Below are 72,089 nucleotides of genomic sequence, written 5' to 3' on the forward strand. Positions count from 1 at the left end.
CCAAACTATCCCTTCAAATGTCAAATTCACAGCAGTACTGTATATGTTAAGGCAAAGTACTTTCACATTTTCGTGGCAGTTAGCAGCTATGGTAAATGCCACGGGGACTAACTAGCTTAATGCTACTTCCACTATCTCACCAGAAGCTTCACCCATAAATCATTACTACAGTAATGCCCCCAAGAATAAGTTGATTCTCTTTTATTCCCTATGCCATACAGGTATTGAACACAGAATGACTGCTTTAATGTGCTCTCTTTTATTTTGTATGTAACTTATTTGCTGCTACCTGACCATTTGCACTATTGTATATTGTATACATCGTCTTCATCATCATCATGATCATCATCATCTTCAACCGCTTATCCAGGGTCGGGTCGTGGGGGTAGCAGCTCTAGCAGGGGACCCCAAACTTCCTTTTTCCGGTCCAGATTAACCAGCTCTAACTGGGGGATCCCGAGACCAGATGCCCGAACCACCACAACTGGCTCCTATCAACGCAAAGGAGCAGCGGCTCCACTCCAAGTTCCTCTCGGATGGCTGAACTTCTCACCCTATATCTAAGGGAGACTCCAGCCACCCTACTGAGAAAACCCATTTCGGCCGTGTGTACCCACGACCTTGTTCTTTCGGTCATGACCCACCTTTCATGACCATAGGTGAGGGTAGGAATGAAGATTGACTGGTCGATTGAGAGCTTTGTCTCCTGGCTCAAGTCTCTTTTTGTCACAACGGTGCATTAGAGCGACTGCAATACCGCCCCGCTGCTCTGATTCTCCAGCCAAACTCACGCTCTATCGTCCCCTCATTCGTGAACAAGGAAGGATTCATTCCCTATCCCCAATCCACCGTTTTCACAAATCCCCGGCTGAGCGCCGCAGTGTTAGAGTTTACCCTGGTGGACGACAGGGTCACCTCCTTATGTCTGTGGGTGGTACGGAAAACTCTGACTGTTGTTTGTGCATATGCACTGAACAGCAGTTCGGAGTATTCGGACATCTCGGCGACCCTTACTGGAGTCCTGCATGGGGCTCCAGTAGGGGACTCCATAGTTCTGCTGGTAGACAATGCCTATTTGGGCAATGATGGAGACACCTGGAGAGGCGTGATTGATGTAAATCCAAGCGGTCATCTGTTATTAGACTTCTGTGCTGGTCACGGTTTGTCTATAAGAGAAACCATGTTCAAACATAAGGATGCTCATAAGTGTAGATGGTACCAGAGCACCCGAGGCCAAAGGTCGATGATCGATTTTGTGAATGTATCATCTGATCTGAGGCCGTATGTTTTGGACACTCGAGTGAAGAGAGGGGCAGAGCTGTCAACTGATTGCCATCTGGTGATGAGTTGGGTCAGAGGATGGGGGAAGATTCTGGACAGACCAGGTAAGCTCAGGTGGTGCGAGTGAACTGAGAACGTCTGGAGGGGGCCCCTGTCCGAGAGATCTTCAACTCACACCTTTTCTGGCATTGCTGAAGCTGCAGCAGTGAGCTGTGGCCTCAAGGTGTTAGGTGCCTCTAGGGGCGGTAACCCTCGAACACTGTGGTGGACACCTGTGTTCATGGAAGCTGTTGAACTGAAGAAGGAGTCCATTCGGCACCTCTGGAGGGGGAAACGGGGAACTGTCCAAGCTGTTTACAGTAAGGACAAGACGCTGATGACCTCAGCTGATGAGGTAATTGGGCGATGGAAGGAGCACTTTGAGGAACTCCTTAATCTGACTAACGGACTAGCGGATGTCACTGAGGTAGTCAAACAACTTTACAGTGGCAATGCCCCAGGGATTGATGAGATTCAACCAGGAAAGCTTTGGGTTGGGAGGGACTGTCTTGGTTGACATGTCTCTTCAACATTGCGTGGAAGTCTTGGACAGTACCAAGGGAGTTTAAGAAGGGGCACCAGAGGGTGTTTGCCAATTACAGAGGTCACACTACTTAGCCTCCCTGGTAAAGTCTACTCCAAGGTGCTGGAAAGTAGTGTTCGTCCTATAGTCGAACCTCAGATTAAAGAGGAACAATGAGGATTCCGTCCTGGACGTGGAACAACTGACCAACTCTTCACTCTCGCAAGGATCTTGGAGGGGGCCTGGGAGTATACCCATCCAGTCTACATGTGCTTTGTGGATCTGGAGAAGGCATATGACCGGGTCCCCCGGGAGATACTACGGGATGTGCTGCGGCAGTATGGGGTGAGGGGGTCACTTCTGTGGGCCATCCAATCTCTGTACACTCAAAGTGAGAGCTGTGTCCGGGTCCTCGCCAGTAAGTCAGATTCGTTCCCGGTGGGGTTTGGCCTCCGCTAGGGGTGCGCTTTGTCATCAATCCTGTTTGTGATTTTCATGGACAGGATATTGAGGCGTAGTTGTGGTGGGGAGGGGTTTCAGTTCACTCCCTTAGAGAAAGTTAAGCCATCCATGAGGAACTCGGAGTAGAGCCGCTGCTCCTTTGTGTTAAAAGGAGTAAGTTGAGGTGGTTTGGGCATCTGGTAAGGATGCTCCCTGGGCACTTCCCTAGAGAGGCCAGGGAATGCCTTGGGATCCACCAGTTAGAGCTGGTTAATGTAGCCTGTGAAAGGGTCCCCTGCTAGAGATGCTGCTCCCACGACCCAATCCCAGATAAGCGTTTGACGATGAGTGAGTGTGCGTGAGTGATATTGTATACTGTATATGTATATATTTTTAATGGTTGTGTTGTGTTGTGCCTTTGCTATACTTGGGAGAAGCCACAGACAAATGTCCACAGGTGAGGACAACAAAGTCAATTTTAATGTAATCTAATCACAACAGTAATTTCAAAATTATAAAGAAAAACTATGGTAAAAAATATAAATAGAAAAAAATATGAAAAAATATACTTTGTAATGTGTGTCAATAAACACAAAATAATAATTATGTTCAATGAATGATTAACTAAATGCTATCTTTGAAATAAATTATGGTAAAATATAGATCAAAACTAGTTTGGCTCATTGTTCTCTCTCTCTCTCTCTCTCTCTCTTTCTCTCTCTTCCCTTTGTATGAAACACTGCAGAGCTATTCTGCTGCGCTGTAAAGGTGTGTGATTAACTCTGTGTGAGTCAGATTCAGGTGTTTTGCAATTTGAGGGAGGCCTCTGACACCACCCCCTCCCCAGGTTTTTTGGGTTTATAGTTGTGAGGCAGCCTGCATCTTCACACGCAAGCCTGCTGTCAGTCAAGATGAGCCGCAGCGCAAGTTATCATTCATCACACTGGAGACAGTCCGAGGGTCTGCAGCTGGGGTGTCTGTGTTTACACGTTGACAGATTTAGACCCGGCTTAGATATGACTGAGCTCTCTCTCAGGAGGCAAGTCGATAGCAGACACAGGTAGAGTTTGCGCTTACTATGGTTAAGGAAATCAAGCACTGATAAAGGTTTTTTAAGCACCCTAAATATGACAATTCTGGATAAAATACACACATACTGAGAAAGACGAAATTCTTCCTCACTTAGGTTGAGGGAGGTTGAACAAGGTCTGGAGTCCTCAGTCCAATCCAAAGCCCTGCCCTATATCACAGTGCTAGCCTGTCATCATGAGGGCTATTACCAATCTATGATAATGGTGATAGCTGGTATTGTCACTTGCCTGCAGTAATGCAATGTGGATTTTCCTGTAAGGTCACCAGAGTGACGCAAGCATGTGTCTCAAGAGCACAAACTGAGTCATCTCTCCAAATAAAATGCAATATACCTGATGTGAGTACAGATCTTTCACATGTCTACACCTTGTGTTTGAAATATATTGTGTTAGATCTCATATACACCATGCATGATAAACAGCAGCTCTCTTCTGTTTGTGTTAATGACCTGAATTCATTGTGACTCAGTGTTTTGCAGCTTGACCAGGTAAGACTGAGGTGCTTATGTGTGGAGATAACCTGATCCCTCCATATGGGTTTACACTTTTCCTCCCACAGGTCAGATGAACTGATCTGTATCACATCTTCAACTATGTGTCAAGCTAATGCATTAACAAGTGCCGCAAAACAGTGGGTAACTTTAAGGATAAGATCCTTTTTTAAAACAATACATCTGAGCCCATATAAGATACATGTATGTATGTATGAAAGGGTTAATGGTTACTCCTGTCCATATGAAGGGATCCTTTCTTAAAGGAATAATAATCGAGTGTTTCCTTGAAGAAAACTTGTTTTTTGTCACATGCCTCCATGTGAATGGAGAATCAAAAAACAGAAAATTCTTGACTGCTTGAAGACAGCAAAACTACTGTATATCAGTTAACAAAATCTCACACAACTAGTGCAGTATAACCTTGCTCTCAGAAATCCACAGTCCTCATTCTGGGCAAAAATGCATCCTAATGTTCAGCTGTTGTCGATTTATTTCAGTTACTGTATATTTTTTTTTGTATGAAAATACTTGTTTAATATGAACTCATCAGCTATCTGCCTGACAACAATTTAGCCTCTTATGACAACAGCTAATATTTTGACCTTTTCGGTGTTCCGGTGTAGCCAGCATATACCCGGGCCAAGAATTTTTCTTCTGAGCGCCATTCATTGTTCACAGTACGATGAGCAACGTGAGACGCAAGAATGGAATTGGAGTTGAGAGACGGCATCTTTATAAACAGATGTCTGCAGATGAATGCAGATAAATAATAACAAAAAGTGAAATTGTCGTCTGAAAACAGCCAATGGGTTCCATGATTGCATTTCAGCCAAAATGTGTTCCTCCTCTTTTCCTCTCCACACGGACTGTTTACCTGCATGCAGCCAAAGCATGCTTAAACATGATTGGTAAATACTTCTCAAAAACCAGACCATTTCCGCTAACCAAATCTTGTCATTGTTTACAGATTCTAAATATCTATACAGATTCTGTTTAAAGAGATTGCGCCAGTTTGACAGTAGCTTTTTGTTTAAATTTCTTACACAAAGTACTTTATAACTTTGGGATGTACAGTTTTCAGACAGACTTGAAAAAAAAATGTGGAACTATCCTTTAAAGCTGTCATAATCAATATTTTTATAATATTTTTCAAACAGTGGATCAAGTGATTGTTTAATGTAAAAGCAATCGCATGACGGACCTACAGAGGATTATCACTTTGCAGTTCCCCTCCATTTATAGCGTCTTTGAACTTTTTACTGACTGTTTTTATTCAGTTGTTTTCAGAAAAAAAGACAACTAAAACTAAAACTAAAAGTATACTCCAATGAAACAGAAAGGAGGTAACTGAAAGAGTTTAGAATATATCACCTGTTTTAATATAGCAAACACACCACCTGGAAACATTTGTCCCTCCTAAAACAATAAATCTTTCTATTTTTATTCATTGTATCTTTTTTTAACCTATATCCCTTTTTCATCCCTTCCTTCCTCTCACCCACGCGGCTGCCCTTAGGCTGGCTGCACTAAAAATAACTGAAATAGTGATACACTGTACAGCAGCCTTAATGAGCAGCTGGAACCTGCAGAGGTACTGCTTTCATCTGCAACTCATCAGAGCTCGCTGAAAAATTTGGGCCAGTGATGGAGTGATAACAGTAATGTGAATGCTGCTCTAGTTAAATGATGTTTAGGGCTAACAGCTTTGCTTGCTAATGAGCTGGCAACTAGCAGCCAGCTTTTTTTAGAAAAGCATGTTTCCATGATGCCTGGCCCATACTAAAATGTTTTTTTAAATCTCATATTGAAAATGTGAGGATCCCACACATAACAAGATGTGATTATAAGTTGAACAGTTTTGTTCCTAGTATGTGTGTTAAGCGACAATTTGGCCGAAACAGCACACCACACACTAGTTTCCTCATGAATAACCAGAGTCCAAACAGGTCCGAACTCTCAGAATCTTAAACCTTTCGCGATCAGACATGACTTCAGAGTAAACAAATGCTGTTGCTTGCCTTTGTCCAGACCAGAGAACCTGCTCCCTCGAACAGAGTTTACTGGAGATGTAAACGGCTATAAAACAGTTGACAGTTCTGGCAAAGTTTTGTACTACTTGTACAGATCACGTCAAAGTAGAGGTAGTAAAATATGGATGAAAGTCCTGTATGTCATGACTTTCATCATGTCATGTAACAACACAAGCTGGAGGTGAGTAAAAACCATCACAAACATCACAGTTGGTATGCTAAGAGCCAAAGTCAATAACGGTTGACAGACAGTAAATATCAAAACAGTATGTTGTTAGTAAATGCTATTGTTCTTTCCGATGTGACCGTGTCCTAATATTTGGAATTTGAAATCGGTGCTGGCCCAGATGGCCTGGCCATACCGGGCAGCCTGAAATATAAGCCGTTGCCCTCAGAGGCTATATCGTTGTCAGACCAATAGCTGATGGGTTCTGAGATTGAAAGACAACAGAGCAGGCCTAAACGTTTAATGAATGGTTAATAACATGCTACTATATAGCTGTATATGGATGTAAGTGTTTATCAAACATAAAGGGAGGCTGGTGTAACAGATGTTAAATGACAATATAGTTGGAATAATATAAAACATGTCTTTATAGAATATAATTGTTGACTTTATTAAACATATAAAATAATTTGTCCTGGTACACTATAGTGTGTTATAAACCATTAATTAAATACTTTTTATAGTGCTTATGAATTCTTTATGGGCCAGAGGAATATGCATATTTTACCGAGCCTCGTTAACCCAAACCCTGATCTTATCCTAAACATAACCAAGCAGTTGTGTTGCCTAAACAGAACCAACCTCACTCACTTAGCGATGATGAACTACGTTTGTGGTGTGAAGCATGAAAAAGACTATGACTGCAGACAGAGTCAGGTTCCCTGACAGGGCATGTGGCTGCATGGTGCAGCTCCTAACCTGTACTGAGGAGGACAGACACCCTGAGGGTTGGACTGTGGCAGCTGGTATGTTTCTAAAAACAGGCAACCTACCCTCTCTCACCTCCCCCTATTCTTCACAGCAGATGCTGATCTCTGTCTGTCCTCAGAAGGAAGCAATTATTGAGTCAGAGGGAAAGACGCACCTCCTTTTAATAGTCTCACATCAAATCATCTGATGACTGACAGCCTCAGAGTCAGTGACTCACGAGTAGGACAGAAGAGAAAAGGTTCAAACAATGAAAAAAAGAAAATTGAATTAGAGGTCTTAATAGAGGCAGAGTCCTGCAGTCAGGACAGAGCTTAAGGCACCAGACACCCCAAACTTTCATCCCCCTTAATGTATCTTCTCCGCTCAAGCAGTGTTACCTGACTACAGCCTCTCTCTCTCTCTCTCTCTCTCTCTCTCTCTCTCTCTCTCTCTCTCTCTCCTCTCTCTCTCTCTCTCTCTCTCTCTCTCTCTCTCTCTCTCTCTCTCTCTCTCTCTCTATCTATATCTCTATCTCTCTCTCTCTCTCCCTCTCTCTCCCTCCCTCTCCTCTCTCTCTCTCTCTGACTGTATGACTCTGATCCTCTCTCCTGGTAGCTCAGCCTCTTACATAAGTTTGACCTGGTAAAATTCCACAGCTCCCTTACAGGAGCTAACTTCCAAGTGTTTCACCATGAACCACAACAATTTCACACTGTTCAGACCCAGCCGCCTAATCATAGGATGTTTTCCCAGCTGCTCACAAACAGGCTACGTCACTTTAAATGAGGCTTGAATGGATGCTTTACTTTTCCATCATCTGCAAAAAGTTTGTCATTGTTGTGAGTGGTCTTGCCTCAAGCTCTCGAGTGTCTCCTGAAGCTAATCACTTGAACTGGGGACGCGTGGGCGTCTGTGATCTGAAGGACATAAACAGCACTTTTATTTTTCAGGGAATTTTGAACTATGCTATCCTGAGTGTGCTCAAACTGAGCATCAGATGCTGTATTTGACATGTCATTAATGCTATTTTATACTGTTGTAAAAACAAAAATCATAAAGTCTGAATACAAATAAAATGTGTGTTTTTTATTGGCCAGCGGAAACAGGCTATAAATGCAAAACACTGCCCCTGAGTGCTGTGGATGGTGGGCAGCAGCAAAACATATTTTAACCACCTAAAAAAATGATATAAGTTTATGTGTACGGTATATTTAGTATAATAATAATAATAATATATTTTTTTTTCACCTATTTACCTTGCTGTCAGACAGCCCTTTCTAATGGGGAACTGAAGCCGTTATCTATGCTCTTTTCAAAGCCACCAGACTCCACTAGCAAAATCAGAAATTTTACCTTGCAGAACATGTGAGTTGCTTGTCTACCGCTGCCTTTATCAGTTAGTTTGTTTGTATTGTTGTGTGACTGTGGTGATCATTAATTTGAAGTTGTGTTTCTGGTCCAATACTCACTCGCAATTAGCTCAGTTTTTGGTCTCCAGCAACTCCTGAGGAGAATACGTGGCTCTTTAGCTGCTAATTATGTTCAGAGGCTGATGTTCTGCTGTTTGGAGCTGGACATGTAGCATACAATAGGTTCTTAGAGCTTTGTGCTGAAAAACGACACTACGAGAGGGGTGAGAATTAACCAAAATAGTAAAGGTGTGGGTTGGACAGCTAAACAATTAGCTGAAACTATACACTATAAAGCTCCATTAAGGTGCAGGTAATAAGCCCTTATCACCGCGGGTGCCCTTTTACATTACATTGATACATTAATGCTAAAAAAAAATGTAGTCCATAGCCACTTTAATGTGTTTAAACATTTGTATGACACTAACCAGTTTACACCACATTTTCAATTTTTATTTGCTGTGCAGATTCAATTTTATTACTACTGTAGAAAATGTATCACATAACCAACCACAAAACCCTAGGAAGTGAGCAGACTGACTCAGAGATCACAGATAACTCGCCTGATGAGTCACAGACCGGAGGATGACAGAGTAGACCTATCAGTTCGCTGTGGGATGTAACACGACACTACCACACAGCCACAAGAGCACGCACACAAACACACACACACACACACACACACACACAACACACACACACACACACACACACACACACACACACACGCACAAACACACACACAAACACAGCCAAACATGACGAATATAAAGCCAGATATTAAGAGCTTGCTGCTGCATTACTCATGTCCATTTAAAATCCATAAATCCACATGGAACATCAATAAAAATGGGTCAGTTACACACATCCAGGCTGATGCAATACACAAACCATTAAATTAAAGGGGGACCAGAGGGTGTGTGCCAATTGCAGGGGTATCACACTACTCAGCCTCCCTGGTAAAGTCTACTCCAAGGTGCTGGAAAGGAGGGTTCGTCCAATAGTCGAACCTCAGATTAAAGAGAAACAATGAGGATTTGGTCCTGGACGTGGAACAATGGACCAGCTCTTCACTCTCGCAAGGATCCTGGAGGGGGCCTGGGAGTATGCCCATCCTGTCTACATGTGCTTTGTGGATCTGGAGAACGCATATGACCGGGAGTCATATGCCTTCTACCATAATACTGTGGGAGGTGCTGCGGCAGTATGGGGTGAGGGGGTCACTTCTGTGGGCCATCCAAACTCTGTACACTCAAAGCGAGAGCTGTGTCCGGATCCTTGGCAGTAAGTCGGACTCGTTCCCGGTGGGGGTTGGCCTCCGCCAGGGGTGCGCTTTGTCACCAATCCTGTATGTGATTTTCATGGACAGGATATGGAGGCGTAGTCGTGGTGGGGAGGGGTTGCAGTTCGGTGAGCTGACGATCTCGTCTCTGCTTTTTGCAGATGACGTGGTCCTGATGGCATCGTCGGTTAGTGACCTTCAGCACTCACTGGATTGGTTCGCGGCCGAGTGTGAAACGACTGGGATGAGGATCAGCACCTCTAAATCTGAGGCCATGGCTCTCAGCAGGAAACCGGTGGATTGCTTACTCCAGGTAGGGAATGAGTCCTTACCCCAAGTGAAGGAGTTCAAGTACCTCGAGATCATGTTCATGAGTGAGGGGATGATGGAGCGTGAGTTTGACCGGCGAATCAGAGCAGCGGGGGCGGTGTTACAGTCGCTCTACCGCACCGTTGTGACGAAAAGAGAGCTGAGCTGGAAGGCAAAGCTCTGGATCTACCGGTCAATCTTCGTTCCTACTCTCGCCTATGGTCATGAAAGCTGGGTCATGACCGAAAGAACAAGGTCACGAGTACAAGCAGCCGAACTGGGTTTTCTCAGGAGGGTGGCTGGAGTTCAGAAGTTCAGCATCCGTGAGGAACTCGGAGTAGAGCCGCTGCTCCTTTGCGTTGAAAGGAACCAGTTGCGGTGGTTCGGGCATCTAGTAAGGATGCCCCCTGGGTGCCTCCCTAGGGAGGTGATCCAGGCACGCCCAGCTGGGAGGAGGCCTCGGGGAAGACCCAGGACCAGGTGGAGAGATTATATCTCCACACTGGCCTGGGAACGCCTCAGGATCCCCCAGTTAGAGCTGGTTAATGTGGCCCGGGAAAGGGAAGTTTGGGGTCCCCTGCTAGAGCTGCTGCCTCCGCAACCCGACCCCGGATAAGCGGTTGAAGATGAGATGAGATGAGATGAAATTGTTTCTTTCTGTTTTAAAGCACTGAAAGGGGATATCTGAATATGTATGTATAGTATAATCACAATGATGTTTCTTATCAGTTGTAAAATTACTGTAATGTTGTGCATGTTATGTACATGCATGAGCACATCTCACCTTTTCTATTCAACTTATACAATGTGAATTGAGTGCACACATTCAGCTGTACATTTGTGCAAGTCTGGCAAAACACAATCTGTACTTTTCTCGAGTTCATTGGTCTATAATGTCACCAGACTTTACACAGCTGTGACAACCTGATCTTTAAACACTGTACACAAACTGAAGGACAACCAAATTGATCGTTACATTGATGTTAAAAACTCAAGGTCTGTCTCACACACACACACACACACACACACACACACACACACATACACACACACACACACACTCACTCTTACTGCTCTCTGAATAAATCATGCAACATTTTAGATACTTAAAATAGGAGCTAGAGTTTTGCATGACAACAGTGCAGGTCAGCTGATGCCAATCCCTTTTAATTTCATAAGACAAGCTTCCAGAACAAGGTGAACACTTTTCCTGATTCTGATTACAAACTCATAGAATTGCTACAGTTTCAAGAGCTGTACAGAGTTTTGTTTTTACATGCAGGTTAGCCAACCCAGAGTGGAAACATCATTGTTCCAGTCCTTGAATAGTGCTAACACAGTTCTAAGAATAGGGTTAATTTGTAGGCACTTTTTTTTAAATTTCTCACTGCTGTGTGCAGTAAAATGCTGAAGCCATGGATAAACCTTCAGTCAGAAGTGGGATAAGTTAAGCATTGGTAGATGTAAAACAAAGCTAAGGCCTGAACAGTCGACTGACTGTAAGGACAATAAAACAATTCACACTAAAGTTATTGTTTACATATCCCTGCACACGTGAATGTATGTACAAATACAAGTTGCAACACACTTGTAAGCCACACACACACAGACACACACACACACACACACACACACACACACAGGCTGAAGACACGAAGAAGAACAAGTTTTACTGCTGGAAGGGTGAAGGATGAATCCTTTATTTAACCCTTCATGGTGTGGAAAAAACACCTCTATAATACACGTGTTCAGGCTCGCACAAGCTTTTCTGCATGATGTTATAAACTGGCTGACCACCACAGCTTGTTCAACCCTGACGAGCCACTCCTGCCGTCACACAACAAGATCACGTCGTTCCCACATTTCCTCCTGCATCATGCCACAGAGCTTATCAAACAGATGTCCAGCAGTACAGTTTAGTATTCTGCTGCCTGTCTGCATTGACTTACTGGCTGGCTGTCCTCACTCCGCACAGAGAGGCTGGCTAATAATTTGTCAGCCCCTGTGGGGTATAAGGCCAGCATGCCAACAACGGGTCCAGTGTTTCTCAGGCCAGCGATGGAGATTAGAGAATGAAGCTGATCCGACCACTGTGCAGGCAAAGGGGGGAGTAGTGTGAGGGAAGGAGGGCAAAAGGAAGCAAGGGAGAGAGGCTGGTATTCCTGGGTCTCTCACTGGGAGGGAATGTAGTCCAGACAGTGTTTTGCAACAGTCACAGCCATTTGGGACTGACAAAGGGGACACTGGTGGCATATTATGTTTGCCAGCCACAGTACATTAACACAAAGGCACATTAACCCTTACGCTTGAGAGTATCTCCAACGTGTTTCTTCATATCACACACGTACTGCGTTCCCTTGACGCAAAGAACGTCAATGTTTTCTCAGTCTGAGAGGTGTTGTGCAACAATGTTCCCTCCTTTGCAGGTCAGAAGGCTAACCCACGGAAATATACAGACAAATACAGGGAAGTGGTTTCAGGCTTACAGAACAACAAGTACATCTTCAGATTCTGATTCTGAGTGAACCAAAACATAGCAGTACCAAGAAAATCATTTCAGCGTTTAGGCAGGTCGACTCCCCTCTGTTATCAGTTGTTCAAACAGCTCTTTGCTACACAATATACCTGCTGCCCACTTAGCTGCAGGGAGCTCCCCCTTCATCTCCATCACCAATAACACTGTATGTCTTGTTCTGAGTTTTCTCACATTGGGCTTCCAGCCCCTCATAACATAAATATTCCCCATCTGTATGTACAAGTAAAGTGCCAGATTTCAACAGCCCTACAGGCAAGGCAGACTCTGTGAGTGAGTCTAAAAGGTGAAGATAATGCAGAACACACATCTGACATCTAGTGGTTGAGCTATGTAAATTTCTACTCTCTGGGAGTGGTGGACTTATCATAAGCTAAGGAGGAGGACTAAATGTTGAAGTGTGAACCACTTGTTAGAGGGTCAGTTCACCCAAAATATAGAAAAACATACACTCACTTACCTTTAGTTTCATCAAGTGAAGTCAAGTTTATTTACATTAGAGCTGCACCATTTTATTGACTAAATCATTACCACAGGAGAGAGCCAATGAATCACCTCAAGTGATGTCACTTGAGTCAGCGCCACTCAGGGCTGAAAAGTTTGAAAATTAAAAAAATCTGGTGTTGTAAAGTTAGAAAGAAGAGAGTTTACCAGACCTCTTTAACCCGCTTCTCATCTTTGCTGCAGGCTAAGGGCTCCAGGCTAAATTAGCCGCTACTCTCTAATCCTAGACAGTCTGCAGTCAAGGTGCATGGTGGGTAAGGTAGGAGGGATGTTTTAAAAGATAAGGAACATTTGTGACTGCCTGATCCGTACCGAAAAAAACCCCAATTTGTTTCTACCCATGTTCTATGCACACCCAAGATGTACAGAATAGACCAAAACAAGGACACGTTGTAAACAGTTCTTAACAAAAGTAGTTTTCAGTAGAGGGTAGATTGAATGAAAAGAGTTAAGCAATATATGTGGATTATCCAAAATATCTGGGACATTGCTTCTAAATATTGGTTTCAATTTCAATGCTGATGCACCACAAACTAAATTCCATTCACCTCCATTGTATTGTGACTGAACCAGAAATCAATATCTAACCAATATCACACAGCCCAGACAGGTTTCAACAAGCATTCATCCACTAGAGACATTACATCTATCAACTCTAAACCACAAACATCATCATCATCATCAACATCATCATCATACATTTACTGTTCTGAACAACCCAGAGGCTGGTTATTTATATGACAAGTGGCAATAATGATAGAGATTCTCCACGTGCCAGTCATTTTCAATTAAGTGTGTCAGACTACTGAGAAAGAATTCAATACCTGGAAATAAAACAGACTGATGTGTTTGCAGTTTATCCATAAAAGTTTCTGTAGCTCGACACAGAACAAGGCAAAAGGTGAATTCATGCTTGAGAAAGAAAGCTGCTCAAACATAAACAAGATGCTAATCTGTACACTCTGTCTGCACACTTGAACAGAGCAAAAACACTGAGCCAACACAAGATCCATTCAGAGAAATGTAAGCAATTTTAAATGTTTCTGCAAATAAAGTGATTCTGACTATTCACAGAGACGATAGAAGTTTGAATGCTGGCTTGTTGTACAAGAAGGATCTGTAGGTGGAACGAGCAGATAGGGTAAAGAAAAACATTGTGTCATCACCAGGCTTCTACGTCAAGATGACTTACTAGATAGACAACAGATTACCTCCTTTAAGTCCCTGAACAAACCCTTCCTGTAACCGTCTTTGATTATACACTTCAAAAGATTCATATGGAAAATGACGGTGCAAGTTGGGAGCTAGTGGTGGTGGTCTTCTTCTTCTTCTTCTTCTTCTTCTTCTTCTTCTGATTATTAAATTATTTGCCTTGACAAATGCAAACGTTGATTTTATGTATTTTATGAGCTATTTGCCAGACAAGGATCCAACAGATGACAGTGAACCATTGGCTTTCCCTGTAATAAAACTGAAAATATACAGTTACTTCACTTTTACCTGCTCAGAAGCTTATTTTAACTAGTATAATTGATTCATAACTGTGAGATTCACCCTTTTAAGATAAACCTAATGAATACTTTAACCTAACCTAAAATAAATCAAGCATGTTATGAAGTAGCAGAATAAATCAAAGGTATTCAGGGGAAATGTATTTTATAGCTATAATAAACATGTGTTAAATTTGCATTATTACTCTAATGTTCACTTCATCCTTTAGAACATGAACATGGTGAGATAACACCAATACCAATCAGGGATTAAAAAACAGTGTTGCTTAATCTTTTCATTTATTGAGCATTAAAATAAATCAAAGCAAATGTAAATAAAATACATTGCAGCTTTAACAGAATAATGAATGTGCAAGTAAACAAGGAGAGACTTAAATATGGAAGTCAAATAAACGAGAGTTAATACAAAGTTAAATGCATTTCAAATATTTAATGAATTAATTAATGCCTGTAGATATTGTGTGGACAGAAGGGGCATAAGGAAAGAAAATTGGCTGAAGAATAATGTTCTCTTAAAAGTTGACCTAGATTCCTAAAAAGCCCAGTCTTCCGCAGGCTCACTACGAACAACACTTGACTCTGTTGGTCCGTTAAAAAAGAAGATAATAAAACAGAGGAAGTTAGCTCCATGTCTTTGTCTTTAATGACAAAATTATAACTATTAGAGACAAAATCAACTCGCTTGGCACTAATTTTTCTTCAAACCCAGGAACCTTATAAAACAACTGTAAGACCTGATGTATTCTTGGACTGCTTTTCTATAGTTGATCTTAACAAATTAACTTCTACTATTTAAGCATCAAAGCCTTCTACTTGTCTCCTAGACTCTATTCCAACTAGGTTACTCAAAGAAGTGTTACCTATAGTTAACACTCCTGTATTAGATATGATTAACATGTCTTTATCAGCAGGTTATGTACCATAGTCTTTTAAAGTAGCTGTAATTAAACCTCTTCTTAAAAAGCCCAGTCTTGATCCAGAGGTACTAGCCAACTATAGACCTATATCTAACCTTCCTTTTCTCTCTAAGATCCTCGAGAAATTAGTTGCCAATCAGTTGTGTGACTTTTTACATAATAATGAGTTATTTGAGGACTTCCAGTCAGGATTTAGAGCAAATCACAGCACTGGTAAAAAATTACTAACGACCTTCTAATAGCTTCAGACAAAGGACTTGTCTCTGTGCTTGTTTTACTAGATCTTAGTGCTGCCTTCGACACTATTGACCATCACATCCTGCTACAGAGACTAGAGCATCTAATTGGCATTAAAGGAACCGCACTGAGCTGGTTTAAGTCATATTTATCAGATAGATCTCAGTTTGTACATGTTAACGACAAATCCTCCATGCACACTAAAGTCAGTCACGGTGTCCCACAGGGTTCTGTCCTTGGACCGATTCTTTCCACCTTATATATGCTTCCCTTAGGAAATATTATAAGGAAGCACTCCATAAACTTTCATTGTTATGCTGATGATACACAATTATATTTGTCGATCAAACCAGAAGAAACCGATCAGTTAGATAAACTTCAAATGTGCATTAAGGAAATAAAAAGCTGGATGACCTGCAACTATCTGATGTTAAACTCAGATAAAACTGAAGTTATTGTACTTGGCCCCAAAGGCCTCCGAAACTCAATAGCTAAAGACATTGTTACACTGCATGATGTTGTGTTGTCCTCCAGCATCACAGTAAGGAATCTGGGTTTTATTTTTTATCAGGATATGTCCTTAGATTCTCACATAAAACTAACAACAAGGACAGCATATTTTCACCTGCGTAATGTTGCAAAAATTAGGAACATTGTGTCTCAGAAAGATGCAGAGAAACTAGTCCATGCATTTGCTACTTCTAGGCTGGACTATTGTAACCCCTTATTATCAGGCTGCTCCAATTAGTCTGTTAAGAGTCTCCAGTTGGTCCAAAATGCTGCAGCTCGTGTACTAACTAAAACAAATCGAAGAGAGCATATTTCTCCTGTATTAGCTTCTTTGCACTGGCTACCTGTAAAATCTAGCATAGAATTTAAAATCCTTCTCCTTACCTACAAAGCTGTTATTGGTCAGGCTCCGTCGTATCTTAAAGAGCTCATAGTACCGTATCACCCGACTAGATCGCTGCGCTCTGAGAATGCAGCGCTACTCGTCGTTCCTAGAGTCTCCAAAAGTAGAAATGGAGGCAGAGCCTTCAGCTACCAAGCTCCTCTCTTGTGGAACCAACTCCCAAGTGTTATTCGGGAGGCAGACACTGTCCCCATATTTAAGAGTAAACTTAAAACTTTCTTTTTTGATAAAGCTTACAGCTAGGACTTACGATAAGATTTTCTTCTGCTTAATTATGCTGCTCTAAGCTTCTCTCCTCTCTGTCTGTATCATTCATGTCTCATCAATGCATGTTACTAATTCAGCTTCTTCCCTGGAGTTGTTTGTGTTTTGTCGTCTCTCAGGTCTCTGCTGATCGTGGTGGTGCCTGCTGATCGTGGTCCTACATGACGCTTCCTGCTGCTTTTATCACTGTTACTCATATATACTATCACTAGTTTAATAAACTATAAAATTTGTAGCCATAAAAACACCACCAGTGCTATGTCTCACTGTATCGTAGATGCTATTGCCACTACTCATCATTGATCATGTTTGCCACTATAATTATTATCATTGTCATTCTATCACCTTGGCTGTGCTTGTTTCTACTATTCTGTTGTATTAACTGTCTAAACATATAAGTCATATTCACATTACTATAGATATTATTATAGTTACTGTTAGGCTTTGCTTGCTTGCATCTCTGGAAGTGTGTCTGTCTGTCTCTCTCTGTCCATCTGTCCGTCTTTTCTCTCTTTATCTCTCCTTTTCTTCCTCCCCAACCGGTCAAGACAGATGGTCGTCCTCTACAGAGCTGGGTCTGTCTGACGTTCCTGCCTGTTAAAGGGAAGGTTTTCGTTGCCACCGTACTCTACAGAGGAATTGTTGGGTCTATGTAAATCATAAATAAGTCATTGAGTGTGGTCTATACCTACTCTGTAAAGTGTCCTGAGATAACTTTTGTTATGATTTGGCACTATAAATAAAATTGAATTGAATTGAATTGAATTGAATTGATTCAGTAACTGAAAGAAAACATGACATCCTGTTCCAGCAACAAGGTTGTGTTTACAAAACTCTCACACGCAATTAAAGGAGAGGAAATAAGAGATTGACAGCGATTGAATTTAGCAACTGTTGGGTTATAAATTAATAATGTCTGTTGATTAAAGGGAAATCAATTTGCAACAATTGTGTTTTCCTGAAACTAATGTTGATAACGTCTGATAATTCGGCATTATCAGCGTAAACACAGAACGTGCTGGAGGGACGCCGCCTTCAAGAAAAACAAAGATAGAGAAATATCTTTGAGGCACCAAGCCTATGACGAATGCAGGAAATCTGAAAATAATCTAGAACAATTAAAACAAATGAGAAAACAGAGAAAAATTATTATACTAAATACTATACTAAAAACAAATTCAATAGAAGGAATCCAAGAATAAAGATGAATGAATAATAACTCTATGTTTATGTTTTGGAAGTCTGAAAAAGAAATGTGAACCTAACGAGCAACCAAACAAAACACAAACATCTGCCTCATCTGCTGTGCCCTCTGACAACATAAACTGTGTGTTGATACTGAAAAGATAAATCACTCTGCTTTAATAAATTTGCACCTACATTTAAAAATTAAGATACAAATTGAGGGGGACAGCTATGACATTTATTCACACAGTAATACTGAAGCAATTTGAAATGTTTTATTTTTAACCATCTTGCAGGGATATTTTAGCTTTCTGTTTATGATGTGTTGTTATTATTTATTTATTTTTTCAGTTATTCCGAAAGGCTCTTTTAAATGTGGGGATGCGTACACAAGGTCCTGTTTACTTAGATACATAAATAAGATGAAATATACAAATGATTAATATTAATCAAGGAAGAAAATTCAACTGGAAGACTGACAAAGACTCAACTAACAGCCAAAATGTGCAAATCAGTACAACATTGATGTATACACATCTTAATAAGGAATTGGTAGATTAAAGATCAAATCAAAGAGACAATAAGTTTAAAGCACTACAGTAATGAATACATTTTTTTGTTTTCTTCTGTTATTGCTAGTGATTTGAAAGGCAGTGTTCATCTCAACACAAAATATCTACATCCCTGACCATGATTTATAACTTCCCTATTCTTTGGAATCAATAGAAATAAACATAACATAGACACATGAATAATTAGCAGCAAAATCAACTCAGAGGACTGCAAAGGTGGGAGCGCAGCTGAGGGGACGAAGCTGCATTGGTTGATAACACCACAGCACAGCCGGCCTTGGATTGGTAAATGCACAACAAACACACACACTGGTTCAAACAGCTATTGGTCATTTAGAGATCCTAGCAACTTGATTAACAAACACATATGCTACATATTCATAATAAACACACCTACAGAGCCTACACATTACCAATAAAATAGATGAGACAAGAACCAAATATTTTGATAAGCCAGTCCGAGATGACCTGTACACCTGAGTCGGGGTCTAAGAGAAAAAATGGTTGATTTCGTGTGATTTTTATTTATTTGTGTTTTATTTTATCTTATTTATTATTTTTATCCTTTTTTGTACACTTGAGAAAAGGTGGTTGTAACAGAGAGAGAAAACAGGGTTGAAAGTTTTGAATTATCCTTCTATTTCTATTTTATCTTAATTGTTATTTTTATCATTTTTTGTGGCACTGGCCATTATCTCAGTTTGTTGTGTGACTCCACTTTTTCAAAAATACAAAAAAGCTTTTCCTCCATACTTGTACATGCTTGTGTTCATTCCTGTAAACTGACCTTGAGGTATAGAAGTAAAGAAAATGTATTATAAATTACCTCTTGTGAACGTAAGAATGTTCAAAGAGGGGACTGTCACTGGAATTTTGGATACTTGAAATTTATAAATCATAACCTTTATGAGCCCAACCATGAATCCTGCATTCTCTGTGGGAAACTGTTTGAACACAACCTGAAATGATCGTCCTGCTTGTTCTTTGCTGAGTAGGCCTGTAATAATGAGTGTGACTACAGCATGACATGAGATAACTCCAGAAGAGACAGAGGCATTGTGTGACCCATGCATCCTGTTCTCTATAGACAGGAGATGACAAATCATTATTGCTTGCATGTGTGTTGGTGAAGAATGATGCGTCTGAAAAGTGCCCTGTTCCTGTCTGATAACATCATCCAGCAGAGCCTTGTGTTTTTGACCTTATCTGTGTTTTGTCTTTTCCTTAAAAGGAGTATCACTGTAAGGGTTTGGGGTCCCTCCTTCTGATTCTTGGCCCTGTGCATGAAGCAGTTGGGGTGAACATTTTTCTGCAGAGAAATACTTGCAATAAACCACAGAGAAAAGCTGATCCTGACCTTTATTGACCAAATTCTTCCACAACAAAACATTGGAGAAGTGTGGGCAAGACATTTAAATAATTTAAACGACTAAAACAGAAGTTGATTTCAATGTTGAGGGTTTATCTATGTATTAACTCAAAATAATCAAATAACAATAAGGAAATATTTATGAAAATCGACATTTAAAAAAAATGTTGTTGTCTTCCTGACTTATCAAATGGTTTGTTGCACACAACCATCTGACAAGTCTTCATTGCAGACTGATTGGAAAAGGGCAGCCTGGCAGGTTATTGGATGAACCATATGTCAGTCAGACAGGAAAAAGAGAGAACATATTTTACATTGAGAAAAGCCTTCAGTTTCGTTCTCTTTTCTCAGTGAAGAAATACCCTAATCAAACTGATGCTATTGCAGCATCTAAGCTAACCTCTTTAGGAGCCTCTTGTATAGTCATCAACATGTTTCCCTCAACTGCCAGTTGCTCCTCACAGGACGGATTGGCAAGCTTTCCTTCAATCTGCACACATTACTTATGTCTAGATGGTAACCCAAGATTTGCGAAAGTCTCGCAAGATGGTTAACATTAGGCATTAACCTGGAATGGTTAGGTTAGTTGATGAAGGTTAGGCATTGAACTTGAATGGTTAAGTTTAGTATAGCTGGTCAGGAAGCAAGTCTCGAGTGAGTTTTTGTGAGTTTTTGCAAATATATTGTTAAAATTTAAACACAACATCTAAGAAGATCCCGCAATTCTCGTGTGATCCCGCATTATCCTGAGAATTCATCAGCTGTGCAAGTAAACAAGATTCCTCCCAAAATACAAACACTTGCACGTCAGCTGGACAAGAGGATCTAACACTGAAAATGTTGATATTAGAGCTGAAGTTGGTAACTTTTTTCTGAAAATATGTTTGTGTTTTTCCTATTTGCTGAAATTGTCACTATACGGGACAGCTCAATGAGACAGACGATCTGTAAAATAGTCATGTACCTCTGCTTCCACCTGCTGGCATCTGCAAGATTCCACCACGACCAACCTAAAAAAACCAGGAGCCAAGGAGTCTTTGACTCTGTGTTAATAACAGCTCATGAACTCCAGTCAAACTGAAAGTCATTAGCGCTGATCAAATATGAATCAAGATTCTATTACTATGTTGCCTATTTTTCGCATAGTCTTTTCAGAAACATTTTAGTGTACTATTTAGCTTTAAAATTACAAAGTTTGTGACCAATTCCAACCTGACAGACTTTCTCATTTTACCTTGATTCATTCAATCAGCTCTGCCTATTTTCACAGTTTTCACAAGCAGGGGTTGAGAGTCGGTCTTTTTCACAGATCATCCGTCTCATAGTGCTAACAGGATATAGATACGATTTCAGCAAATATGAAAAAACATATTTTTTATAGAAAGTTATCGACTTCAGCTTTAAGTCAATCAAGCTTAGCTATTGTCCCATTTTCAGTTTTATGTATAGCTCTTTTTCATACAAATAGTAGTTCAAATTGCTTCACAGGAAAAAACATTTAAGCAAAGAAAGTCTGTGACCAACAGTTCAGAAAACAAGTAGCCTGGACCTGTAACAGCAAAATAAATGTATGAACTACAATATTATGACTTGTTCAGTATGTTGTTTTAACCATTTAAAAGAGCATACATCTAGTGTACTGCAGGTTTATGCAAATGCCTTGGGAGGAAATATGTCAATGTCCTTGTATGAATGACAAACATCCAGTGTTGCATGCAAATGTATATGCAAAAGCAACACTGAGGTGAATGCAAAACATGACGACAAATATTTAAACATAATATAAAAGATCTTAAAATATATTGTATTATAAGCATTAGCAGCATCAATGTTGATGCTTATTACCGACTCATTCATAATGGCACACTGGTTACAGTGACAGAGTTAATGTAGTATATATTTTCTTGAAGATGATATGATAAGCCAATGACACAAAGTAACATTTGCTAAGTGATACATGTGAGGTTTTCCTGTGATAACAACTCACATGGTGAGTAGGCAAAAGGGAATTTACTGCGCTTAATGTGCTCATCTCCTGAAAGATATTTGCACCAAAGAGAGTCAAACAACAAACCACAAGCAAATGTTAGGAAAATGCTCCGGAAAGATGAACTTACCACTTACCAATACACACACACACACACACATACACACACACACACACACACACACACACACACACACACACACACACACACACACACACACACACACACACACACACACACACACACACACACACACACACACACAAGGTGCGTAGTAAGTATTTTCTTCTTACATGCAGGACTTTACGAATAAGACAACCAATAAGTATAATAAGATGCCACCATTCAAAGTTCCTTGAGAATTAAGGTTCAATTGATCCAATCAAAATTACAATAATAATAGTTAAACATATCTTCATTAAATAAGTTAAGGGGTGTTGATGCTACATTTCATGTCTAATTATACCACAAATGTAAATGTGGGTGAAAATTATAAGGACCATTTCACATGATTTGGAGTTACTTGGAATTACAGGTGGCCGGGAAGGGGAGTGACCAACTGAACCAGTTTTGCTTTTGGGGTTTCAGATGAGTTTGCATACAAAAACTGATGTACTGACACATATGCACTCTGTTCTAATTACTCGAGCTTCAGTCTGCAGCTTATCTGCATCATGGCTGCATCTTTGACTCTGCTGGTTTTGTGCTTGCTGTTCAGACTGAGCGGCAGTGCAAGTCCACCTGAATGGTTCCACAACATTTCTACCAGTCTCTTCAAACTGCCTGGAGACATTATGCTCGGAGGGCTCTTTTCCATCAACCACCTCACCAGCAACCTCAGCCAGAGGACGGAGCCTGGCAACATCAGCTGTGAAAGGTAACTGGTTGTGAGGCGTTTTAGGGAAATAATGACCCTGTTATTTGAAATTCTGCACCAACATGTATGCTTAACCTGACTAACAAGTTAACATTGTTCTTTTAGGTTAAATGAGCGTGAACTGGGCCTCGCTCTGGTGATGAAATACGCAGTGGATGAGATCAATGCCAACCAAACTCTGCTCCCTGGCATCAAGTTGGGTTATGAAATCTATGACACATGCAGACAGTCTGCCATTGTTGTGAAGTCCACCATCTCTTTCCTCACTTCAAAATCTCACAAAGTGCTACCTGTGGAGTGTAATTACACTAACTATGAGACCAGCATGTCAGCCGTGATTGGTCCTTCTACCTCTGAAATGGTGTCGGTCATAGGAAAACTCCTGGGATTCTTTCTGATGCCACAGGTTTGGTTACAAATATGTCTGGACATATGTCCGCATGCATTCATGTCCTGGGCTGATTTTTACATTTTGTAAAAAAATAAAAAGAAATGTTGAAATAATGTTGAAAGTAAATCTTGAAAGATGAAGATAAACATTCGCTTCTACAGAGTCCGAAAAAACTGAGCCTTAAATTGTCTGAAAAATTATATGCAAAGCATATTTACTTACTCCCCAACCCCTTGCTCAGACCCCAACCATATTTTGGTTGGAGTTGCAGTGACAAATTCTGCAGACAGAAAGGTGAAAACAATCCTGCAACCTCGCTAAACGTGCATTAGGCCATATGTGTCAGTAATGTTGCATCATTAGTGGTAGTGGTAACATACGACTTTTTTTCACTTCAGGTAAGCTTCGGCGCCACAAGTGATAAATTCAGTGACAAGCTTCTCTACCCATCATTCTTCCGTACGGTGCCCAGTGACAAGTGGCAAGTGGAGGCCATTGTGCTTCTGCTGCAGGAGTTTGGCTGGACCTGGGTGGCAGTGGTGGGCAGTGAAGAGGAGTATGGACAACGAGGTGTACAGGAATTCAGCAAATTAGCACAAAATATGTCTGTCTGCGTGGCCTATCAGGGCCTGATTCCAGTCTACACGGACCCTGAATCAGCCATCAATACCATCATCAAGAATATCAATGACACCAAAGTTGGAGTGGTAGTGGTCTTTGCTCTTCCAGAGCAAGCTGAGATCTTCTTTAAAGAGGTCAGTAAAGTATTATTATTAAGCTAATGGTGGATAGATTATATTCGATTCAGTACCAATGATCCAATCCACTCTACTCCAGGTCATTAAGAAGAATATAACAGCTGTGTGGATTGCCAGTACAAGTTGGTCGATCAATAACCAAGTGGCTTCCCTCTCAAATATACAATCAATCGGCACAGTCATTGGATTCATTGACAAAATACAGACCCTGGTTCTGCTGGAAAACTACACACGGGAACTCCTCACCAAACTGAGTGAGGAGAGGCAGAATACATCCCCTCCAGCACCAAAGTCTAAAGGCAATCCTGACAATCCCTGTCCACAATGTTGGAACTTGTCCCCTGATAATATTAGCTTGGTGGAAGATGCTGCAGTGAAGCGCGCAGCTTTCAGTGTGTATGCTGCCATCTACAGTGTGGCACAGGCACTGCACAACCTGCTGGATTGCAATTCAGCTGCCTGTATGTATGGATCAGAAACCAGAATCTATCCCTGGAAGGTGAAAAATATTATTATTCTGATATATAGGTTTGTGTTGGTTTTTTTGTAACAAAAGCTGAGATTAATTGACGAATAAAATCTTATTTTGCAGCTCTTGGAGGTTTTAAGGAATACTTCTGTAGACATAAATGGCATGCATTTAGAGTTTGACAGTAATGGAAACCCAAACATAGGTTATACTATGATTGAGTGGGTCTGGAGTGGTTCAGGTTTCAACTTCCCAAATGTGGGAAGCTTTTATGGACACCTGTTGTCCATCAACAAAACCCTCTTCGAATGGCACACTGAGGATTCTGAGGTAATTTCATTTATAAATACCATCTGATCATAATCCAGTTTGGGTTTCTGAAATGATGGAATTGTTAACACAACAGATCTAACTGTAATGCTACTTTGCAGGTTCCTCAGTCCAAATGTTCAGCAAAATGTGATAAAGGCCAGGTCCGCAGAGTCAAAGGCTTCCATTCCTGCTGTTATGATTGTATCGACTGTTTGCCAGGCACTTACCAGGCAAATGAGGGTAATGCAGGAAATATTTATTATGCTAAAGCTAGGCTAAATGAGACGATTCATGTCACTCTCCTAGTGTATAATAATAATAATAATAATAATAATAATAGGTGTATTTCCAAAAAAGTACAACTATCCATATTTCTTAATTGGTAATGCAGTGCATCACAAGAAGTGGTGGTTTAATTTGATTTCTACATGGTGTGCTTGATAATCAAACCAAATTTCCTGTGCTTTCTGACTCATAGAGGACATCAAATGCACAAAGTGCCCTGAACGTCAATGGTCTCAATACCGCAGCACTCAGTGCACTGAACCCACCTTTGATGTTTTGTCCTGGGACACGCCTGAGGCTCTGGAATTGACACTGGCTGGAGTGCTGCTCCTGGTATGTCAGGTGTCAGTAGGCATTGTATTCCTGAAACACCGGGGGACCCTAATGGTGGCGGCATCGGGGGGAGTCCTGAGTTTTGTGGCTCTGGTAAGCCTTATGGGAGCTTGCTTCAGTCTGCTGCTTTTCCTGGGGCAGCCAGGGAATGTGGTGTGTCGTCTTCAGCTGCCCCTCACCTCCCTTTTCCAAACAGTGGCCCTCTCCATCATCACGGCCATCTCACTACAGGTAAGGAATGTCAGGTTCAATAATAAATAACTAAAATACTGTACTGTATGACAAAATAAAGAGTGCACATTGTAATCAGGCTGCAAACCCCTATTTTCAAACAGATACTCTACGTGACAGAGTTCCCAGAGACGGCCGCCTCTCACCTGCACATACTAAGAGGCCCTGGAAGCTGGCTGTTTGTGCTGGTCTGCTGCGTTGTGCAGGCTGGGCTCTGCGGCTGGTTTGTTAATGAAGGGCCCTCTCTGTCTGAACATGTGGCAGAAAAGAAAATAGACTTTTTGAGAGCATTTCTGCCATGTCCAGTGTTACCCTTGATTGGATTTGCTGTGATACAAGGTTTCAATGGTGTAATGGCCCTTATTTCATTCATGTGTACCTTCATGGCAGCGAAGCCTCTTCATCAGTATAATCTTGCCAGGGACATCACCTTTTCCTCCCTGATATACTGTGTGATTTGGGTGACCTTTATCCCCATCTACATAGGCTTGAATACAAAGAACAAGTCCATTGTGCATGTTTCTTTCACCCTGGCAAGCAACTTAGGACTGGTGGCAGCCTACTACTTCCCAAAATGCTACTTGCTGTTAAGAAAACCGGAGCTTAATAGAGCTGAACACTTTTGTACCTTCCTAGAGGGCGCCCCATTAACACCAGCTCAGGAGGAACCCCAGCCAGAGAAAGAGTCGGCGAAGTAAACTTAAGTGCAGTTTTATAAATAAAAACTCAAAGAAAGTATCTTTAATAACCAAATGTCATGTAAAATATATATTTGCATGTGTTACATGTGAAACAAAGAGTGTCTGTTTAAATTTAATATGATAAACTAGCTTTGGTCTACAGAAGGCCGGCATGAAACATTGTGTATTAGGCTATAATGCAATATGAATATCTAATCAAAAACAACACATGTATGTGTACAAATAGAATAGAAGCATTTTACAACTTAAAGGTGCATTTAAGAGTGTAATTTTCTTGTTAACATTGCTAACATTTATGCCACATTTAACAATGAAGGGGCAATTTTAAAAACTTGGGATTTTGTTTTCTTTTAGTATACAATTTTTGTTTTATACTGTTTGAGAGAGAGAGAGAGAGAGAGAGAGAGAGAGAGAGGGAGAGAGAGAGAGAGAGAGAGAGAGAGAGAGAGAGAGAGAGAGAGAGAGAGAGAGAGAGAGAGTCAATGAAGTCCTGATTTTTGTTGTATAAGACTTGTGTACATATAATTATCCTGTGTGTATGAAATAAAATAAAAAAATATTATCTTTAGAGACTAAAAGAGGCCGTTTTTGCATAGCAAGTAGCCTTATGTTATTTTTTAAATCTGTTGTGTAAAGTAACTCAGGTATTGTACTTGTACTCGGGTTGTGTATGTCCCATAGCAGACTCGCTCGGACCTCTTTAGTACTCAAGCTGGCCGTAAACGTTTTTTTTAGGGTTTTCTTTTTTATTATTTATTTATTTATTTTTCAAGCTGGCCATGAAACTTTTTATTTTTTGGGTTTTCTTTTTATTATTTATTTATTTAGTTTTCAAGCTGGCCGTGAAACCTTTTATTTTTAGGGTTTTCTTTTTATTGTTTATTTATTTATTTTTCAAGCTGGCCATGAAACTTTTTATTTTTTGGGTTTTCTTTTTATTATTTATTTATTTAGTTTTCAAGCTGGCCGTGAAACTTTTTATTTTTTGGGTTTTCTTTTTATTATTTATTTATTTAGTTTTCAAGCTGGCCGTGAACTTTTTTTTATTATTATTATTATTATTATTATTATTATTATTATTTTTGTTATTATTATTATTATTATTATTTATTCATTTATTTTTCAAGCTGGCCGTGAAACTTTTTATTTTGAGGGTTTTCTTTTTATTATTTATTTATTTAGTTTTCAAGCTGGCCGTGAAACTTTTTATTTTTAAGGTTTTCTTTTTAATATTTATCTATTTATTTTTCAAGCTGGCCGTGAAACCTTTTTATTATTATTATTATTATTATTTTTATTATTATTATTATTATTTATTCATTTATTTTTCAAGCTGGCCGTGAATCTTTTTATTTTTAGGGTTTTCTTTTTATTATCTATTTATTTATTTTTCAAGCTGGCCGTGAAACTTTTTCATTATTATTATTATTATTATTATTAATATTATTATTATTAATTATTCATTTATTTTTCAAGCTAGCCGTGAAACCTTTTTATTTTTAGGGTTTTCTTTTTATTATTTATTTATTTAGTTTTCAAGCTAGCCGTGAAACCTTTTTATTTTTAGGGTTTTCTTTTTATTATTTATTTATTTAGTTTTCAAGCTGGCCGTGAACCTTTTTTATTATTATTATTATTATTTATTCATTTATTTTTCAAGCTAGCCGTACACTTTTTTTCTGTTTTGTTTTATTTTATTTGTTTTTCAAACTGGCCCTAAACATTATTTTTTAGTTTATTTTTATTATTATTATTATTTATTTTTCAAGCTGGCCGTAAACAATAACGTCACCACTGCTACTCCCAGGTCACTTAGCAACGGTTGCTAACAACTCAGACTACGGGGAGCCTGCTGCGAGAACTGGTAGGTGACTCTGCGTTTTACTTTCTAACCTTTAAACGGATGAGATAACGTCACAGTCTTATTTTTACTAAACAGCAGACACCTTTTTCGATACCTTTCATTGTTAGTTAGCTAACTATTTCTACGTTGCCATGGCTACTTTTTTCTTTTCTTTTTTTTAACACACTTTATTATCAACGCACATTACAAACAAGTAACAGTACATTGAGTATTTTTACAACGTGCATATGGATGGTAAAAACGGAAGCCCCAAAGGGTCATACATTACATACATTTTATTTCCTCTGTTTTCCCGTGATACAGGATGATTAATTTGAGATCTGGGGAAAACACGATAGTCTTGTCTATTAAATCACTGCAGGAAACATCATTTGGTGTATCAATGTCAGAGGAGCGGGAGCATATGGATCACCGTCATAGATCTCTTCAATCGAGGCCTGACAGGCTGAAACAGCTTTATTTCTTTTTATTACAGATAATGTTCACATTAGTGTGCGTCATCTAAGAAGTTAGTGAGGTTTCAGCTTTATCAGAGGCATGAGTGAGCCTGATGTCCTCCTTAACTACAGTTACTTTGTTTTTTAACAAACTTTGTCAACAATATTATATTACAACAACAAAAATAATATACATATATACATGTATATATAAATATACAGACTACAGTTTAATTTCATAACAGTAAATAACCAACTGAAATCATCTGTCAGTGTTTTTCAAGATATGAGACGACTTTACAAGGCATGACATGTCAGGTGTGATGGAAATCTCTGGCGTTTCATTCATTAGCTCTCAAATTAATTATTTTGTTATCACAAGAAAAAGGATCAAAATTATCTTGTTATCACGGAAAACAGAGGAAATAACATGTATGTAATGTATGACCCTTTAGGGCTTCCATAGTTAAATAATGCCTTGTCTTAACTATTCTGCTAGTTAGATTTAAATATCTTGTTTCATTAATCACATATAGCTCACATAAACTAGTGTTACCACTTTGTCACATGCAGATATTTCAATGCCAATTAAATGCTGCTTCTAAGCAATCACAGAAAGAAAACATTTATAACTTATTTTGTATAATATTCAGCTTTCAATCTAGGTTTGGAAACTGAATATGAGACTAGGTGTGATTAAACTTAATGGTCAGAGGACAATTACAGTTCAATTAGTAAAAGTTCAATATTTTCTGAAAACAACGTCCCTTTACTTTTTTTTTTTTATCCAGTAAGACCCAGTGTAACCATGCCTCGAGGAAGATCAGCCACAAGTGCCCGCTCAGATGGCAGTGAGATGGATATTGATGGTACAGGTAATGTTCATGTAAAGTAATGTTATTTTACCAATTGCCAACATTTGGTTGAAACATGTGCCATATGATGTTTTTTAAGCAGAATCAGAGATAGCCAAACTGCAGAGACAGTTCAGGATCATGGAAGGAGATCGGCAGGCCTACAACATTCAGGCCAGGGAGCAGATCCGCAAGCAACAGTGATTCCAACTATACCTACATCACATTGTCAACAGTGTGTGTGTGTGTGTATGTGTGTGTGTGTGTGTGTGTGTGTGTGTGTGTGTGTGTGTGTGTGTGTGTGTGTGTGTGTGTGTGTGTGTGTGTGTGTGTGTGTGTTGTGTGTGTGTGTGTGTGTGTGTGTGTGTGTGTGTGTGTGTGTGTGTGTGTGTGTGTCAGTGTGTGTGTGTGTGTGTGTGTGTGTTTTTATTCACCTGATGTCTGCTTATGTATTGTGGATGAAGGCAGGAAATAGAGAAGCTGCTGAAGGAGCAGGAGGAGCTGCATCGAAACCTTGGCGCGTGTAAGAGCTTGTCACGGCAACAACAGGACAGTGAGGACACCCAGAGTCTTCGTGCTCTGCTGGAGCAGAGAGACATGCTGGAGGAGGAGCTGGGGAAAGAGAAGCAGTGTCAAAAAGAGCAAGAGAAAGAAGTGAATAAAGTCCTTTTCACTCAATATGATACTAAACATAGCATGTTTACTTTTCTCACAAAACGCAGTTATTGTAATGTGTTATTGTGTTTTGTAATGTGGTCAGATCGCAAACATGGAGTTGAAGCTGGCGGAGCTGAGAAAGGGGGAGGTCAGTACTGGTGATACACAAAGGTCTGAGATAAGGCGGACTCAGAAGGCCATACGCACTTTGGAGTACAAACTAGACAGAGTGAGTTTTGAAAGTCATAATCCCAAAAAACCTTGAAAACAGACATCACCTCACATATTGAAGTTATACTGTTCTTATTTGTCTGTTTTCACAATGGCATATCTTTACATATTATATACCATTGTAATATTTTGTGTGTTCTATGTCCTTTCAGTCCTTGACTCGCTTCAATGAGCAGCTGACCAAAAACAGCCACCTGAGAGAGGAGTTGCAGACTCTTCATATTGAGCGAGTCCGTTTCCAGCAACTCCACAACAGGCTGGACAAGGTCAGAAGTCACACTACGGATGATTCAGAGACAACGTTTTTACACTGGTTTTCAAAACGCCTCTGCAATGATTCTTGTTTACTGTAGGAATTGCACAATGTCCGCAAGAAAATTGGAGAAATTGTCAACCTTTCTACTGCTGCTTACGATGCCAGGTAAGATTTGAAAGTTGTGTAATAATACGGGGGGGGGAAACTCAGCACGATATGCTCCTCATTATCTTATATTTATAAAGCCTTCTGCTTCAGGGTGGAGGCTCAGTCCAAGATGAGCATGATGAGGGACAAGGCAGTGAAGGACCTCGTCCAGTACAACGCAGAGATGAAGGAGCTAGGAAGGGTTATTGCACATGAGTGCAGCCTCAAAGAGTTCATGGCCACCAAGTGCAGCGAAAGGAGCGGGCAGGATGATGGCCATGAGATGGGACACAGACAATGTAAGAGTGCCACTGTGTTGTCGCTAATATTGCTATTTTGACAGTATTAATCATCATGATAATGGAAGAAATGTTAGCAATGATGATAACACTGGCAGTGATTAGTCAGGGTGGGCGAATCTCACAAGTTAACAGCTTGTGCATTATGAATGCCCTGGCACAATCTCCTACAGTATATCCCATGAGCACAAGCTAGAGAGAAGAATCCCAACTGATCTACATGTAGTGTAAATATAAGAAGATTAAATAAAATCATTTTGAGACGATGCAAAAGGTCACTTAGTGTGACATCATTTCTCCAGTCACAGAGTAAAAAACAAACAAACTCATTATGACTGTGTAAAACTGTGTGAAGGCTCTGTCCGCAAGTCTGGTGGTTGGACATTTGGATTCAGCATGTAGCATTGCTTAGTCTCAGTTTATGCTCACAAAAACTTGGATGGATATGTCCTCAGATGTATCCGTTGCTTTATGTTTTTATTTTTTATTGACTCGTTCCTTTTCAGTGAGGAAAACATGACTTTTTATTTTACAGTACTACAACTGTCTGCTAATTGCAAACAATAGGCAATACAATATTTTTAAAATACTATAATTGACTAAAGTTGCTGCTAACATTGTTTTACAGAGTAAATGTTATACTGTATTATCACAGATTAAAATAAATGTACTGTTGGCTTATAAACAGTCAGTGCAGTCGATCCTGTCAGCGAGTCCTTGGACACTGTAAAAGATATGAAAGGATCCTTTTCACAGTATTTAACTTGTTTCCGCCAGTAGTAGCAGCGCTGATACAAAAATAAAGATCGATGTTAAGTACTACAGTAGAAGAGTGTGTACAGATATGGCATTGTTGATTTATGTTTGCCAATATGTGAATAAGAAAAGTGTTTGTGTTAACATCATTCATATAGCAGTAATATATGGTGACAGTGACAGTGGCTGGACACCCAGTGGCTGTTATACAGTCCATTATGATGGTAATGGTGCTTGTTTGTCCCAGTGTCAGAGCTGAGGGAGCAGAGGAGGATGGACTCGGGGGAAGAGTCGCTGAACGCTCTAGAGGAGGTGTTTGAGAGGATCCAGACTGTGACAGGGGAGGACAACCTGGACATGCTGGTCACCAGATTCATTCAGGGTAAGTCTTACCAACACAATCTGACTGTTTCAGACTCATCCTTACCCAAATACTACGCGTCTTACAGTCTTTTTGACTCTGGAACCCATCCTCAAGTTATGACAGGATCTGTGGTAAGAAAAAAAAAAAACACTCTTTTTGTGCATGTGTTGTTGAATTATAAACACTAGCAAAATAATAACAGTTATCTCTTTCCTTTGACAAAAGAAATGTATATGATGTATTTGAATTTAGTTTACATTTCTCTACCTTTGTAGGAACACTGAAGCTAAATACATTGAAGGTCCCATTTTGATAATATGAATAATGAGTCTCAGGCTAAAAGATTTTGATGTATTTTGCTGCTGTATTGCGGTTTCCCTGTGTAGTTGAAGACCGGAACTTTGCACTCTTCAATTTTGTAAACGAGCAAAACAATGAAGCTGAGGCACTGAGAGATCAAATCAGCCAGGTGAGTATGTTTTCTCTGTTTACTAGTCATTACTTTCTTCCATTTTTAATGCAATTAGCTTATACTCCTATTCAGTACAACAATATCACACAGACAATCAATTCCTTGTTCACAGAGATTACAGCCAATCAATATTAAGGACTTTAAAGGCCAGAGTCACAGAGTTTTTACAAAACTCTTGTGAGTTCTAGGAACTTAAATGAAAGCTAAAGAGGTAATTTCTGATAGCAGTTAGAGCAAGTGAGAGGTTTTGTTTGATTCATGTCACTTATCTATTTATCCAAATGTCAATGTTGAAACATGTCAATTTGCAGATACAAGCAGAGATTGAGCAGTTTCGAGTAACAGGTTTGCAACAGAAGCAAGATCATCACGCCCTGCTGAGAGACTTCGATGACCAACAAAAGGAAACCGAGTCTCAGGCTGAAGACTATGAAAACCAAGCCGGCATCATAAGCAAAATCCTGGATGAGATCAAGACAGGTCTGGCAACACGGGTCCATAATTTCCAAAGAATTTTCCAAGAATTTTTTTTAATTTAATTTGCAAAAGAATTTATTATTCTCCTTTAAATTAGTTTATAGCCAAACATACAGTCCAACACACAAATAACAGTGAATAAGTGATTATTTACATGGGTTTAATTTGAGAGAGAGATCAATCATGTAGTCAGGAAGGATCTGATGTTTCTTGTTTTATGGTGCTTTATTGTATTAGTTTGTCTTGTATTGTTTCATCTGCATTTTCTTGTTGATTTCTGAGTCTTGTGTTTTCAATGAGTTTGGGTTTTTTTTGTCTCTTATGTTTTTGTTGTTGAGTTTTATGTTAAGCTAGGCTATAAACCATGCTGTATGTGGCACTGGTTTGTGTTACATATTTGTCCCTAGAAACAAACCCACAAAATTAATAAAAACATATTTTACCCAAATTATGTTATTTTTCCAGGAAAGGTCCCATGACATTATTAGGAAATTAGAGACCTATAAAATACATATTTGTCCTAAATACATGTGTATAAGCAAAAAAAAAATTAAAGCTTCAGCATGGCTGGATATTTATCGCAGACAAGATAACACAGACAGTTCCAGGATCTCCTGACTTTTTTCCCATCCCACAGGAGTGAACAGCATCTTCTCCAAAATGGAGTGTGACTGTTCAGTGATAGAGGATCTACTGGGCTCCTCCTCAGGCATCAGTGAGAACAACATCATGTCCTACCTGGGTCTGGTGGAACAGAAGACCAACGAGCTGCTGACCATACAAGCTTTCCTCAATTCTAAAGTAACCTGCCAGCCTGTGGTTCCTACCTGTTCCCACATACATTCCTGTTATATAAACTTTTTCTATTAATATTTCTGCCCTGTTATATAATGTTCCTCTGTATTTGCAACTCACACAGGACCTGGAAAAGGACTACAATCCAAAAGACCTGGCCAAATTTCTTTTAGGCCAAAATCCAGAACTGCTTCAGCAGAATATTAGCATCCAACCTGAAATCAACAGGTTAGCCTTTAATCTGTTGTGTTTATAATTAGAAAATCTATACATTTATTTCAACACATCCGGCTGATGAGTGTGTCTGTGTTGGACTTCTCAGTGTGGAGTACGATGCAGAAGAGTCTCCTGTCACTGATGAGGAAGAACGGCCACTTTCACAGGGGGAACTTCGCAAAAGAATAATGAAAGGGGTCGGTGCATGACTCCCGATACCATGATACCAGAATTTTATACTTCAATACAATATGCTACTCAACACTTCTTTCAGTACCACATCAAAAAGAAAAATAAGTTCTTGGCACACAAAACCTGTTTTGTTTTACAACACCCAGCACACAGTGCTGGTACAGAAGTCACTGAACACATACCAACACATTTGTAATAATGATGTGAAAATTTGATTGTAGATCTGTGTTTTTTTTAAAGCTTAGGCACTTAAACTTAAACTTGTGGTATCAACAAAGTATTGATACCTTTGACAACCTTAGTGCCAATCCTACACGTAACTGATTATGTATGGCTTACGTCGCAATACATTTAAAAAATATATTTTGTTCATTTTTCTGGATGTGATTCATAGGTTCTGCAGAAAGAGAGTTCAGCCCGACACGCAGCTACCAAAGCCTCAAAGATCAGTCAGCAGTTTGATGGCAAACGGCGCTCACTGGAAGACGCACTAATCTAACACATCGACCTGTTCAGTGTACTGTATGTGTACCGAAACAGGCATCCATGGAGATCATGACCACTGATAGAACAAGCCTGTTTTTGAAATGTTGCAGCTTGCACATGTAAACATTTAGCTTAATTATGTTATGTGAATGTCACCTTTTATGATGAATAATTGGCATAGGCTGTTGAAGGCCTGTGTGTATCTTGGTGTGATTTGTTTAAGTTGGATCTAATTAGGTTTGGAACTATAAAGATGCCTTTTCAGATTCTGGTAACCAGCTGTCCTTTTGATGTGTGACTTGCCATCTGGCTTTGACTATACAATCTGGTCACAGCACAGTCCTCCTGCACTGGCAGTTTTTCATTACATGATACTTGCTGCTATGCTCAAATAAAAAGGTTGGGGGCAGCAGAACCCTTTGTAATTCTAATTGGCATGCTGAGATTTGAGTCCATGTTTCCAAAAATGAGGTGAGGAGCTTATAGTGCTTCACTGTCCACAATGATTTTGAGCACATTTTTGTTAGCAAAATAATAATGATGATTTTTCCCAGATGTATTTTGGCGGATCACACTCCTTTATTCAGATTTCTTTTATAAAAATCAGTGTCATTATTTGAATAAACTTTGATCTTTCCTTTAAATTAGTTCTCTGTTCATATTCTGTACACAACAATCAACACCAATCCCCATTAATGCTCAGTTATCTATTCATAGTGTATAGGGCATACCTTATTATTTTCATATGAGGAGCATCTATATAGTGTTTCAGTCAGTGTGGCTTATAATATGAAAGGTTTAAATTAGAAGCTTCACTTTGATCCTCAGGAATTTCAAATGTCATTTATTCAAACATCCTGGAGCCACTGCTGGAGCGAGCCTGTGTTGGGGCAAAGATGACTGTCACTGCTGCAGAGAGCAGCTTCCTATGTACATAAGAGAACATCGGGTACAACTTATTTTTAGAAACATATTTTTACTAACAGTGAAACAATTAACAAAGGCTGCTACTATATTTAGGTTTTAAAGGTCACACTGATGCCATCATACTTTTTCTTATCATGGGCGGTACAGGCAAAGTGATAACACAGACCTCTCTCAAATATAGGTCATTATATTGATTGTCTCACTCAAATTGTGTGGTTGTAATTAGCGTATCTGGGGTTTTTGACAGCAGCGATTTCAGGAAGTGAAACTGCTACTCGGTAAACATTTGTGACTAATCGACCAATGACTTGGTTTGCTCAAGATAATCCCCCTTGCAGTCTCAACTGTGTGGCTATGAAAACAGATTATCTGAGATAAAAAGGGCGCTGTGGAAAGGCAGAGGGGTGGCGGCGTTGGGAGATGAGATGGAGGAGGCTGCTTTCTTTGAAATTCGACTCTCATTTAGCCCCCTCCATTCCCAACAAATTCTCTGTGCACACGGCTCTCTGCATTGCCATAGAAACCTTCCTTTTAATCACAACAGAAACCTCATTTCCTACTCCTGACAAAGAGTCCTCATTGCCTGTAGAGACCGCCTGCATCAGCCAATTGCAAGGTCCACCTCCTTATGCAGGCTGCACCTACCAGCAACAACCACCTTATTCACCCTTCCTTCTCCATATAAGCACATTTTCCACCTTTTCTCTTCTTTTGGAGGGACAGTTTCCACATTATCTAGAGCACCTTTTGCTTCGCACCGAATAATCTCTTGTCATTTTAGTCCTTGTCATCCATTTGTATCGTATACACAGGGTTGGGCAGTAACAGATTACATGAAATCTGGATTATGTTTCTTTATCAGATTACAAAAAAAGTAAATACAATCAGCCAGATTCCGTGTAATTAGATTAGAGTTACATTTTTGAGATTACGTCTTTTAAAATATTGCAATTTTTCCCTCATTGGTAACCTAAGTTAATAATGAACTAATCATCAACAAAATACGCATTAATGTTTGCAAATGACTAATTGAGTGCTTTGTAAACACCTGACAACCGTGTTGTAAATCACCTACAAGTCTTTTGTAATTCATGAATCAATCATAAAACAAATCATTAGTAAATGAATGGTAAGTAATTTGTTGATATATTATGATATGATATATTATATCACTGTGATCTGGGGAACAATGTTCTTGTTATTATAAAGTGTAAGGTAGGAAGCAACACCAACTTACACAAAAAAACATCCCACACGTAGAATACACCTATGATTTGTGTCAGTACTGTTTTAGTGAGAGTAATCTCATATGACCGACTGTAAATGCTGAATATGTAAAATAGATTGTATTTGCTTTAAAAGGTTTTGAGATGTTAAAAGAGAAAACAATGAATATTTCTGAACCTTTTGTTTGATTTTGAAGTAATCCAAAAGTATTCACATTGGATTACAATTTCGTAATGGATTCTGTTCAGTAGGCTACAAAATAATCTGACCCAAACCTGCTTATACAACGCAGACTGTTGAGAATGCTGCATTAAGTTAAAAAGTAATAATCCAAACAATTTCTTGGAAACACCTACACCTCAAACCGCACCAACAAAAACATGCAAGAACAGGTAGCGTTTCTCCACACACACTCGTCTGGGAACTGCATGTATGTGGGGCCTATTCTTCTGTTCCTCTTCAAACTGTTGCACCTTATCAACTGCAACAACAATGGCCCATGTCCTGTTATGCCAATCATAGTGTTTCCCTCTGTTCCACTCCCCAAAAACTAATGCTCCAATCCATTTTGTTTCAAGCCACCAGCAGTTTATTATGTTAAGTTCTTGTCAACTCTGTCATGTTTTCAGTTAAATGCTCTCCACTTCCTGTCCCCAGTCTTGTTCTGCTTTGGGAACAAACTGTGTTAGCGCTTATGAAATGCCTTTATCTCAGACAAGACTGTTATCTGGACCTACTAAAATACCTCTCTCTCTCTCTCTCTCTCTCTCTCTCTCTCTCTGTTTCTCTCTCTCTCTCTCTCTTTCCCTCTCTCTCTCCTTGTCTCTCTCTCTCTCTCTTTCCCTCTCACTCTCTGTCTCTGTCTTTCCCTCTCTCTCTCTCTCTGTCTCTCTCTCTCTCTTTCCCTCTCACTCACTCTCTCTCTCTCTCTTTCCCTCTCACTCTCTGTCTCTGTCTTTCCCTCTCTCTCTCTCTGTCTCTCTCTCTCTCTTTCCCTCTCACTCACTCTCTCTCTCTCTCTCTTTCCGTCTCTCTCTCTCCCTCTCTCTCTCTCTGTCTCTCTCTCTCTTTCCCTCACTCTCTCTCTCTCTCCCTCTCTTGTTTGTTTATTTGGGAATTTTGCCAGGTATTTCCCCAGTCAGTCTGCCTGCACCCACAATGCTCCCTCCCCTAGATGACCAACCCGCCCTCCACCCTCAAAACTCTCACACCCTCCCTCCCACATCCCACCCTTCCATGAATGTTGCTAAGCAACATGAGACCTGGTACAGTTTCCAACCAATGAAATTACTGAACATATTTCCGAACAGTGTTGAGGAAGGAAAGAGGACATTTTCTCCATCAAGTCCTTCTTCAGTTATGGGCTTTACACATTTTAGGTAATTGTGGTTATTTCATCTTGCTGCACATTTTTAATTAGAAGTGAACCTTTAAACATTTTTAAGTGCGGGTTCATCCCCAGCATGTACTCGCAGTGCACCACTGGGTGGCAGCAGGAGTGGTTTCTCAGTTACCACACAGGCTGCAAGGATTTCTCACTGCTGTTGCTAAGCAATCCCGACTCTCATGTCTTACCTGTTAAACATTTGTGATTTTTACAGATGTCCCTGAGAGCATTTTGTCTTTGTTTCCACCATTTTGAAATGCACCCCGTTCGAAAAGGAAGACTAAATCTTTGGCTGCACTACACAAAGCTATTCACATACAAACATATTAACCTTCTGAAAAATATTATTACGATTTAGATCACTGCAGAAATAATGTGTGTTTCTGATGGCAGAATGCATGTTTTAGACGCAGCTGTGGGTTAGATATTAGCCTTGAATGGCTTCAGTTGACTTCATCTCATCATGCAGGAGGCAGGAAATGTGCTCTTGAGTGATTAGGCCAGCAGCTCTTGTCTTCCACTTCACCAGCAGTGGATCCATATACACTCTGTGGGCTGATATATCGTGCAGCTTCCTGTTTTCTTTGTGTGCAAACCTCAGATATTAGCACCGACTGCCTTGATGTTTCAGCCATGATTCGACTGATCAAGTCCCATTCAAATGTTTCTTTATCACTCATTTGTTTTCTCTCCAGGTCCCTGCGTGTCCCTCCCCCTCCTCGATCCCCCTGTGTGCGAGTCCCTCATCCCAGCTTTGGTTGCTGTGCAGATGGCTCTTTGTTGGTACTTCACAATGGTTCTAAGGTCAGTGTGCTTCATGCCATCAACACACTCAAACTTCTCCACTACAGCTGTCTTGTGCCTTTATTTGTAGTTTATCTAAAATGAGACTCTAGCAAGCATCAGGGCTGCTCATGTGTACACGGTTATATTGTAGTCTTAAATTAAGAGGAAGTTATGAAACCACGGATGGAGCGTAGAGATAGCCTGGACCCATCAGGCTGTAAACACTTTAACAGATAACATCTTGTTTTCAAAAATCTGCCCTACACTAGGTCTTCTTTGTAATCTCACAAACTCTTGTCACATTTCATGATTCTTCTGTCAGCTGAAGCTGTGGAGCATGGGATATCTCTGAAACAAGCCAGACACCAGAATATCAGATTAGCCAGAGAAATAGAAATGCAAATCCACCATCTGTTCTGTGATCCCAAACCAATCCTTGTTCATCATTCAAGAGCTAATGTAGTACTTACACTTAGCTTAACCCTTAATAGTTATTCGGAGGGTAACAATATACTATGTACTTTCAAAAAAGTAAACAAACAAATACAAAAATCAAAGGCAAAGTGCAAATTACACAATAAAAATGTCTTAATAATCTGGCCGTCATCAACATAAAATTGAGATTAAATAGCGTTCTCTTTAAAATACTCAATTTGATGATCATATTTCTCTGCCAAATATTCATAAATGTATAGACCAAGAAGCATAAGAAGAGGTTTTGTTAATGTGAGAAATTGTGCATTTTCTTTTCATTTTTGTTTTTTCATTTTCGTTTTTCATTGTACAAAGTCATCTCTGCTGGGCACAAGGTTCAGCAGAAGAGGGCCGTTTGCAGCAGGTAGACTGAAAGGCGGGAAACTCGAAAGAGGAGGAGCATTTCTTGCAAGGCAGAAGGAATTACTGGAAATTTCCACTTTTCTCTGGCAGCCAGTTGCAGGGGTGGAGCTATAAGAGGTGAAATAAATAAGGTAGTGCAGTGCAGAGGGAAAACTTCTGCTGGTCTTTTAAGCATTTATTCGTTAATTATTAAGCTTATGAAATCTAAAAGACATTTTTTGATTTATATGTTAAATGAAAGGGCCCAAAGTTATTATAACCTTTATGTTTTACTTATATATTACCAAGTGTACATCTATTTTTCACTTATACATCTGATCACTGACATCTGTGTTTCTATATATTATTACTACTACTACTACTAATAATAATAATAATATTAATAATAAGTTTATTAATATAGCAACTTTCAAAAGTAGACATCACATATCGTTACACAACATAAGACTAAATAGAAAGAAAAAGACCAAACCAGACAATTTTAGGAAATGTGCTAACAAGTTGTTGAATAATTCTTCTGTGATCAATTTCTGATACTTTTTAGACGAGAAATGAGCAAAAAATGCATTTTTCAGGCTCTGGTGTGTGAACGCGGGTGTAAAATGATCATGTTAACTGACATGAATAAACCAAAGTCATCACAAAAAGCATGGCCATTTGAAGTGTTAGAAAAATAAGTTAAAATAAGATAAAACTTAAATGATCCTTGATTATATAGTTATGTAGCACCAATAATATAAATCTAATTAATCTTTAGATAATACAACAGAGATTTGGATAGATTAATATTATGTATGTTGGTGTGTTGGGCATTGTGTACATTTTACAGAGAACTATTATGCATGTGTGGTATCGCTTTAATACTGTATGATGTATTACTCAATTAGGAGGGCAAAGTGCTTGCTAGCAGATGATATGTTGCACTGCAATTGGACATTATGGTCAAGGACTGAAATATGCTTGTTGTTTGCTGTTGCTGTGTTGTAACAATAAACACACACTATAAATCTATGCACTTAGACTGCCTTTGATCACATTTCAACAGCCATTGAATTTAAATCCAGTCTGTGATACATTTTTGGACAATTTTTCAGACCACATGCAGCATCTTCGCTTCTGTAATGAAAGTGCATAATATATTTACACATCATATCCGTCACACGTTTGTCCATCTGTTCATCCATACATCCATTTAGTCTTTTTCTAGCAGCTTTTCTTAATCACAGTCGCTGTGACAACACAGTAAGTCAGTAGAGTCACCCAGGTGACCTTTTCCACAGCACTTTCTTCCAACACCTCTACCAAGTGCTCCCATGCCTGCGAGATGCAGTTCCTATGGCATGAGCCTGTTCTGCGTTATTTTTCCAGTCCTTCAGAGGAAGTTTGACGCTCTCCAAACTCCAGGTTATTCTCATTTTAATGTTTGGTGAGGGTCAAATTAAATATGAACAGCCGAATTGTGCTTTAATATGGTTCAGCTCTTTCTTCAGCACCACAGTCCCAATCACTGCAGCCAATGCATTTTACTGTTCTTCCCACATTCGTTAATAATGTGACCCTGAAATATATGAACTCCTCTACATATGGTAGTTGTTTTCCCCTCACCTGTACGGGCTAGGACATCTATTTTTAAATTCCCAGTTACTTTACAGGAGCAGTCGGCTCCTGGGCATTACATTTTTGAGCCAGTTACAGCAGTTTTTATCTCAATGTTAACAGAACATTCTCCAGACATTTGCTGCACTTTGATATCCTGTCCATGATTATAACAAACAGGATTGGAGACAACACCAAACCCTCAAAGCATTCATTCATTCATTCATCTTCAACCGCTTGTCCCTGTTGGGGTCGCGGGGGGCTGGAGCCGATCCCAGCTGACATGGGGTGTGAGGTGGGATACACCCTGGACAGGACGCCAGTGTATCGCAGGGCACATAGAGACGAACAGAGACAGACAACCATTCACACATACGGGCAATTTAGAGTCATCAATTAACCTTAACCCCAAAAATATCCAGAGCCGCAGGGTTTCAGGATCTCCGGACCCTGTGCCACTAAAGATCTTTGGTTTACATTATGTGTGTTTTTGTCAACTGAGAAAACTGTTTTTTATATTATTGTTTTTTCACTCTGCATATAGGCTCAACGTGACTAAAACATATGAGCTCGTAGTGGATCTGAGGAGGGTGAAAACACCTGGTAGGTAGAGAAGTATAAGTACCTGGGGGTGTACATCAATAATAAGTTGAACTGGACTACAAATGCAGAGGCTGTCTACACAAAGGGCCAAAGTCGACTCTTTTTCCTGAGGAGGCTGAGGTCCTTTAACATCTGATGGTTGATGCTGAGGATGTTTTATGAGTCTGTCGGGGCCAGTGCGATCTTCTTCACTGTCACATGTTGGGGCAGTGGGCTGAAGGTCGCAGACACCAACAGACTGAACAAACTGATCAGGAGGGCTGGTGATGTCGTGGGGGCGGAGCTGGACACCCTGACGACCGTGGCAGTGAGGAGGATGCTGTCCAGGCTCCGGTCTATCCTGGACAATGTCTCCCACCCTCTCTACAACACACTGGCCCAGCAGAGGAGCACCTTCAGCAGAAGACTCCTCGCACCCAGATGCACCACAGGAAGTCTTTCCTGCCTGTGGTCATTAAATTATACAACACATCCCTTGGAAAGTCTGTCACCTCCTCTCTGTAATTCAGACTCAACCACAGATAATCTTTGATCTTGTATATATTTACTACTGTAAATATTAATTTCTTTACATTTAAATGTGAGTTTTTTAATATATGTTAAGTCTGTATAATATTTGTTGTATGTATATCTGGAGTTTTGTAGCAAAAATAATTCTGGGATTATTAAAGTATTTCTGATTCTGATTACAGGGATTTTAGTTTTCTCACCTGTGTTTATGATTTTACTGTTTTGTTGAATATATATATTTATACCGCAGTAAATGTTCAATTCACACACAGTGGATGTAGAACTATTGTTTTTATTGCTCACCTTTATATACTCGTGCATTTATTTATTTCTTTATTTTAATCCCAGAACTGCTGCTGCAGTGACACTTGTTCTACAGTGATAAATAAATGAATGTTATATTAAATATTTTTAAACATTCTTATGTTTTACATCAGCCTTAATATGTAAACTATTTATGCTACAGCAATTCATTTTTAATAATTTACTTACTTTTGGATTGATTGTTTAATACCTATAGATGTATGTATGTATGTATGTGTTTTTATTATCATTTATTATATATGAGTATGTTTTATTTTTCATTCAGTCTGTGTTGAAGTTTTCTTCTTGCACAACCATAAGGCATCTCAAAACAATATGCAACATTCATTGTTGTTTCATTAAAAATAGATTTTAATTTACAGAAAAGTTATGTACTGTGACTCTTGACATCCCTGCAGTTTTTATTTTAAGATATAGCGTCTGGGGTCTTGTGGCGGCAGTACCAGTGTACATGTTCTCATTGTCGTCAATAATGACTATACTTAATTGTGTTAATTATAGATCAATAACTTTCTCCCTCACTATGCATTTGACTGATGAGTGCCACTGAGAAGTCATCTTAATGTTGTCCCTCTTACTCTGCAGGACCTGAAAACCAGAGAAAGCCAGCCATAGCATGCAGGACACTGCTGTTCAAAACAAAAGAGCTCAGTTTGCCCCCACCAATTCCTTCAATTATTGAGACCCTTCCCCCCGCCTAATCCTGACCTCTACTCTTTGATGGGCCCCACTTAGCTCTAACCCTGAGCACTGGCATTCCACAAGTCAGGTCAGACCTTTGTCCTGAAGCAATAAGGTGAAATTAAAAGGTGCTGTACTTCCCATCCTATATCCTGTGACCTGTTGGCAGAGCGGGAACTGTTTAACATTCAGTGTTTCCCCAGGCTTTGGGACCTGATGCAAAACACTTACTTACTTGCAAACGTGTCATTGTGAAAACAAAGAGGCTTTTCTGTTATACAGTAGGGCTTTCTGTGTTCCCACAAGTTTGAATGGCATAAAAAGAGGTTTTCCAGGTCCTACTTGTGGAAAGTGTGGTATACACGCCAAATGTTGGCAAAAAAAGACGTTTTGCAAAAGTCACCACATAAATTGCATCTTTTTCAACTTTTCCTTGACTGCCCTACTTGCTGCAACTGTTTGGTTGACTTCTTTACCTGCAGAATGAAACAGGCTGCCCATAGATGGATTTATTTCCTTTGTAACAGATTGGTGGCACATGGAAACATGTTGAGGTAGGCAAATAAAAAAAGAAAAAAGACAGGAAATTATCTCACAAACACTCCCCCTCTCTCAGATTGCTCCCATTTTCCAGTTACAGAAAAAGAGTGAGTAATGCCTTCTGCTGCTTTTAGTCTGCTCCTCTGTTCCTCCTGCGGATCAACCGAAGCCATTGTGGATGCTTTAATGCTCTGCAGTCTCCACATGGTCTTCATTTCCCCAAATAAAAGGGTATAACACTTTATCCAATGCCAAGATAAATCCTTGTCTTCAAGTGCAGTGAGATGATGTCTTTCATTGCTGCTTTGTGCATTAATCTGCAAGATGATAGGCTATAAAACCAATGCAGTGTGAATGTGATTATCTTTAGTTTGTTTTTCGTGATGAGTAGTTTTTCATCTTGCCCATGATATCAGAAACTTTAGTAGTAAAATAGGCACAATTTAATACCCTGCATGAGTGAAAAAAAACACCCTCATATGAGACAGAAAAGAAATCTCAAAGTAACCGGCTACACTGACACACAACTCTTTGATCTCTACATGTAATTACAGTGTTCATAATTATATTTAACTGAATGTGAGGTGAATGACTAAATAGAGCCTGTAGGCTTCTTCAGAATCAATGGCTTGAATACTGACATGGCTTTGAGAAAATAAGTGAGGCGGTGTAGAAATAGGTCCTAGAAGGCACCAAAATTAAAGACTGAAAACAAACTTTTGTCAGGATTTCCTCCTTTGCTGTGTTGGGGCAAGTTCGGTCTAGAAATATTTTGATACTTTTCTGGAGCACAGGCAAATATGTTTTTGAAAACTAGGGGTTAAGCAAGTATGTATTATCTGTTGCTCTGACAACTATCTGATAAGTGCAGGTAAACGTTTTATGAGAATGAACGATAACTGTGCGTGGGCGGAAACAATGACAGGTGTGTCAGTCATAAGGTTGTTCGCAAGATTTTGTTGAAACTTGAGCAATTTCATATATGTCAGAGAGTGAAATGGCACAAAGTGTGTAGATTCTACCTGAAAGAAATGTATTATATTGCCCTCATTTTAACTGACAGTAAGGCGCTGGCCAAATATGAAGGCTTAAATGACAGAGTTGTGTGTTACCACTTCCTTTGGTTTAACAGTTGGATGAGCGAGTTCAGTCACAGCAAAGAAAGTTCACCTCAAAGAACTTCGGGGGGGGGGGGGGGACCAGTTCATGGACAAAACACTCTAAAGACAGGATGTTTCTTTATTAACAGGAAAAATATCTGGAACAATATAACATTTAAAGGATTTTGTTTTAGTTACACTTGTAATATGAATTAAAGACAATAGTGTAGTAGAGCTTATGTCTGGCAAATCACTTCCACATGCCCCACACACATCAGAGGTGCATGCCATCATTTTTCATTATTTGTAAGTAAAAGTGCTTAGCAAGGTCACTTTGTGCTACATGGGGAAAAGAAATCACTAGCATCTTTAATGATATTATGACAATGGCTGTAATTCAGTGCATGCTGTAAAACACAGTGGGCTTCTGTAGGTACACTTACTGTAACACACACCACACCCCATTACTGTCACTGATAGACTCACAAATCACAAAGCCCAAAGACATTTATTGCTTAGCCTGTCCTCCGCCACCAGTGTGTCACACATCATGATTTTCCACCCTTTTCTTTGTATCAAATATTGCCTGAAACAGACAACTAGTTTATCTAACTGCTCGTTCTCTAATGACTATACAAATACTTAAGGACATGTAATAATCGAAATAATTGACATTTATCAATCCGTGTATACATTTAAATCAAGCAATTATTCATGCCAATTTAGAATGCAAAATTAATTAATTTGTAAAGGGCAACGGCAGGCTGTGCAGTTATTCTGTGTGTTTGTATGTGGTATTTTAACATAATAATGAATTGCTTAATCGTTCATTAATTTGTGCGTTTAATGTGCACTGGGGACTGCTTTGACACCATTTGTCAGGTTTGTGGAATAGTTAAAGTGTGCGCACACTTGAACAGGAACACATTTCGTTACAAGTGTTATAAATATAGAAAGGAGGTGTGGCCGCAGTGTTTTCAAATCGTGACATTATTCCCCTTTGCTTGTAATTTGATACCCCATCTCTGCAGAGACGCACTAAGACAAAAGATGCCGCCCATTTAGAAACTTTTATCTAGTATACACACTATTCAGCCGTCGGTAGACTCTCGGGGATCGTAATAACTTTAACACTTACACCCACTGTTTAAAATGTAGGCACGAAGATCAGACGAAAACTGATGTGTAGTTTAAAATAAAAGAAGTCTGGTACCTTAGTGCAGCGCTTTAAAACAATTGACCAATCATCGATGAGAGAGCCAGTGGGCGGGACGCCTTGTCAAGATTGATGGGAAATCCACCCAATCAAATACGTCGGTGGTCGGCGTTGTCCAATCATGTGCGAGATCTCCCCCGCAGTATCCAACGAGAGAGGATTTTCAACGAGCTCGAGAGGAAAGCGGAGTCAAGCGGGCACCATTTCTGTCTCAGCGCCTTTTGGACTATCCTCACTCACGAAGGCAAAGAGCCAAGACATTTATTTGAAATATAAATATATATTTTTCTGAGCAGGAATATAATTATCTAAATTAATACACAAAATTTAAGCCATGGCCGACACAGCTGTTGACACGACCACCACCACAACTGCAGAGGTTACAGCCAAGGTGCGTTTCATTCATTTATTTTGTCGTGTTTAAAAATGTTGTTAACTTTTGTTTAAGTATTATTTGTGTTAACAATTGGTTTAGCTAGCCCGCACAAACCAACCGTCGGCGGTTAACGTTACTTCATGTTAACTTAGAACAGTTAATTGGAGAGTGTCAATTACTTAAAAACGACTGTTATCTTTAAATATACACTCGTCGAGAGCCCTACAACCGCCCAAAGGTGACCTGTTTTTAATTTTTAGTGTCGACTAATTAATGTTGTGTGTGTAAACTGAAACGTGTGTGGTTTAGCCGAAAAATCGTCTTGTTGAGCAGACAAAGCGGCAGAAACGAGCCTCTGAAGCGGCGCTGCTGCTGCTGCTGCTGCTGCTGTGGGCGGGAAGACACAAGTCACGTTAACGTCACATCAACATTATCGGTTGGGATGAAAACGTTCAACATTGAACCAACTAGTTATGTCTGACAAAGTCTTTCCTTGAACTACACTGTATCCCGTATATGGTAGACTAAACGAACTTTATTTTTAATTAAAAACCAGACGAACGGGTGCCACTTCAGAATAAAACCCCGTCACAATGATCACGTGCTTTTATTTTGTAGGAGCTGAAAGAGAAGAAAGAAGTAGAAGTGAAGGAGGACGAGAAGAAGACCGACAACGGGGACGCACCTGCTAATGGCACAGTGAGTAAAGAGACGAGGACCGGCAGCCTCATGGCCTTTTGTCTTAGCGCCCCTCATCATGCAGGTGTCGCTGCACCCGCCCCCACCCTCCTTCTCCTCCTGTTCAGCTGCACTCCACACAGTTGCTTTGTTTGGGTTGTGAAACGGCACAGATGTTAACTAGCAAGCCTTTGCACGTTTCCATTGGTGTCGTAAGTCTAGCTTGGTAGCGGATCCTCTGGGGGGTAGTGAGTATCTACACACATGCTTTGGTTTTTAAATGTCCCCAGAGGAGTGTGCATGTAGGACTCAGGGAGGATAGTTTGAAATACACTTGGGGTTCATGTTTTGATTTGTTTCTCCCTGTGCAACATTGCTCATTTAAAACAAACTATGACTTATGATGTTTTAGTGTACTGACATTTCCCCCTCTTTTCATTCAGAATGGTGCTGATCACAGTGACAAAGTGGAGGAAAAAGATGCAGAGGAGAACCACAAAAATGGAGATGGTACGTTCATATAAAGTACTGTTTTTATTTTTATTTTTTAAAAACATAAATACTTAAGCAACCGTGTTTTTGAAAAGTCTACATTACTCACTTTGTTGATTCTGATATACCTATTATATGGCGTGTGGCCCTGAGTTACGTCTCCCATTTCGACAGGATTCATTGAATCTGTGAATCTGGTCTAAACACTCCCAAGTGAAGGATGTATCTTCTGAACTGTGCTTACAGGGAAAGCAGAGGAGGCGCCCCCTGCTGAGGAGACTGATGCACAGCCTGTGAAGCGTGCAGCTGAAGAAGAGGAGGAGGAGGAGGTGAGTTGTCACCAGCCTGAAATACACAATTTCAATCAAGTGGTTTTAATGTGTTGACTAATCTGGTGAATTTACAGTATTGCTTATGCATTAAAAAATCCTTTTTTTTGTGACATAGGAAAAGGTGGAGATGAAAAAGCAGAAGACAGAGGAAAATGGAGATACAAAAGAGGAAGAAGTGAAAGCTTAGGTGTCTGCCCTGCTACTTGTTTGCAGCACTGCCTTACCAGCCTGGTCAACATCATGTTGTAGAGCTTGTGCTTTTCTGTACCTTTTGAGAAATATTTCTTTTTGTTTGCTCCCATGTTATTATCATATTGCACTGGAGTCCTGAAACATAGTTTCCCTGCAACCATTTTTTATGAAATGTTATTTATTGGTCTTTTTAAAAACAAGCTTTTTTTTTCTACTTGTACAAATTGGGCCACATTGAGACCAGTTTTTTATTTTAATTTCTTGAGGTTTCATATCAGTATGTTAGAAGCACAATCTCTATTGTCAGTGCTGACCAGATGATTCACATAACAGGCAGCTGCTCACCTTCAAGGCTCATGTTGACCTCTCAGATTCACTTAAAGGACCAAAGATAAGTTTTAAGCAGGGGCTAATGGACAGTTGTTATCATTATTAGTTGAGGCATCATTTTTTGTGTTGAGCTGCTAATTAGTGCTCGGCTGCCCTGTTAATACGACATATGGTGCAAATGAATAAAGGGGGCTATGTCTTGCGCCTCCATGATAAGATTTCTTGATCTTGTTTTATGGAGGCGGGATTTTGCAATGTTAATTAACCCCGCTTAAATCTTAAGGCTTTGGTCATTTGTTCTGTATGCATTCCACGCAAGTTTGTACCATTTATACTTTGTTTTTCTTACATTTTCAACGAGTTTTATGTCATGGCTGAGTAGCCCAGTTTTGTTTCCAAGACTGCCTTTTTCAGTATCAGAATGACATTCGGTTACTTCAGCCACTGCTTTGTATATTCTGATTAACAAATAAATTGTCTTTTTACTTAAGTAAATGCAGTTTGTGTGTATGTTGTCTGATCATCAGTGCTTCTTAAAACCCTGGCTTTAATAAGTACATGATGTCACTTGACCCATTTTCTCTTAACATGGAAAATGGCTGGCTTGGATGCTGGAAGGAGCAGGAATAATCTCATTTACTTGGTAATGGAAAAGGGTGCAAAGAATAAATGGATTTCAGTGTTGTGTGTCCTGGCTCCCCCATGTGGTGTACTTTGATATTGAGTGCAGCTCAATATTTCAACTGGAATGCACCACACTGGTTATTAGTGAAAAAATAATTGACACAGGAGTCCAAAATGGCAAAATTAAAATTTTAGTTTCAACTGAACCCTGAATAAAAGTAGCCTTTACAGTAACACTGCTTATATTGAGCAATAGGTGGTACCATATAACACAAAAACTGTTTTTTTTTTCTCAAGCAAGCTGCAACAGCATGATCCATACATTTACTGTTTCCTCAGAAACGTTAGCATGGTGTGCATCCACTCAGTCCAGGAGGCTTGAATAGGCTATTATTGACATTCTGCTGAGGCAGCAATGATGACCACCATAATGTTGGTGTATTCAGAGAGTGACAAGTTTGCCAATGAAACCACAATGCTAGGCTTAAGACTTAAAGTTGACCCTTCGTTAAAGCCCCGAAGACACGTCTGGTGCCTGTGTTGAGGCTGAACAGACAGAGCATACTGTTTGATGTAAAAAATCAATTAGATGTACCATTTTGCTGATGAAGAAAGCCTCTTTATGGATAAAGTTTGATACTTCTGTTAGGACGTCGGCTAACAAACGTTAGGGGATCACTGAGTTGATGGGCCGAGTGGTGGAGCAGAAGCCTACTACCTTAAGCATGCGCCCTAATGATGACAATAAGCACTCGCTGACGGCTCTATGAACCCCCACAGTCTTTCCTTTCAGTGTTGTCCACCTTCAGGGTTACCCATAGTTCACATGAGTCTTCCCCCTGTTTGCTGTTCTTCTGTTACGTTCGGTTTCCAAGTGAATGCTGATTCACATCCCAGTTTCAACTTCTCCTCTTCCTGATAATGACAAGAATCACTGTCATTATTACAATGGCATGGCCAGGGGTAGGGTGACAGCCCACAGCTGCACCATGGCTTAGTGAGGGCCCAGACAGAATTTACCACCAGCACACATTTCTCTGTGTCTTTGAAAGTCTGTGGATGAGTGTGTGTAATGTGTGTCATTCTATTAGTCATGACTTTATGACGGTTAAGTAATTAATTGGCATTGATTAAGAATCACCCAGCACCAAAGTGTGAAATTTGAGGATAGCACACTGCTAATGTTTCATAATGACTGGATTGTGTTGTTTTTATTTGCTGTTAAAATGTGAAGCCCTTCGAGACTGTAACTGTGATTAGGCGTTGGTCGGCTTTAAGTGAATATTAAGCGTGTGTTTGCTTAGAGAGCTCATGAATTAATGAAGTAACGGTGAGTGTGAGTGGACACTGGCAGCACATTCATTAAGTCAGAAAAATCTTGCCTACAGTGTGATGCTAATGTGCTAACTCAGAGAAACAGGCAGGTAGACATTCCCTTGGCTGTATGACCAAAACAAAACATTAACACAAGGCTTTGAGAGATTACATTGCAGCTCATGCAGACGTTAGGCAACTGATAAAAGGAAGAAGAAGGGGGGGAAAGTTGTGGTTAGCTGTACGTAGTGATCAACATTTCTATTCTAAACACCAACAAGCAGGAATAGATGATGCAAGATTTTATAGCAAAGACAGAAGAACAGCTTATCTATCCTCAGAGAGGTCACTCGCGCTCTCTCTCACACACTGCATTCAAAAAGGTCACACATTCGTTTTGCGAAAGTTAGGGGGAAATGCATGGGCACACACTGTATGAACACACTGGTCATGTACTGTATCAATGTCTGTCTGTCTGTCTGTCTAGCTCTGAGAAGAGCAGTGTGAAACAATATATGGAATTGTGCTGTACAATGTGCGGCAGGATGTGCAGCGTGTTTGTCCTATCAGTGCTGTGAAGGTCAACACACTCAGACACTAAGCGACAGCGTGAGAGCGTGTGCCCGCTGAGTGTGTGTGTGCGCGGTTGTGTGTGTGAGGTAAGGTAAATGAAGAGGCTTTTCTAAATGTGCACCAATAGTGGCTGGGTCTCGCTATCGGGGGGCTCACCCTCAGGGGGGGGCAGGTGGTACACCACGCAGAGAGAGGAGTACAGGCAGCCCACGAATGACATCAGGCTTGCAAAGTACATCACTCCCTGGGCCCCACCCACCAGTGAGGTCAGAGGTCCCATCGCCACAGAGACCAGGATCTGAGCCAGGAAATACTGGCAGCTGAGCAGAGAGATGTCCACCCCCATCCCTCGTCTGGTCCCCTCCTCTGATGAGCCACAAAACTGAGGAACATATACAAACTGTTTAGGCACAAACATCAGTCTCTGTAGTGTACCACAAAAACACCAGAGAGTTGAAGGAGTAGTTGAACATTTTTAGGGAAATGTGCTCATTCCCTTTCTTGCTGAGAGTTAGATGAGAAGATTGATATCTATGACGCTACAGCCAGAATCTGCCTACTTTAATTTGCATTAAGACTTGAAATAAAGGGTAACAAAATCTGGCTATCTGCACCTCTAAAGCTCAAGAAGTCAGGCACATAACCCGCTGTAAAAAATATATAAAGTGCTAAGTAGTGAGCTTTAGAGGTGCTTTTAGCGTGTTAAAGAGCTTCCTCGCCACTTCTTGCAGGATGTAAAGGGTTCTGATTTATGAAGACTACCATGTCCAACTTCAACATGCACTTCTGTTAACCATCCATTGTTGACAAGGAAAAAAAAGACTTTATTCTACGGATCGATAAATAATGATAAAGAAAAAAGTATCCATATTCAATGCTGGATTTTCAGAGAGCTGACGTTGAAAAAACTACTGCTCCACATCCTGCTCCACTGAAGCTTAACCAACTGCACTTAAAGAAACAAACCCAAAAAACTAGTGGAGCACTTCTAATAGGTCAAAACGCACATCAAAGCATTCTAAAACATGTTTAAACAGCATAAAACAATTTATCTTTGTAATGAGAATAACATTATAAAAAATTTAACAGTGCTGATTGGTGGATTTTGTTACCCGTGTTTCGAGTTTTTGTGCTAAACTAAGACAGAGAGTTGTATACTTCTGCACATCTAACTCTCTCTAAAAGGCAAATAAGCTTTTTTCCAAAATCTTTGATGTTTCCTTTAAGTCGATTAAAAAAAAACATAAACATAAAGCAGCTACAAATGACACAAGTTACATATCTAGATACTGACCTGAGGGCTCTGGTAGTATTCACACAGCAGAGAGTAAGGCAGCGTGCATAGAGAAGAGAAGAGCACCCCATAGGTGACACAGAGAGAAAGTACCACGTAGAGGTTGGTGGACAGCGTTGACAGGCCTGTGCCCAAACCAAACGCCAGGTAGGCAAAAAAATAAAGGGTGCGAAGAGAGAAACGCTCCTCCAGTTTCTCCAATATGGCTGAAAGTTGAAGAAAAAACCCAGAGAGAAACAGAAGGCACACATGTAAAGCTTGCCAAGGAAGGGAAGACAAATTCTTGGACTCTTCCCTGACCAGAGCTGCGCTAACATCCAAGACATGTTGTGATGGTGAGGGTAGCTTACCTGAGTAGAAAGCAGCACTGAATGCATAGATGCACATGCCCCAGCAGCCCATGCTAACACCAGCATTGTACCGTTGGTAAGCCTCAGAGTCATGGGGTGCCTTGGGGTCTCCTTCAAACACAACCTCCCCCATGAAGTCTGTGTAGAAGAGCAGCATGCCTTCAAAGGACAACCAGCCTGGAGAGAACCAATCAGTATCAATTTAATTCATATTAAATACCAAAAAGAAGGTTTAATGTGCAACAAATTTTAAATAGTGATAATCCTCACCCAGGAAATGATTAGTGCATAAACTCCGCAGGGAAGGCGGCATCCTGTAGATGGCTATACACAGCAGCTTCATTGACATTTGCGATTCTCCTGTCTCCACGTTCTCACTCAGATCACTCTCATAGCGCACCCCATTCAGCAAAATGTTTGCAACCTTCATCAGAGAAAAGAGACAGACAGTGTGTTTAGAAATGCTGCGATGGTTTCTGGCTTAACAGTTTGGGTTATTTTCTAATTATGTGTCCCGACCTGCTGGCTGAATGTCACTGTTCTCCTGCGTCCATTCTCCAGCCCAACAAACTGCGTTGCCACAGGCTCCTCTATTAGTGCAAGACTCTGGGGTCGCTTCAGGATACCAGCAGAAGAGCCTCGGTGTGACCCTGCACCAGGCTGAGCCCCAGCTGTGGCCTGAGGTCTTTCATCCCCCTCAGGAAGTGGCGCTTCTTCCTCCTGAGCTTCCCCAACTGGATGAGACAACACATCAGCCTGGGTGTGTCCCACAGGATGGCTCCCTGCTCCCTGTGTGGACTCGCCAGGAGGGGGGGAGTCCCCTGGTGGCAGGGGCATAGCGGTGGAGTTGGAGGCCAAGGTCTGTGGTGTCTGCTGACCTGTGTAGCAGTTTATGAGCACACTGTCTATATAGGATGTTCCTAATGAAGAGGCAAAGTCATTAATGCCAGTAAGCGAGCTGTCCCTACTAATAAAGCTGCCATATTTTGGAGTGAGGGGACTCATGGGTGATATGGGGCTTGTGAGGCCAGCACAGAGGCGTGCATTGGCACTACAAGAATGGGCAAGAGGGTCAGAGTTATATGGATGAGACTTTGAGAAATTGTAGCTGTAAAGACCTTCTTCATCTTCCTCATCCAGTCCCAAAGCTGATCCTGGGGGAACAGGGGGAGAGGGGGGGAGAGGAAGGCTGGGGCTTTTCAGATGAGCTTTGCTGGAGTTTTTGCTCTTTGGTAGGGGTCGTTCAGGTATACTTATCAGAGTCATGGCTGTGGCGAACACCAAAGTGATACTTGTGAACATGTATATGACCCGCAGTTGACCTCCCATAGACCTTCCAAATTGTGTCTGGTCCCAGTTGATGCCACCCACAATGTAGCCAAATCCACCTCCTAGTCCTGCAGAGCAAAATTAGGAAACTATAAAAAACATTTTGCACTGACTGACAATAATAAAAGTTATAGTTTCTACTGTAGAATGATAAAGTAACCCCAAGTGTTTCCTTACCTGCCAGTAGTGCATGGATGTTAAGCCCACGATCCTGGTCTTCTGGACTGCAAACATCCATCATGTAGGCATGGCTCGGGTTGTCGGCTGAATCAGCACTGAAGTCCATCAGAACCACACCACACACCGTCAGGACAATTCCCCACTTGTGATTTGATGCAGTGTCAGCCAGCGCACCTCCAATATCCCGCCCATTCAGCACCAGGGTGAGACCGAACAGAGCCCCTATAAAGGAGAAAAGTAGAGTTCAACCAACAGAAATCCTGCCAAGGGGGAAAAAAGGCATGTGCGCACCATTAAAGGGGCACTCCACTGATTTTACAGCCAATTTACTACGCATGGAGAGTAGTGCAAAGTACTTGTATCATGTGTTCTGAGCCTGTTTACAACTGGGCTGTGGAGTTTGAGAGAGCATTTACCAGGAAAGGTGGAACAAAGGTTGTGTATCAAGATGCATGGGAAGTCATATAATAGTGTGGCGTCATATTATGGACTAAAAGTCAGAATATCAACCTCTGTTCCATTAGGTTCCCCAACTTTACTAAAGTAGACCAACCTACTACTAAACAAGTATTTCTTACCTATAGCCAAGGCAAAAATAAAGGGTCTCCTTCGTCCAAACCGGGATGTACAACGATCACTCCATGCTCCGAGGAGAGGCTGAACGAGGAATCCTTCAAGCCAAAGACAGAGGACAGAATAAGATCACATGATGATACATGTCCCCGTCTACCAGGTGATCACCTTGTCTTGCTGTTCACTCACCCAGTATGGGGCTAATAAACCACACCAAGCTGTAGAATTGATCAGGCAGGCCCATCTGTAGAAGCACAGGAGTCACGTAAGCTGTTTCCATGGCATAACTAAATTCAATACCAAACAGGATGCAGCCATTGAAGAGCAACTCTTGGAAAGTGCGTCTTGGGGGAAGCTCACTGAGGTCCAGCTGATCCAGGGGACAGGGTGTGTTGGGCGGTGGAGGTGGTGAAGGTCTTATCAGCTTCTGGCGCTTCGGCTGTCTTTGGAAATTATTGGCTCGGTGACTGAGGTGCCGAGTCGTGGACGTTGGGAAGCTGGCAGTCTTGGGGAGTGAGCTCCTCCAGAGGCCTTCCTGAGCTGTGGATAACCTCCCTCCTGGACTGGCCAAAAGGGGGTCACTGGGGGTGCCCATACCCGGTGATGACATCTCTCTCAAGCCAGCTTACACTGCAGCATATAAAAGGGTGATATATAGAAGTTAAGGCTTGTTTTTTCATTAGAGGTCATTCAAGATCATCACATTGTAGCATGACCAAGTAGTCATAAGAGTAACTAAGTGCTGCTAGTGGTTGAGTAGTGCTGCCATGAGGACACTGCAGTCATCAGAGGACGGCAACGATGGCATAGCAGTGATGGGCACGACGCACTGCAACCAATGCGCATGTTAGTGTTGTGCGCAAAAGCACATGTGCTCGCGTGGCTGACTACAGCAGTGTAGCATGCGGCACCGCTCTCATGAAGCATGTTTCCATTTTAATATTTCATGGAGGAAGCTCAAATCGGACACAATGGAGCCGCTGGAGGTTATAATGATGGCTTTTAGGACAGTTGCAAGGATACGGTATCATTATCGCTCATATTTAAACTCAACATTTGACCAATATAGGTTTTATATGTGGTCACGTTGCCGATCGATTAATTTCTATTTATTTATTTTTGTTATTTTTACGTTTTCTTCTAATGATCCTCGTTATTCCCCGGTCATTTGTTTCTTCACAATAGACTTAACTGTGTTAGAAGATGAGGCAGGCGTGCAAATTGAAACGTGAAAGATGATAATTACCTTATCGGGGTGGGTCGTCATTTATTGCGGCATACTATGTAGGTAAACAAACCAAGCATTATGGTTTATAAAAAAGAAAAACGTAGGATGAATTACAGGAGTCATGATTGTTGTTTTGATTGCTTAAATCCTTTTTCATGCAGTCATATCCCCCCGCTCTCTCCTCCGTCCCTTTCTCCTTCCCCCTCTTCTCCTCTTCCTCCCGGTCTCTCCCGTGACGTCACGCCCCTCCCTGCAACATCAGCACCGCGGACTGTCCCCGCTCAACACACACACACACACACACACACACACTTCATCTTCCCCCTGCTCCCATTATACAGTAGGCTACTTAAGGACACAATTAGATTATAATAGTCAGTCAGTGATATGTTATTCATTTTGAAGAAGGTACACTATGGCTACACACACGGTTCTCTTTCAAGTACTTGGTTGCAACATTTGTTATATATTAGGGTTTAATCATATCAGTTTAAAGTTATTAAAAAGAGCTCAGCTATAAGCACATGAAAAGAGACGTGTTTTTAACCTGGATTTAAAAGTGCTCACAGTTGGGGCTGATTTCAGATCTGCTGGTAGTTTGTTCCAGTTGTGTGCAGCATAGCAGCTAAATGCTGCTTCACCATAGTCTGAACTCTGTGCTCCACTATCTGACCTGAGTCAGTAGATCTCAGCTCTACTGGGTTTATACTCTACTAACATGTCATTCATGTATTCTGGACTGAATCCATTCAGTGATTTGTAAACCAGTAGCAGAACTTTAAATCTATTCTGTTGCTGACTGGGAACCAATGTACGGTCTTAAGAACTCGGCTGATGTGATCTGATCTCTCCGTTCTGGTTAAAACTTGAGCTGCAGCTGTTTGATACTTTTTGGGGGAGTCCTGTCAGAAGACTGTTACAGTAGTCGAGTTTACTGGAGAGGAAAGCAGGAATCAGCTTCTCCTGATCAGTTTGGGACATAAAACCCTTAATTCTGGAAGTTGATAAAAGGCCGTTTTGGCAACAGATACTAATAATACCTTGTCTTTTCTCTTAAAGAGATACTGAAGGTACGACTGCAGTATCTTGGTGGGAAATAAGTGACTTGACTTGACTTGACTTGACTTGTCTTAAAGGGCGTGACAAGAAAAAAGCCTTGTGACTTACTTGAACAAATGACTTGAGTCACAGTTATAAACAATGTAAATTTCTCACTTGTTGTGTGACAATAAAGGACTATGGTATCGTATCTTGTCTTAAACATACAACACATGGTTAACTTGTTGGGGAAAATGCCTAAAGATTATCCCAGCTGTATAAAATGATTAAAATAAGCCAGACTTTTATGAGTGAGAGCATTATAGTGATCAATACATTAATGCATCATTCAATTATAATTCAGTTATATTACTTATATGATTCAGGACCATTCGGTATAATAAGTAGGAGACTTTTAATTTTAGTGCTATAGGTATAATTTTATGCTAATATATTAGGGTACGATTTTGAATGCAGGGCTTTTACTTGTACTCTGTAGTATTGTTACTTTTATTTAAGTAAAATATCTGATAACCTCCTTCACCAATAAAAACTGAAAACGTATAAGGGGGAAAGAGGAACTGGGTTAAATAAATTGCAATTTTTTTCTGTTGTATGTGTATTATGCTAATTATGTATGCAAATTGGCACAGTCTTGCTGATTTTTTTTAACTGAATCAATGACTTGGTACATTTTTGTTTAAATCTACTACTATTAATAATTAAATAAAATATTGTAATAAAAATAATAATCACAAAAAGGGCAAGTCAGGCAAAATCAATTGAATACATTATTACTTAAAAAATAAGAAATATATATAATATAATATAATAAAAATAAGAAATAGATTTTAAATAAAATAATCTATTTAAAATGTGATTTTAAACAAGGGAAGAATTTTCTTGAATATCTAAACAACAAATTAGATTGGAATTTCATGCCTGAGTTGAGAAAGTGTGTTCTTATAGGTTAAGCTAATCTACTATCAGATATCGTAATCAGAAATATGTTTATTTGACATATTTTTCATTTTTCATTATTCAATTGTCCACCGCCGGTTTCCAGGTTAACAGAATAAATGTCTCATGGGTTAATATGAAACAGACTGATGGGACCAAACTAACAGCTATAAAAATGAAACAAAGGTCATGCAATAAATCACATTACCTTTGAGCTCACCTGTAGCTAGACTACCTTGTGCAGCCTACTATATAAAGAACTTTGCCCTACAATGTTTATTCAGTCACCACTTTGAGTCCATTTTAAAACCCTGTGTGTGCAAACTGTAAACAACCAGTAAACGCCAACAAATATGCTGTGGGCTGTTTACAATAAATCCAGTTTGTGTTGATTTTAGTGGCGATAGGCAGAGCCATAGCAGTTACCCCTGACGAAGCCCCGCCCCCGTTCCACACACTGCGCGCTGTAATTGGCTGAATCTCCAGCACAAACAGAATCTGATTGGACGCCAGTGCTCAGTGGGCGTATACGGATGTAGATGTTTTGCAACTGTTACACAAACATTAAACATCGTTACTGTGAGACAGAAACATTACATTTCTGTTAACTTTGACAGCCGCGTAGATCAGCCGTAGAAAAATGGCAAACGTCGACCTTGTACGAGTCGGAAAGAACTTGTTGAGCGGTGAAACTGGAGAGGTATGTTATAAAAACTGTTCAACTCAGGAAGCCAAATGGAGCCTAACACCAATTAATTCTCCTCTATTTAGTGTGTATTCGTTTGATTGGCTTGTGTTTAAATGTGCACTTGTGGCAAGCGGACATGTAATGCAGATTCTTTCTAGTCAAACAGAACATTTCAGATATCCACAATGACATTCATGTGCATTGGGCTTTCAGTTCTAGATATTATCCACAATTACATTTTAGATATCTATATAGATATATTTCGACTACGAATAAATTAATTTCAGATATCTGCAATACATATCCAATCTAGCTGTTAAATGTTAAAACTGTTTGCCGTAATGTTCCCTGCTGAGACTTAAACCTGCTATTACCTCACAGCACTGATATAATTGGTATCAAATGAGGCCTCCAGGGTGACACACTCATGGTGTGAGGGGAACACATGTGAATATGAATCATATATATATATATATATATATATATATATATATATATATATATATATATATATATATATATATATATACACACACACACACACACACAATTAGTAGAATCTCCCTTCACTCATCTATCTGTGTCATCTGTTTTGAGGTTTCACTGTGAGTTTATTTCCCTCGCTGTGTGTTTTTCAGAGAGTAGAGCTCCAGTCTCTGTGGCAGGATCAGGCGGTGGTCTTTATCTTCCTGCGCAGGTTTGGCTGTCAGGTGTGTCGGTGGATGGCAGCAGAGATCAGCAAACTGGAGCCGGACATGAGGGCTAACGGTGTAGCGCTGGTGGGGGTCGGACCAGAGGAGATTGGGCTGAAGGAGTTCAAGGAAGGAGGATTTTTCAAAGGATGTAAGCTGATCTATTTCATAGATGGGTCGTTTTTCATATTTGTGTTGCACTGACACTAATGAAAAATACGTTGCACTTTAACTTTTATGGAAAAGATACCCAAGGCTTAAATCTGCTCCATCAAAACTGTTTTTACACTGCAGTCCTGACCGGTCCGTTTTCTTTATGTCTGATCAGTTTTGGGCCAATACAGTACTGTACAATTGTGACATATTTGTTTTTTACTCCTGCTACTTTATACTAATACTCTTTTACTTGTTACTTTCTAAAGTATGAAAATATATGATATTATAGACTTGTATGATATTATACAGTACTAGACTACTAATCAATCCAGTGATCTACAAAGTATTTCAAATTGGCATGGCATTGACACCCATTCGGTACTGATAAAAACAAAATAATATAATATTCAGGTGATTATACACCAATGAAAGCATTATTATGAATATTGCATTCTATTTATGCCAATAGATCCCCCTAAATCCCTGAGATAGGATCTGACGGTGCGGTTCACATTGCTGTCACCGGGTTATAATTCAAATATGTATGAGACTTTTAAGCACTTATGGATTTGCTTCTTTCAGGAATAAAAAGATCAGGATCCAAAGAAAAAATATTTTCTTTACCCAAACTTTTCGGCAACAACCCTTATTGTAACATTGAAATAGTTGCATTGTCACCCTTGCACAACTGAACTTATGTTGGAATGTAAATACTAATCATCCTCTTCCCTTTTAGCCGTTTACGTTGATGAACAAAAGAAAAGCTACAAAGATTTGGGCTTCAAAAGGTGAGTAGAGTAAAGCGTTTGTGAATATATGACTGATGGTTTGCTTCCACCCTAATGTGAATTATTTTCATATATCAAAGATTATCATACTTTTTATTATATACCTTAGAGCCTTAACGATTAATCGGCAACTATGTTGATATTCGATTATTTGTTGTTTGTCATTTTTCAAGTGTTCTGGCTTACAGAATATAAGCAGGCTTTCTCCTCCTCTTGCCCTATCTCTCCGCTATCAGGCTTAGCCTCACCAAGGCGATTGTGATTGGTTTAAAGAAATACAAACAAGCCAGAGCGTTTTTTCCCCCTATTCCAGAATGATAAGCCGGTGTAGCCGGACCGTACTCCAGCACTGGACTGACAATGTCATTTTTCAAGCAAAAAAAGCTGCCCATTCCAGCTTTTCACATGTGGAGATTAGATGCTTTTTTTGTCCTAATTGATAGTAAACTGAATATATTTGGGATTTGGACTGATGAATTAAGACATTTGAATGCATGTTCTTCGGCTGTGGGATATTATAAAGTTATTAGGTTTCACCACTCATGCTAATCTTCTCTCCTTTGCAAAGGATTTGCTGCCTTGTACCAATCTCAAATTGAGAAACTGTGTTTTTTTACACACTCAGGTACACCGCCCTAACTGTGGTTCCTGCTGCTTTGGGGAAGAAAGTACGAGATGCAGCTGCAAAGGTATAAAGCTTCATGGTTAAATGATTGTGTCATGGTTCATATGTCCTGTACAGGAGGAGCAGGGGTTAAGGTTCTGAAACAGAAGCTGAAAATTGACACACTGCTTGTTTTCCCTGCTGTTTCCAGGCCTCTTCTGAAGGCATCCAGGGAAACTTCTCAGGAGATCTGCTCCAGAGTGGAGGCATGCTCATTGTGTCCAAAGGTACAATCAGTATTCAGGGGTCTGTCTTGTGAAGGTGCATAAGTAAGAGGGACAATATGATAGCTCAAAACTCCTAATGAACCAGGGGATATCCACATGTAAATGTCTGTTGAAGTTTGTCCAGTCATTTGTATGAAGGGAAATAAATGGTCAAAGAAATGCATTCTCGCAGCCTCTCCTCTAGAGGGCAATGCTGCATCACATCAATGTATTGAAGCTGGAGCTCACCCTTAACATCAGTGATCTCCGGGGCTGCTGACTTTCCTCACTTCTTTATTTCTCGTATTCGCAAAAGTATGAGGATTAAACTATTTAGGTTTTCAAATTTGCAACAGTGTGTTGGGGCAATACTTATCTGACATAATTTTGCAAACATCAGAGGCACAGCCAAAATTATCTACAGAACAAGAGAGTCAACAGTATATATTCATCTGTTTTATGGAAAGGAATCAGCTGGAGGAAGTAAATCTGAACGTTTTAAGAGGCAATTTAATTCCTTGCTCAAAGTTATTACATAAAGCTTTGATGTAAAACCAGACGATATTGCACATTTCTGAAAGGGCATGACCATTTATATATTTTTTCTTTGTTAGTATGTTTTAACATCACCAGTAACACATTGATATTGAATATGTGTTAAATATCAAATCGACTGTGCTGTGTTTCATTTTTATCTGTCAGCCTGAGTCACGAGTTTACCAAAGCATATTCTTAACAATCTTTGATTTAAATAAGTTGGCATTAAGCTGCTTACTTAATGATTCTTTCTGGATATATTTTGCTCTGCAAAGGTGGAGAAAAGGTCCTAGTGCACTTTATCCAGGATTCACCAGGAGACCACCTACCTCTGGAGGATATTAGCAAGGCTCTGGGTATCTCAGCCAAAGCAAAAGCAGGACAGATGCCAGTGGTAAGAAATGCCATTAACATACAAGAAACGATGCATATTATTTCCATGTTCCATTTTTCATTTCCTTCCTCTATTTTCTTTACATCCCCCTCTTCAGCTTTTATGAGTGAACTTTAAGCTGCATTGTGAAGGGTTGAACAAAATAGTCAATATCATTGTGTTTACTAAAGCACACTGTAGCTACTGATGTCAGTCGGTGCGTTTCTTTCCAGCAGACTCTGTTTTACGTCAGCAGCAACACACATCAGAGTAGCCTTTTCAAAGTCAATTTCACACTTATTACTCCATCTTCACGGTACGTCAGTGTCTGTGCCATAGGCCCCCAAACCTTGAAACATGAGAAATGATCTCATTCTGTACTTAAAAATGCTCTGCAAACATACACTGAGAAGTTATTAAACAATTATACAACAGTACAACAAGTATTGGCACCCTTACACAAGATTTATGAAATACAAATATTATTAGTATGGAAAGTCTTTGCACATCCAGGTATTTAAATGATGGTTTTGGTATATGAGATGCTTGTCACAGAAGTAGTGTTTTTAAGATTATGATAGTAGCTATGCTGAACTTTGTGCACAGTAGGATTTTAAGGGAATGAAGGGTCAGCGTTGTCATCACTTTGAGACTGCAGATCTTTAACCCTTGTGCCTCGCTTTAAAAAAACAAAAAAACGCCATGTCATGATATATTAATATTCAATTCAACTTTCACTGAGTTGTTTTTTTAACCAACTTCGGTCCTGAACATCACTACCAAATATTAATTTTCAGAATCTTAACCTGTTATATGCCAGGTTTTAGGAAAACAAAAAGACAAAAATTATTTTTTGTAAAGCGTATGCACTGCTCCCTAATACAGCAGCAATAACCCTAGTAGAAACCATGAAAATTGCATATTTACCCCATAGGGCAAAAATTTGAAAATAGCTCAGTCTGGTGGAAGATAAAACTAAAACTCAGGGCTCTGAAATTAAAGGTCGGATATAATAAAATACATGATTTTATGCTGTTAGTTCTGGTTGTAATTGGGACATTTTTGTCCTCAAGTGTCTGTTTTTTGACTACAGAGTTTATTAACGACCTATTATATGAGCTTAGGTTGAACATCCAAAATTTGGAGAAAAAAAACCCTCACACCCTTGTCAAAGTGTATGCCATATGCATGAACACCGTCAAAATATCCCTAGTGTGGCTAAAACTTAAATTTAAATGTAGTTCTTGTGTATACAGCACATTTCAAGACACATTGCTCAGTGGTCATGGTCATAAGTCATAAGGCTTTGGGCATGCCCATAACATCCAGCACATGGTCTTCACGCCCACTCCCCCTGGCTCTGTTATCTGCTTCTCACAAAACTCACCATGTCAGAGCTTTGCAATATGTACATTAGGCTTCCCCATGACCTGTCTGAAGACCAACATATATCATTACTGCAGCCAAAGAACAGAATAGACCTTGTTTATGTCTCAGGGATCAAAACACGGTAGAAATAAGTGCAAGTCACAAGCTATCTGACATGCTTTTGTGGAAGATGCCCTGAAAAAGTCGAAGCCTCGTTAACAGAACGAAGTTACTGGCTTATCAAGATAAAACGTGTCTTGTTGTTGAAACCTTTTCTGTTCAATAGCAGATAGACAGTGTTCACTTCTCTTATCTGTGTCTAAAGCCCGACAACTTAAACTAGATTTCCCTGAAAAAAAATGCTTGTCTTAACTTCGGCACAATGATTCAGAGGCACCATAAACAAAAACGTGCTTAACTCTAAGTTAAGACAAACAAAGTTGCCAACAAATCGGCCTTTATCTTAGAAATTGGAGTGCTACTCACCTATCAGGAAGTCAGGAATCAGTTGTGGAAGTCAACAACATCTGGCTTCATGAAGGTCTCATCGACACATACTGAACCACAACATCCTCACGATGATCCTGTTTCATACCATCCTCCTCTTTCATACTGTTTCCTGACTGCATTTCTACTGTGATGAGGCAAAAATGCAAAAAAAAATTAAAAATCCACAGTATTTTCACATTTTAGGGATTTAGAAATGAAACCCGGGCAACAGAAAATAAGCTATTTATTCTAACTCTGTCTAACTCCCTCCACTCGCTCAATAAACATTGTCCCTGTCAAAAACAAAAATAAAAATTCATTTCCAGGGCAGGATTTCTTCTGCTTTATTTCAGACTTGTGCGCCATAGAAAAAACTGCCTTGATTCAGTGAAGCCTAAAATTTAAATAGATAATTCTCTGCATGATCATTCAACAATGCATGTTCTTGCATTTTATAGTTAAACAGTCACTTTATCCTATGTTCATAATGTGCTGTTAAACCGTATCTATCTTCTCTTGCAGTGCAATGATGATGTTTGTACACGATGATGACAGAGCTGCCAATCATACCGGATGAATATCTACACATCAGGAAGTTAAAATGGAGAGTAAAGAAGTGGAATGTGAACATAAAACTACTGCCATTACCTAATTGCTTTTAATTTCTTTGTGATAGTTACATAATATATAATTTTATTATCTACAATGAAAGCAACAGCGACATTCCTTTTATAATCATGACCTTCTTAATTGTAATTAATAATGAATTTATTTTTTAATTTGCATTCATAACATGCATTTATAACATATAATACATTATTTGTATGTATCTCATTATAATAAAAGTTTAAAATAAATACTTGTCTCCAGTCAATGAGCAGTTTCATTTGGACATAAGTGGAGTTTTAATAAAAGGTGAAATGGTATCCAACTTGTTGATGTGACAAACATTTATCCTTCCGCCTGAAATATCAATTTATTTACTGCATTAATAATTTTAAACTCTTATGGCTCAATCACAGTTTACACATCACCTTTATAGTGTTTTCTATTTCTTGACTTCGACAAATGTACTCTCTCCGTCAATGTTTACTTGTTTACTCTCCATCAACGTGTTGGCCTGAGACTTAATTAAAACTAAATCTAAGAAAGACCCCTGTCTGTCCGTCCTATTTTCGTGAACGCGTTATCTCAGGAGCACCTAGAGGGAATTTTGTATATGGCACAAATTTCACGTCACTGTGCCTCACATACAGTGCCTATAGAAAGTCATCATACCCTTTTGAAATAGTCCCTTTTTTTGTTTTGCAGCCTGAAATGATAATACTTAAAAAATATATATTTTCCCAGCGTAATTTGCACATTTTGCCTTACAACATTCAAATGAAATAGTTTTTTTTTTAAATGTCTGAAAATTAATAAAAAATTAAAAACCAGAATAGCAGGTTTGGAAAACTGATGAGTCCCCAGATGTAATACTTTGTGGAGGCACCTTTTGCTTTAATCACAGCCATCAGTCTGTTTGGATCTGTCTCTACAGCTTTGTGCACCTAGATTAGGAAATATTTCCCCATTCTTCCTGCAGAACTGTTCGAGTTCAGTCAGATTCTGTGGTGAGCGGTGATGGACTACACTCTTCAAGTCCATCCACAGATGTTCTGTAGGATTCAGGTCAGGGCTCTGACTCGGCCTCTCTAGGACATTCACCTTCCTGTCCTTTAGCCACTGAGTTGTTTTTATGGAGGTGTGTTTTGGGTCGTTGTCGTACTGAAGGTGAACCACCTGCCCCAAGTGTCTAACAGAGGGCTGCAGGTTTTCCTCAAGGATTTTGGTGGACTTGGCTGCATCCATTTTCCTTCAATACCGACCAACCGCCCAGTCCCTGCTGAAGAGAAACAATCACACAACTTAAAGCTGCCACCACCAGGCTTCACTGTAGGTTTGGGTGGTGTGTTTATGGTGGTGTGCTGTGTTTGGTTTCTGCCAAACATGACGCTTGGAGTTCAGCCCAAAAAGTTCAGTTTTGGTCTCATCTGACCACAGAACCTTTTGCCACATGGCGTCAGAATCTTCAATATGTTTTGTGACATGCTGTAAACGAGACTCAGTGTGACATTTTTTCAGAAGAGGCTTCTCTGCCATACATGTAGAACTTGTGAAATGGTTGTCTCACGCACAGATCAACCAACCTCTGCCATTTAGATTTGTAACTCTTTCAAGGTCCCCATGGACCTCTTGGCAGCTTCCCTGATCAATCTTCTCCTGGCTCGGTCTTCGAGTTTGGAGGGGCGGTCCGATTTAGGCAAGGATGGTGCCATATGCCTTCCACTTCAGGACAATACTCTGAACTGTGCTCAGAGGGATAGTTAAAGCCTTTGAAATCTTTTTATATCCTTGTCCTAACTTGTGCCTATCCACAACTTTATCCTGAGCTCTTTGGAAAGCATCTTTCCAACCATAGTGAATTATTTGTTAGTGTGCACTACTAAAAGTGAAATCCTCAAAGAACAGCTGATTTTTATTCTGAAGTAAAATCAGAAACACCACAGTTGATGTCAGACGGAGGCCAATTAACTTGGTGTGTGATCTGGAAGGTGATTAGTTATACCTGAGAATGTTTATAATGATTATTATAAAGGGACTCATCGTTTTTCCAACCCTGCTACTCTAGTTTTTTTTTTAAATTCACTTGAATGTCAAAATGTGTAAATATATAAAAAATATATATTCTTATGTATTATCCTTTCAGGCTGAAAAACAAAGAAAAGTGGCTATTTCAAAAGGGTATCATGACTTTCTATAGGCACTGTAACACATTTTTGGCCATAACTCAAGAATTCCTGCGCTAATTATGACAAAATGTCGTAAAAAAATGTCTGATAAAAATGATGACATGATTACCTTTTTATATCCAAAAGGTCAAAAGTCAACTTCACATTGACATCATAATGTTTTAATATTTCATTATATTTATTATACGAGTCTGGACAGGCATGGATGTAAACTGCAGCTTGATTGACTGAGGCATAGCCCAAAACTGTGAGTCAGTAATTCCATTTTTTTTTACAATATTAATAATTCAAAGCTTTTATGGCTCCATCACAGGACAGTTCCTGACCAAATCTTCACTTTATATTCACTGCAGTGTTTACTCTCCATCGATGTGTTGACATGAGACTTAAAATAAATATTGTGTGCTTTTGTAACCTTCAGTGTCTCTAAATTTATTGAAAGATAACGTTTATTTTTTGTGATAGTGATGTTGAGTCACACATACTTATAACTATACATCCTTCCTATAAGAGTTAGACAGCTACCTAAAGACTGCTGATGGAGCATTTTACTATTGAAATCTAGCCTAATAATGACACTGTCAAAGGCACCTGCTGTACTGACAGTCAAATACAGTAAGTGTTCATAATAACTGGTTGCTAAACAAGACTGGACCACTGAGCCTCCATGGTTCTCATTTAATGGCTATAACTCAGAAGTGTGAGCTGTGGTTCATGTACAGTAAGACAGCATTGTATGACTCTGTATAGTGAACATAATGCCTTTGACTGAGTACTTCTAGGGCTTTACATTATGACAAATTCAAATTGAATTCATGGCTCACCTGGTAGAGTGGGCACCGAATATACTGAGGCTCACCTCTGGCCCTTTGCTGCATGTCATGCCCTCTCTTTCTCCATCAATTCTTATCAACCTTCAGCTTAACTGACAAATAAAAGCCAAAAAATAGTCCTAAATAAATAAATCTGCAAATTCTGCACAGAAGAAAATTATTCCCACATGTTTGTGTCCTTTTTTATATAAATATGTTAAATTAAAATCACACATTTAAAGTAGAGACTTGAGATTGTAACAGCTGAGACAGTCACTTTAATGGCAATCTAGATAATTACATAGCAGCAGGAACATTCATAAAACATTTTTAACGTCTAAATCTTGCAAAGCAACAATGTTATTTCATAAATATACATGTAGATAAATAAACTCTTCTGATTGGTGTACAGATGAAACATGTTCATATATAACAAAAATGTATTTTTACTTGGCTGGTAAATTCAAAACGACACAATTTCACCATGTACGTAAATGTGAAGCTATAGAACTAAGGTAAGAAATGTATGCTTCCTTTCTTACCTGATTTTAATCATTAATATGTAAATACTGCAGTATAGAACATCAAGTATCTACAATAACACATTGTATATCGTGTACCTGTTAGTGTTTGGTTAACCATTTTGAACTGTTTTACTCTTTTTGAGGAAAACAAGAGAAAATATACACGAGTCTAATGCTGCATGAATCTATACCTTATGATTTATCCTCCAGCATTTCTTTGATGCAGACATGATGAATGTGCCTTGTTGTTTAAAGGAATAGTTTGACATTTGGGGAGGTACGGGTCTTTTCTTTCTTTCTGGGGGAGAGTGAGATGAGAAGATTGATAACACTCGTGTTTGTCAATTAAATACAAGGCTACAGTCAAAAGAGTTAGCTTAGAAAAAAGACAAGAAAAGAGGTAACAGCTATCCTTCTGGCTCTGTCCACTGGAAGCAGAATCATGTTGAAGTGTCAAACTTGGATAAAGTTGCACTGTCATTCCCCCGTGGGACTTTATAGTCACAGTGGGAAACCAAGAGTGCTGATCCAGTGGTTCTGTTCAGGATCATATTATCGTTACATGACAATACAGTTTATGGACAATTGTTAAAAGGCTGCTCTGTTGTGGATGCTGAGTAGGCTGCTGTTTTAGAGCGGTGAGGAAGAATTGATTTCCAAGGAATCGGTCATTTTATTCTTTTTCCTAAGCTAAGTTACGCAATATCAGAACAGTGCATATACTCGCGTACTCACCAATACACGATTCAGCATTTTAGACAGTATTGGAGGCATTTCCCACATAGATATATTTTGAAACAGCTCTAGTCAAAATACATCAGTGCCAAATTATATCAAATTTGTTTTTTTAAGTAAGGCAGATGTGTAATACTTTTATTGGCTCTTTGTTTTACAGATAAGTTATAGCCATAGACGTCACATCTTTTAAATCAGACTTCCACAGAGAGGAGAGAGAGTCGTCCAATGCTGGATTACCACTGAAAATGTCCTGGAAAATGATCTCTATCACTTGTTTAGTTTTTGACCATGCACAATCCTATAATCTTAGCTTGTATTTTGCTATTCTGACTTTTCAATGACAATCTTACTTACTTACTTTACTTTTTACTTTTTTTTACTTGACTTACTTACTTGACTTTTTGCTGGAACAGGAAAGTGTTTTAACGCCAATGTTTCCTTTTTCGGCTCTGGTTTTGCTTTTCAATGCGATTTTAAAGTCACTACTCTGGCTTCATAGACTTGCTGTTTCCCTGTTTCCTGTCTTTAATGCTAAACTAATAACTATCTCATGGCTGTAGCTTTATATTTAAGAGACAGGTATGACAGTGGTTTACATTTTTTCATCGAGCTCTCTAAAAATGTCAAACTCTTTCTCTAAGACTGTAGCACACGATCAGCATTTACATACTGAGTAAAACAGCCTTTTCTTTAGCAATGTGTCATCTCCTTCTGCTTAACACAGCAGCATTAGCCCGTACGTGAAGACTGAGAGACACATCAAGAGTGTATAGCTTCAATATGCACATTCAATTCTGCAGCTTCTATGTTGAGACTAAAAAGTTGTGTTCAGTTTACCAAGGCATCCTGAATGTGACAAGCAAACATTAAAAACTGGCTGTTTGAAAGCTCTCCTCAGCACAAAAAAAAGGTAGACAGCACCTTTCAATGAGATCTGCTCTGCTTTGATTCTCCCGTCATTACTTGTTATCTGTAATGACAAGCCCCATTCTTCAGTGTGTGTGTGTGTGTGTCTGTGTGTGTGTCTGCCTGCGGGCTTGTGGTTCAGCTACAGCAGTCAGTGACCACGCTTCAGCACACTGCACTTCATCCTTTCATCTTACACAGCGCTGATCAATGTGAGATCAGAGGGCAAACCTCTTCATCTGCTGCCTGACCACGTGTGTGTGTGTGTGTGTGTGTGTGTGTGTGTGTGTGTGTGTGTGTGTGTGTGTGTGTGTGTGTGTGTGTGTGTGTGTGTGTGAGTGTGTGTGAGTGTGTGTGTGTGTGTGTGTGTGTGTGTGTGTGTGTGTGTGCGTGCGTGCGTGCGTGCGTGCGTGCGTGCATGCGTGTGTGTGTGTGTGTGTGAGTGTGTGTGTGTGTGTGTGTGTGTGTGTGTGTGTGTGTGTGTGTGTGTGTGTGTGTGTGTGCGTGCGTGCGTGCGTGCGTGCGTGCGTGCGTGCGTGCGTGTGTGTGTGTGTGTGTGTGTGTGTGTGTGTGCGCGCGTGCCCCCACATGTGTGAGGGGGGTTTCTTCTACCTTCCCCTCAACGTGTAATTGGCTCTTCCCAGAGGCTAAAAGTCTTATAATTCGCATCTCATCTCCGTGGATCCCGTGGTGAATGAAACAACAGATCACCATGTCGAGTTAAATGTAAACTTACAGATATCACACAAGCAGACGTTATACTTTGGAATAAATGTAGGTAAGTGCCATCTAACAAATAGCATAATACCTATATAACCTCTCAAAGTCATGTAAAAGGTGGAATGTGTGGAAGCAGAAAAAAAGAGAGGGAGCGAGCTTCAAACACACAACACACCTACTGTATATCCATCTAATCCATCACTAACGGTTTTTTTCAACAGGTGTTTTCTCACTAGCTAAAAGTAAGGAGGCCACCAGTATTTTTTAAACATCTGAAACATGGTTTCTTACAGGAGAACTGTCATGACTTACATATGCATTTCTGCAGTGAGTATTGAGCAACAATCATTTGCAGGACGTGATAAAGAAACTTAGAAAAAAATATCCTCCAAAAAGTAGTAAATAGGTTTGTAAATCTTAAATATTTATCCACTCTGTAAGTGTAAAAATGTTGAAAGCAGCAGCTCTCTCTGAATGTTAATTTAAGGTTAAAGCTGGAAAGATTTAACAGTCTTAAAGTCTTTAGGTAATTTGTTTAATGTAACAGTGAATGACCAAACTCTCAGAGTATGACTAATTCTATTGTGGCTTTACTTTGGCAAAGCACAGAGCTTTCATTTATTTCATACTCTTCAGTCAAGAGTTAGATTTGTTCGCTGTAGGCCCAATGTCTTAAAAACAATACATCAGAGGAAAGACACAGAGGCAGCTCAGTGCCAAATGATGAATGGATAAATCACAAAAGTCTGCACAAGAATTTTTTTTAAGGATTCATTTAAGAAAGGCTGGCGAAGCATCTAAAACCGGCCACATAAGCTTTAACCTTTTTCACAAGCTCTTACTTTTCTGTGTTGCCTTTTCATGTACCCACTCGTCATCTGTCGTGGGACACAGCAAATAAAAAGAACAAGTGACCTACTCATCCGGAGACAACACTTCAAACTTGAGAAGATACTCAAGCAAGTTTCTTTTTTTATATAGTATACATGCTTCAAGTCTTAAAACTAAGGTGTAGTCCAGGATGTCATCCGTTTTAAAAACATCTATATGCAAATATCTGCCCCAAATAAATTGGAAATCAGGGGGATGTCTCTGTGGGTTTCTAAGTAGTAGAACTTGTTCTTTTGATTTGAGTTGCCCAAGAGTAATACTTTCTACCAGACACGACACTTCTGCTCGGGGTTCATTTTACTGCCTTTCTGGCACTGGAAAGCTTCTGAGAACGCTTCGAAATTCTGGAGAGATCCGAGCACCCTGAAGACAAAAGAAAAAGAAAACCTTGTCAGAGCAATAAAAGTGTGAGTCCAGCTTCCGAGTCCTGATGTTTGGATCAGGGCTTGGATTTACAGTGGGGTGAATCTTTGCAGCAAA

At 39.8% G+C, this 72,089-nt stretch overlaps 6 protein-coding genes across 8 annotated transcripts in view; 4 read left to right on the forward strand and 2 right to left on the reverse strand.

The window, feature by feature from the left end:
* Positions 1-22,482: 22,482 nt before the first annotated feature.
* Positions 22,483-26,162, forward strand: tas1r3 (taste receptor, type 1, member 3; the record flags this gene model as incomplete). Its single annotated transcript, XM_083939548.1, has 8 exons — positions 22,483-22,685; positions 22,791-23,091; positions 23,475-23,831; positions 23,914-24,333; positions 24,427-24,633; positions 24,735-24,855; positions 25,094-25,464; positions 25,569-26,162. 8 exons carry the CDS (start codon positions 22,483-22,485, stop codon positions 26,160-26,162), a joined length of 2,574 nt encoding a protein of 857 aa, XP_083795674.1.
* Positions 26,163-29,274: 3,112 nt separating this feature from the next.
* Positions 29,275-34,691, forward strand: odad1 (outer dynein arm docking complex subunit 1; the record flags this gene model as incomplete). The annotated part of the gene is made up of 14 exons (XM_083939673.1): positions 29,275-29,341; positions 29,424-29,520; positions 29,785-29,974; positions 30,081-30,206; positions 30,361-30,474; positions 30,562-30,629; positions 30,723-30,910; positions 31,914-32,048; positions 32,417-32,499; positions 32,814-32,982; positions 33,617-33,780; positions 33,899-34,002; positions 34,097-34,187; positions 34,577-34,691. The coding sequence occupies 14 exons, from the start codon at positions 29,275-29,277 to the stop codon at positions 34,679-34,681; spliced, it is 1,701 nt and encodes a 566-aa protein (XP_083795799.1). The 3' UTR covers positions 34,682-34,691.
* Positions 34,692-46,598: 11,907 nt separating this feature from the next.
* LOC310965696 (uncharacterized protein) lies at positions 46,599-49,276 on the forward strand. The gene is made up of 5 exons (XM_083939425.1): positions 46,599-46,793; positions 47,397-47,477; positions 47,900-47,966; positions 48,195-48,277; positions 48,396-49,276. Exons 1-5 carry the CDS (start codon positions 46,737-46,739, stop codon positions 48,465-48,467), a joined length of 360 nt encoding a protein of 119 aa, XP_083795551.1. The 5' UTR covers positions 46,599-46,736; the 3' UTR covers positions 48,468-49,276.
* Positions 49,277-51,422: 2,146 nt separating this feature from the next.
* Positions 51,423-55,649, reverse strand: slc45a1 (solute carrier family 45 member 1; the record flags this gene model as incomplete). Of its 3 annotated transcripts, none has more annotated exons than XM_083938752.1 (9): positions 51,423-51,695; positions 52,608-52,813; positions 52,958-53,134; positions 53,228-53,381; positions 53,477-53,628; positions 53,761-54,354; positions 54,464-54,688; positions 55,045-55,137; positions 55,229-55,649. In XM_083938752.1, 9 exons carry the CDS (start codon positions 55,647-55,649, stop codon positions 51,423-51,425), a joined length of 2,295 nt encoding a protein of 764 aa, XP_083794878.1. The 3 variants fall into 3 exon arrangements, with proteins under 3 accessions (XP_083794878.1, XP_083794877.1, XP_083794876.1); XM_083938751.1 differs by having other exon boundaries at positions 53,477-53,617; positions 53,729-54,354; XM_083938750.1 differs by having other exon boundaries at positions 53,477-54,354.
* A 3,201-nt stretch (positions 55,650-58,850) lies between these two features.
* Positions 58,851-64,964, forward strand: prxl2b (peroxiredoxin like 2B). The gene is made up of 7 exons (XM_083939803.1): positions 58,851-58,965; positions 59,592-59,796; positions 60,538-60,589; positions 61,215-61,278; positions 61,405-61,480; positions 62,272-62,390; positions 64,749-64,964. The coding sequence occupies exons 1-7, from the start codon at positions 58,906-58,908 to the stop codon at positions 64,773-64,775; spliced, it is 603 nt and encodes a 200-aa protein (XP_083795929.1). The 5' UTR covers positions 58,851-58,905; the 3' UTR covers positions 64,776-64,964.
* Positions 64,965-71,014: 6,050 nt separating this feature from the next.
* Positions 71,015-72,089, reverse strand: part of mmel1 (membrane metallo-endopeptidase-like 1) — a 17,959-nt gene continuing 16,884 nt past the window's right edge. The window contains exon 24 of the mRNA XM_083939203.1: positions 71,015-71,972. Within this exon, the coding sequence (XP_083795329.1) occupies positions 71,873-71,972 (100 nt within the window). The 3' untranslated portion in view covers positions 71,015-71,872. The remainder of the gene's footprint in view (positions 71,973-72,089) is intronic.

The sequence above is a fragment of the Echiichthys vipera genome (genome assembly GCF_963691815.1).
Source record: "Echiichthys vipera genome assembly, chromosome: X".
In the NCBI taxonomy this organism is placed as follows: Eukaryota; Metazoa; Chordata; class Actinopteri; order Perciformes; family Trachinidae; genus Echiichthys; species Echiichthys vipera.

Coding starts and splice junctions, on each gene's coding strand:
- LOC310965696 (XM_083939425.1), top strand. CDS start 46,737: ATGGCCGACACAGCTGTTGACACGACCACCACCACAACTGCAGAGGTT. Junction 46,794..47,396: donor CTGCAGAGGTTACAGCCAAG/GTGCGTTTCATT, acceptor TTTATTTTGTAG/GAGCTGAAAGAGAAGAAAGA. Junction 48,278..48,395: donor AAGAAGAGGAGGAGGAGGAG/GTGAGTTGTCAC, acceptor TTTGTGACATAG/GAAAAGGTGGAGATGAAAAA.
- prxl2b (XM_083939803.1), top strand. CDS start 58,906: ATGGCAAACGTCGACCTTGTACGAGTCGGAAAGAACTTGTTGAGCGGT. Junction 60,590..61,214: donor AAAGATTTGGGCTTCAAAAG/GTGAGTAGAGTA, acceptor TTACACACTCAG/GTACACCGCCCTAACTGTGG. Junction 61,279..61,404: donor TACGAGATGCAGCTGCAAAG/GTATAAAGCTTC, acceptor TGCTGTTTCCAG/GCCTCTTCTGAAGGCATCCA.